Genomic DNA, 69313 nt, shown 5'->3' on the forward strand with positions numbered 1-69313 from the left:
CCATGCTGTTTAAGACTCTCAAAATAATATAAGTGAGGTATGAGAGATCAATAATTTCTATAAAATACAACCACCGCCGTGCTCTAAAAGGTATAAGTGAAGCACTAGAGCAAAAACTATATAGCTCAAAAGATATAAGGGAAGCACATCGAGTATTCTAACAAATTCCGAATCAAGTGTGTCTCTCTCAAAAGGTGTGTACAGCAAGGATGATTGTGGCAAACTAAGAAACAAAGACTCAAATCATACAAAACGCTCCATGCAAAACACATACCATGTGGTGAATAAAAATATAGCTCCAAGTAAATTTACCGATGGTTGAGGACGAAAGAGGGGATGCCTTCCGGGGCATCCCCAAGCTTTGGCTTTTTTGTGTCGTTGGATTTACCTTGGGGTGCCTTGGGCATCCCCAAGCTTAGGCTCTTGCCACTCCTTGTTCCATAATCCATCAAATCTTTTACCCAAAACTTGAAAAGTTCACAACACAAAACTTAACAGAAAATCTCGTGAGCTCCGTTAGCGAAAGACAACAAAACACCACTTCAAGGTACTGTAATGAACTCATTCTTTATTTATATTGGTGTTAAAACTACTTTATCCCAACTTCTCTATGGTTTATAAACTATTTTACTAGCCATAGATTCATCAAAATAAGCAAACAACACACGAAAAACAGAATCTGTAAAAAACAGAACAGTCTCTAGTAATCTGTGACTAACGCAAACTTCTGGAACTCCAAAAATTCTACCAAAATAGGAAGACCTAGACAATTTGTTTAGTGATCTGATGCAATTGGAATCAGTATTTTATCACGTTCTGGTGATTTTTAACAATTATTTTCGTGACAGAAAGTTTCTGGAATTTTGAGCAAGATCAAATAACTATCATCCAAGAAGATCCTATAGGTTTAACTTGGCACAAACACTAATTAAAAACAAAAACAAATCTAACCAGAGTCTAGATCAAAGATTTATTCCTAAACAGAAGCAAAAAGCAAAAAACTAAAAATAAAATTGGGTTGCCTCCCAACAAGCGCTATCGTTTAACGCCCCAAGCTAGGCATAAAAACACGGATAGATCTAGGTATTGCCATCTTTAGTAGGCAATCCATTAGTGGCTCTCATAATAGATTCATAAGGTAATTTAATATTATTTCTAGGCAAGTGTTCCATGCCTTTCCTTAACGAAAATTGGAATCTAATATTCCCTTCCTTCATATCAATGATTGCACCAATCGTTCTAAGGAAAGGTCTACCAAGAATAATAGGACATGAAGGATTGCAATCTATATCAAGAACAATAAAATCTACGGGCAAATAGTTCCTATTTGAAACAATAAGAACATCATTAATTCTTCCCATAGGTTTCTTAATGGTGGAATCCGCTAGGTGTAAGTTTAAAGAGCAATCATCAAATTTGCGGAAACCTAACAAATCACATAAAGTTTTGGAATCGTGGAAACACTAGCACCCAAATCACACAAAGCATAGCATTCATGATCTTTAATTTTAATTTTAATAGTAGTTTCCCACTCATCGTAAAGTTTTCTAGGGATAGAAACTTCCAACTCAAGCTTTTCTTCATAAGATTGCATCAAAGCATCAATCATATGTTTAGTAAAAGCTTTATTTTGACTATAAGCATGCGGAGAATTTAGCACGGATAGCAACAAGGAAATACAATCTATCAAAGAGAAATTATCATAATTAAATTCCTTGAAATCCAAAATAGTGGGTTCATTGGTATCTAAAGTTTTAACCTCTTCAATCCCACTTTTACTAATTTTTGCATCAAGATCTAAAAACTCCGAATTTTCGGAACGCCTTCTAGGTAAAGGTGGCTCATCTTCAGTCCCATCATTATCAAGATTCATATTGCAAAACTAAGATTTAATAGGGGACACATCAATAACTTTTAGATCTTCATCTTTATTCTCATAAAAATTAGAAGAACACGCTTTTACAAAGCAATCTTTCTTAGCATGCATCCTAGCGGTTCTTTCTCTGCACTCGTCAATGGAAATTCTCATGGCTTTGAGAGACTCATTGATATCATGCTTAGGTGGAATAGATCTAAGTTTCAAAGAATCAACATCAAGAGAAATTTTATCCACGTTCCTAGCCAATTCATCAACCTTAAGCAATTTTTCTTCAAGCAAAGCGTTGAAATTCTTTTGCGAATTCATAAACTCCTTAACACTAGTCTCAAATTCAGAGGGCATCTTATTAAAATTTCCATAAGAATAGTTGTAGGAATTACCATAATTATTAGAGGAATTACTAGGATACGGCCTAGAATTAAAATGCCCTCTATAAGCGTTGTTACCAAAATTATTCCTACCAAAAAAATCACATCCATAGATTCATCATTATTTTCAATCAAAGTAGACAAAGGCATATTATTGGGATCAGAAGAAACACTCTTATTAGCAAACATTTTCATGAGTTCATCCATCTTTCCACTCAAAACATTAATTTCTTCTATCGCATGCACCTTTTTACTAGTAGATCTTTCGGTATGCCATTCAGAATAATTAACCATAATATTATCTAGGAGTTTAGTAGCTTCTCCTAACGTGATTTCCATGAAAGTGCCTTCCGCGGCCGAATCTAAAAGATTTCTAGAAGCAAAATTCAATCCGGCATAGAAATTTTGTATAATCATCCATAAATTTAAACCATAAGCAGGGCAATTACGTATCATTAATTTCATTCTCTCCCAAGCTTGTGCAACATGTTCATGATCAAGTTGCTTAAAATTCATAATATCGTTTCTAAGAGAGATGATTTTAGCGGGAGGAAAATACTTAGAGATAAAAGCATCTTTGCACTTATTCCAAGAATCGATACTATTTTTAGGCAAAGACGAAAACCAAGCTTTAGCCCGATCTCTAAGCGAAAAAGGAAATAGCTTCAATTTAACAATATCATTGTCCACATCTTTCTTCTTTTGCATATCACACAAATCAACAAAGCTATTTAGATGGGTAGTGGCATCTTCACTAGGAAGGCCGGCGAATTGATCTTTCATGACAAGATTCAACAAAGCAGCATTAATTTCACAAGATTCAGCTTCGGTAAGAAGAGCAATCGGAGTGCTATGAAAGTCATTGTTATTGGTATTGGCAAAGTCACACAATTTAGTATTATCTTGAGCCATCGTGACAAGCAAGAAATCCAACACACGAGCGAACAAGAAGCAAGCGAAAAAGAGGGCGAACGGAAAAGAGAGGGTGAATAAAACGGCAAGGGTGAAGTGGGGGAGAGGAAAACGAGAGGCAAATGGCAAATAATGTAATGCGAGGGATAAGAGTTTGTGATGGGTACTTGGTATGTCTTGACTTGTGCGTAGATCTCCCCGGCAATGGCGCCAGAAATCCTTCTTGCTACCTCTTGAGCACTGTGTTGGTTTTCGCTTGAAGAGGAAAGGGTGATGGAGTAAAGTAGCGTAAGTATTTCCCTCAGTTTTTGAGGACCAAGGTATCAATCCAGTAGGAGACTACGCTCGAGTCCCACGCACCTACACAAACAAATAAGAACCTCACAACCAACACGAAAAAGGGGTTGTCAATCCCTTCACGGTCACTTACGAGAGTGAGATCTGATAGAGATGATAAGATAATATTTTTGGTATTTTTATGATACAGAGAAATAAAGATGCAAAGTAAAATAAACGGCAATAGAAATAGCTAAGTGTTGGAAGATTAATATGATGGAAATAGACCCGGGGGGCCATAGGTTTCACTAGTGGCTTCTCTCAAGATAGCATAAGTATTACGGTGGGTGAACAAATTACTGTCGAGCAATTGATAGAATTGAGCATAGTTATGAGAATATCTAGGTATGATCATGTATATAAGCATCACGTCCGCGACAAGTAGACCGAAACGATTCTGCATCTACTACTATTACTCCACACATCGACCGCTATCCAGCATGCATCTAGAGTATTAAGTTCATAAGAACAGAGTAATGCTTTAAGCAAGATGACATGATGTAGAGGGATAAACTCATGCAATATGATATAAACCCCCATCTTTTTATCCTCGATGGCAACAATACAATACGTGCCTTGCTGCCCCTGCTGTCACTGGGAAAGGACACCGCAAGATTGAACCAAAGATAAGCACTTCTCCCATTGCAAGAAAGATCAATCTAGTAGGCCAAACCAAACTCATAATTCGAAGAGACTTGCAAAGATAACCAATCATACATAAAAGAATTCAGAGAAGATTCAAATATTGTTCATAGATAATCTTGATCATAAACCCACAATTCATCGGATCTCGACAAACACACCACAAAAGAAGATTACATCGAATAGATCTCCAAGAGAATCAAGGAGAACTTTGTATTGAGATCCAAAGAGAGAGAAGAAGCCATCTAGCTAATAACTATGGACCCGAAGGTCTGAGGTAAACTACTCACACATCATCGGAGAGGCTATGGTGTTGATGTAGAAGCCCTCCGTGATCAATGCCCCCTCCGGCAGGACGCTGGAAAAGGCCCCAAGATGGGATCTCACGGGTATAGAAGGTTGCGGCGGTGGAATTAGGTTTTCGTGGTCGCCTCTGATGGTTTGGAGGTACGTAGGTATATATAGGAGGAAGAAGTAGGTCGGTGGAGCCACGAGGGGCCCACGAGGGTGGAGGGCACGCCTGGGGGGTTAGGTGCGCCCCTACCTCGTGGCCTCCTCGTCTGTTGCTTGACGTCCACTCCAAGTCCTCTGGATCACGTTTGTTCCAAAAATCACGTTCCCGAAGGTTTCATTCCGTTTGGACTCCGTTTGATATTCTTTTTCTGCGAAACACTGAAATAGGCAAAAAAACAGCAATTTGGGCTGGGCCTCTGGTCAATAGGTTAGTCACCAAAATAATATAAAAGTGTATAAATAAGCCCATTAAACATCCAAAACAGAATATATAATAGCATGGAACAATCAAAAATTATAGATACGTTGGAGACGTATCAGTGCCGGGCTGGGAAGCAGAGGTCCCCTCCCCGCCAACATTTGGCGCCGAGGCGAAGCCACCAGCGCCCGAGTTCGCGTCCTCCTCCTCCGTGTGCATGGGCTCGGTGCTTGGCACCCTTGCCGGGGACGCCCCTCGAGGCGGCATGGTCGATGGGGGCGGCGTGTTGGGGGTAGCCCTCTGTGGCTCCTCCTGCTGCTGTCCTCCTCCTGCAATCACGGCATGATCAGCACCAAGGGATCATACCCCCAACGCACGTCGACGAGGGGTGAGTGATGAACTTACACTGGGGGCTGTGCCGGGGGCTGCTGTCCGGGCTGCTCAAGACCACCAGCGGTGTACCGGAAGTACCTGCCGGGGGCTGGCCGCTCGCCGAAGCCTTGGTCCTCTTCACCCTCTGGGCCAGTGTCTCCGCATCCCTGCAAAGAAGAAGAACGAATCAAGATAAGTGGCACGGTCTGAGGGGATGGAGATGACAGAAAGGGACAAGATACTTACTCGTCCTCCACCTCCTCCTCTGCTGCTTTCCTCTTCCTCCTTGGGCTGAGGGACCCAAAATCGAAGACGACCTCCGCGTCGACATCTTCCGGAGGAGGGGAAGCTGATGGAGTCCGAGAGCGCTTGGACGAAGAAGAGGCAGTTGCTTTCTTCTTCGCCACCGCGGCCTTCACCAACTTCTTCACCGCCGCGGCCCTTGTCTGGCGCGCGGCCCCCTCCTGGGCTAGCCGCGGTTGCACGGCCCTGCCGGGCCGGACCGGCTCGCCGGAGGTGGCCCGCCGTAGGACTCGCCCTGTCCCCGGGCCTAGGGGATCGACAGCCTCGGCCTCCTCCTCCGATGACTCGTCGACCACATCCTCGATGAGAGGAGCCCCGGTGCCGGCGCTGCTGGCCTCCCCAGCGGACTCCGCCCACTGGGCAAGCTCCTTTTCCTCCGCAGCCGCCGCGGCCTTGTCCTCCACGCCGCCGGCGCTGCCGGCCTCCTTGGCGAGCTCTGCCTCCACCGCCCTGGCGGCGATGTAGTCCAGCTCCGCCTGGGTGGTGTCCTAGATGAGCCGCGGTTCGTCACGGACGTACTTCTCCACCAGGGTGTCCAAAAACTCTTGCACCTGATCCGCCGGCGGCTCGGCCCAACTTGGGACGAGGCCGCGCGCGTTGAACTCCGGCATCATGGCAATGATGTCGGTTCGGCGCGAGTTATTGCTCAAGGGGACCACCCCCGCCGGCAACTTAAACAAGGGCCCCTTGGCGACCTTGCCGGCCTTCGCGGCCTTGCCGGACCGCTCGACCTCACTGTCCCGGTTCACGTCGAGCTGAAAGAGCCCCTGGCAGAAGTGGGTGTGCTCCATCACCGTGAGGTTGTGGTCCAAGACGGGGCGGAGCGTCATGATGTCGGCGACGTTCGTGAAGAGCCAGGCCGGCCTCCCCTTGTTGTGCAGCGGAGCGATTCGGCGACGGATGAAATCCGCCCCGATCATCTCAAGGGTGAGCCCGGCCTCGGTGAGACGAAGAATCCTGGTGGTGGCGACCGTGAGCTTCTTGTCGTTGATATGGACATCACTCCAGTCGTTTCTGCGAACCGGCGGCGCCTGGCGAACCTCGCAGAATGCTGGTGGATCCTTCTCCTCAATCCAGCACCACCGGCCCCGCCACTCTTCCCAACTCTCCTTCTGGGCGCCGTCCGAATATGCCCTTTTCTCCTGGGTCCTTGGGATCCAGGCAACGCAACCGAAAATGGTGCCCCCCTTTTGGATCCGAGGGAAGAAGTAGTGGCGGAAGAGCGCCGTGTTGGGATGCACCCCAGCGAAGCCCTCACAGAGGTGCGCAAAAAAAGCCATGCACGCCACGGCATTTGCGGTAAAATCCAGAAGGTGGAAGCCGTAGGTGTGCATGATGTCACTAAAGAAATCAGAGAAGGGGGGCAGAGGCCGCAAGAAAAGTAGTCGACGAAGAATGGGTACCAATTCGGGCCGGCTTCGGCGAAGACGGCGGGGATGACGCGCGTGGCCGGATGCCCCGTCGTCTCGCTTCCCGTCTTGCACCCCCACAGGTGCTTGAAGTAGTCCCGGAGTTCAACCGCGTCGACCGTCGACGGGAAGTAGGCGTGCTGCGTCCGCCGCACCGCCAACTCGCTCTCCGGCGGCTCCTTCTCCCCGGCGTCCTTGGCCACTCCCTTGCCTCTGCTGGTCTTGGGTGCCATGGCGGCTGCAGGAGGCGAGGAATGGAGGATGGCGAAGGCGCGGCGGCGGCGAGCGAAGGCAAGCGCTTGAGAAGGAGGAAGAAGGGACGGCGGTTCCGAGATTGGGGAAAGCACGGAGGGTAAATGAGCAGCACGCCCGCGGTTATTCCTTTTATGGGGAAGGCGCGGGCCGCCTCTTTCCCATTAACTGCGATGTGATGCATGCGTGCGGCAACAATCCCACGCATGACCCCCATGTCGCGCACGACTCTCCACGTCGCGCGTTCAACGCGGGTCATGGAGAAGCGCAGCGGACGAGAAGTTACCACAGTAAAAATCCCGCCCCAACTGCCTGCGCACCGTTCTGGGCCTGGCCCAACAACGTGTCGCGCTTATGTGTGGCCTAGGCCCAGGGGCTCCTGTCGGTGTACAAAAGTAGGGGCACTCCTTTTTACCCCTTTACTTGTGCACGGACAGTCGGAGCCGCGCCCGCGGCCACACTAAGCAGGGCAGAGGAGGGAAACCGAAGCACAAGACAAACAAAGGCGACGCCAAGACCAGAAGCATAAAAGAGCAAAGGGGCGAGGTGGACTCCCCCGGCAAGACCCTTGCCGGGGCGGCCTTCGCGGCACCGGCAAGAACCTTGCCGGGGCAACTTGCCCAACACCAGCAGAGCGAGCAACCCTTGAGCCCAAGGGTTCCAAATGCCGCCAACAACTATATTGGACCCAGGGCTTGGGAGGCACCTCTGTGGTGGCATGCAGATCTTTGTCAAGATCATGAGATCAGATGAGAACCAGAAAACGATGACCCTCGGCGGGATTCTAGCCGAGGAAATCCACAAGACCCCCGGCAAGCGCCTTGCCGGGGACGACCGCAGCACCACGGCAAGACCCTTGCCGAGGGCATCAGCAGGGCCACAGCCGGGCCCGCGCCTGCCAAGACTCCACCGCCGTCCCCAAGCAGCTGCTAGCTCAACCAGCTGGGCAGGCACCTGCGTGGCGACGGGCGGCCTCTACACCGACCCAGCAAGCACCTGCGTGGTAGCATGCAAATCTTCGTGAAGACCCTGCCACAGCGCCACCTCAGCAACCTGCCTGCCTACATGGCGCTGCACGCATCGCTGGCCTGGGCGCGTGTCGAAGCGAGGTAGAGCGGCGACGGACGGGATGGGCCTCGTTCCCGTCCCCGATAAAGCTAATGGACACCTAAGTAGCGCATTTAATGCGCTTTGTCCCGTAATGCTGGGTGATAAGCTCGCACACTGTAGACCTTTCCACCTCCTGTGTGCCACTGTGGCGACCCCTTTTGCCTATAAAAGGAGGCCCGAGGCGACCAGGAGAAGGATTCGGCTTTTTGGAACTACGCAGCCACCATAGCTAGTTCGAGAGCTCAAGAACACTCTGAAATACACACCAAAGCAGGACTAGGGTATTACGCATCCTTGCGGCCCGAACCTGGGTAAACGATCTTTGTGCTAGCTCCTAAACCTGCTCTTCTCACAACCCCGCGCCCGCCAACCGTAGAAGGGATTCCAGTGATCCCATAGGTGTCGTTTCCCCGACAGGGCTAAGTTGTCAACGGGTGGTGGTGGCGGTGGGTTGTTGTTGTTGTTGCCTTGATTCTGGACTAATATCTGCATCAAGGCATTCTGCTGCTGGATCAACTGGGTGATCTCAGGTGGAAAGACAAATCCGGTATCACGTCTCGGAGGCGTCTGATGGGTTTAGAGGGGAGAGATTAGAATAGAATGAGGTCTAGTGAGAAAGCGCTACCCATATGCACATGTGACAAACACAATCATATCACACCAAGTCAATTCAAGCAAGGGCATACGATCGGTCTAGAACTATCGGTACTAAAGTGCTCGGGCTACTACTATGTACATGGGGAAATACTACTAATCATATGGTGGCCATCTAGAAATTTTGATCAGTGGAATACTCCATGATATCCGCTCCAGCTTCGTCTTCGTAATCATCATCACTACCATCAGGGTCGGAGTCGGTGTCGTCGATGATGATGTAGTCTTCAGAATGAATCTCCTTGGGTTCGTCGTCTTCTCCTCCTGGCGCGGGGTCTCCCATGAATACTCCTAGCTTCCTTGTCAGGTCGTCATTCTTCTCCACGAGTATTGCGATTTCTTCCTCATATCCGTCGCGTGTAGACTTGAGTTCCTCTTCTAGCTCCGTGTTCCTGTTCAGCGCCTTCTTCAAATCTATCATGCTTGCGCACATCTGGTTCTCCTGTCGGCGAATGTGTTGGTTTAACTCCTGGATGAAAGCTGCAATGGACCTGTCCCTCCTGGTGCTGATCATCTCCCATTGCTCATATCGGCGCCCACATATCTGGTAGATGGTGTCCTTCATCTCATGTTTGTAGACTTCTCCGATGCGTCCCATAGCAATGTGGGCTGCCATGCTCTTGCCTAGACTCCAGGTTGGTGCATCAAAGGAAAACTCTATGGGCTCAGTGACTGGCGTGAATGTCCTTCCCGGAACTTGAACTCGAATCAACCATCGCTCCTCTTCTGGTAAAGTGGTGGTGTAGGTCCCGGTGAAGCTTGGTATTCCGATGTTCAGGTACCAAGTGACTTCCTTCAAGTGTCGTCCAAAAGGTGTGTCTTCATTCGGTTGTGTAAACTTGTTCCTTGAGTCCGCCATCCTAAAGAGTAGAAAATGGAGAGGAGTCAGAAATGATTTGAGAGGGGTGACCTATGGCTCATCTTAGTGGTTGTGTCCTACAATCAGCGTGTGCTCTGATACCATCTTGTAGCGATCCGACCTCAGACGGTCAAATCTCTGTGTTTAGTGTCATCCCTGGATCGGTAATGCTGACACACACAGTACTCGAAGGATTTATAACAAAGTAGAAATCACACACTTATTACATCGAATGTCTCAAAAGAGAACTTATTACAAATAGTATGGCTTAAGGCCATCTAACTAAGGTAACAGCGGAAGGCTTGGAAGATAAAGTGAGTCCATCAACTCCAACGGCATAGCTGAGTGCACAACAACGACCTAGCGCACCTTACTCTTCGTCTGAAAAGTCTGCAACATGATATGTTGCAGCCCGAAATGGGTCAGCACATGGAATATGCTCGCAATATAACACAGTAGAGCAATGAACGGATAAATACTATCACTACATGCATATATGGCTGGTGGAGGCTCTATGGTTATAATGTTTTGCGAAAAGCCAATTTTTTCCTACAACAAAGGAATATATTTTATTTAACTATCATGGTGGTTGAAACATTAAGAAGGTTCCTCCAACTCAATCCCAATTAAGCAGTGTTAATAACCCAGCAAATTAATTTAAAGTGATGAGATCAATCAATAATTCAAGAACCAGATACTCAAGATGTCCATAACCGGGGACACGGCTAACCATGATTAGTTTGTACACTCTGCAGAGGTTTGCGCACTTTTCCCCACAAGACTCGATCTCCTCCGTTGGATTTCTCGCACTACATGGTGTTTGAGAAACGGATGACCGAGACACAGTCTTTCAGAAACATTAACTCTTTACTCTGGGTGGACAGTTACACCTACTTTCCCCTACATCTGCTAGCCCACCACTGAAAGAGGTCATGCAACATACTCAACTATGCTAGAGCTCATAATAGCTTGTGGCTGCACATGGAAGTTTCTAGCATGAATAATCTTATGATCCATTTGAGCCTGGGTGGCGAACCATAGGATGATCACACGGGTACCCCGAGATATCCTAGGACAACACTGGATTCTCCAGGTGCCCAAACCAACAATCCACCCAGATGTGTATTAAAGTAGCCACCTTAAGTTAACCATTAATTAAACAATCTCACATCTGTCATGGATACACTCAAACCCAAACCACGTCTACTAGCATAGCATAGCGGTATAAGCATAACGTAGAAGTAACTCCCAGGGTTTGATAATAAAACAAGGCAATAGGTTCTACCTCATCATCTACTTCCCAAACCCACATGTTAACAGATCCTACTCATGCAATGTTTGAGGATTTTAGCTAATGCATAAAAACTATGTATTAGAGGGGTATGATCAAAGTGTTACTTGCCTTGCTCACGATCCGCAAAACCTAGAGACTCGTAGTAGCACGCTTCGCACTCCGGGAATTCTATCGCAAACAAACAGTAGCACACATAAGCAATCAACAAAGGTGCACGGGTAAAACTCAAATAAGAAGATCAAATCTGAAAAACTCAACTGAAGAGATTCGATCTGCAAAAAGAATCAACCAAATCGGAGCTACGAAACTGAAACTACGGTCAAAAGAACTTCGAATTCAAATCTGCTTGAAACCAAATTTTAAATTGTCAAAAACTTGTTCAAGTTGTTTTAAACAGAAAGAGGGGCTCGAGACGAAGATTTTGGTGTTGGTTTCACTGGATTTAGACAAACGGTTAAAAAGTTACGAGAGTTTGAAGATCAGGGGCTAATCTGCGATAAAAATAATCGCGAATAGGTCCCTAGGCGAAAATAAGATAAAAAGAAAAGACTAACGAATGAACGTTCACTGTCTAAACTTAATCAGCGAAAAGCGTTCGTAAAAACGAACGAACGGACGAACGTCCGCTAAATAAATAAACCGAACGAAAAACCGATCTAATAGATTAAATCGGAAACTAAAAAAACGGGTCTAGATCTAGATCTAGCGTTTACCTAAAAACCAAAAAAACCACGGCAACTCCGGCGAGACTCCGGCGACGGCGGCGGCGGCTAGGGTTTGGGCGGCGGCGTGGGCTGGCGGCGGCGTGGGCTGCGGGGCAGGGGGCGGCTTATAAAGCCTGGGCGGCGGCGGAGTCCGGGTCGGCCACGGCCCGTTAGGGCGGTTCGCGATTTTTTTAACAGATTTCGCCGGAAAAATCCTAGAAAATAACTTAAAAATTTAAAAATACCAAAACTAATTTTTCACCGTCTAAATAGAATATTTGGAACAAAGTGAACATTTTCTTGGCCTAAAAATGCAATTTTGAAACATGCATATTTTTCTAATTCAAATAAAATAACGATAAAATCCAAATAAAATAATTTATTTGATTTTAATATTTTTCCTCCAATATTTCATTTATTTTGGAGAAGTCATATTATCTCCTCTCATATATTTTTAATACGAAATATTTCGGAGAGAAAAATAATTAAATCAAAATGATCCTCTTTTCAATATTTGAGAAAAATTCAAATATGAAAATAACAAAATCCCCAACTCTCTCCGTTGGTCCTTGAGTTGCTTAGGATTTCAAATTAAAAATTGGGATGTTACACACTAACATTCTGGTAGCCGACGCCCTGCGCGTGCATCCTCCGGCGATCTCCTTCTTTACGACTCTGGAGGCTGGAGAGGCTGCCTCCTGGGCCGCGCTCGTGGCTGACCTCGAGGGGAGGAATCTCAGCCATGAGAATGACTCTATAACCTGGAAGCTAACTGTTGGAAATATGCCCTAGAGGCAATAATAAATGGTTATTATTATATTTCTTTGTTCATGGTAATTGTCTATTATTCATGCTATAATTGTATTGTCCGGAAATCGTAATAAATGTGTGAATACATAGACCACAACCTGTCCCTAGTAAGCCTCTAGTTGACTAGCTCGTTGATCAACAGATAGTCATGGTTTCCTGACTATGGACATTGGATGTCATTGATAACGGGATCACATCATTAGGAGAATGATGTGATGGACAAGACCCAATCCTAAACATAGCATAAAAGATCGTGTAGTTTCGTTTGCTAGAGCTTTTCCAATGTCAAGTATCTTTTCCTTAGACCATGAGATCGTGCAACTCCCGGATACCGTAGGAGTGCTTTGGGTGTGCCAAACGTCACAACGTAACTGGGTGACTATAAAGGTGCACTACGGGTATCTCCGAAAGTGTCTGTTGGGTTGGCACGGATCGAGACTGGGATTTGTCACTCCGTGTGACGGAGAGGTATCTCTGGGCCCACTCGGTAATGCATCATCATAATGAGCTCAATGTGACTAAGGCGTTAGTCACGGGATCATGCATTGCGGTACGAGTAAAGAGACTTGCCGGTAACGAGATTGAACAAGGTATTGGGATACCGACGATCGAATCTCGGGCAAGTAACATACCGTTTGACAAAGGGAATTGCATACGGGATTGACTGAATCCTCGACATCGTGGTTCATCCGATGAGATCATCGTGGAACATGTGGGAGCCAACATGGGTATCCAGATCCCGCTGTTGGTTATTGACCGGAGAGGCGTCTCGGTCATGTCTGCATGTCTCCCGAACCCGTAGGGTCTACACACTTAAGGTCCGGTGACGCTAGGGTTGTAGAGATATATGTATGCGGAAACCCGAAAGTTGTTCGGAGTCCCGGATGAGATCCCGGACGTCACGAGAGGTTCCGGAATGGTCCGGAGGTGAAGAATTATATATAGGAAGTCAAGTTTCGGCCACCGGGAAAGTTTCGGGGGTTACCGGTATTGTACCGGGACCACCGGAAGGGTCCCGGGGGTCCACCGGGTGGGGCCACCTATCCCGGAGGGCCCCGTGGGCTGAAAGTGGAAGGGAACCAGCCCTTAGTGGGCTGGGGCGCCCCCCTTGGGCCTCCCCCCATGCGCCTAGGGTTGGGAACCCTAGGGGGGAGCTTCCCCCTTGCCTTGGGGGGCAAGGCACCCCTTCCCCCCCACTTGGCCGCCGCCCCCCTTGGAGATCTGATCTCCCAAGGGCTGGCGCCCCCCCCAGGGGTCCTATAAATAGTGGGGGGGAGGGAGGGCAGCAACCTACAGCCTTGGGCGCCTCCCTCCTCCCCTGCAACACCTCTCTCTCTCTCGCAGAAGCTTGGCGAAGCCCTGCCGGAGACCCGCTACATCCACCACCACGCCGTCGTGCTGCTGGATCTCCATCAACCTCTCCTTCCCCCTTGCTGGATCAAGAAGGAGGAGACGTCGCTGCACCGTACGTGTGTTGAACGCGGAGGTGCCGTCCGTTCGGCACTCGGTCATCGGTGATTTGGATCACGGCGAGTACGACTCCGTCATCCACGTTCATTGGAACGCTTCCGCTCGCGATCTACAAGGGTATGTAGATGCACTCCTTTCCCCTCGTTGCTAGTAGACTCCATAGATGCATCTTGGTGAACGTAGGAAAATTTTAAATTATGCTACGATTCCCAACAGTGGCATCATGAGCCAGGTCTATGCGTAGTTACTATGCACGAGTAGAACACAAAGCAGTTGTGGGCGTTGAGTTTGCCAATTCTTCTTGCCGCTACTAGTCTTTTCTTGTTTCGGCGGCATTGTAGGATGAAGCGGCCCGGACCGACCTTACACGTACGCTTACGTGAGACAGGTTCCACCGACTGACATGCACTAGATGCATAAGGTGGCTAGCGGGTGTCTGTCTCTCCTACTTTAGTCGGAACGGATTCGATGAAAAGGGTCCTTATGAAGGGTAAATAGAAATTGGCAAATCACGTTGTGGTCATACGTAGGTAAGAAACGTTCTTGCTAGAAACCTACAAACCACGTAAAACTTGCAACAACAATTAGAGGACGTCTAACTTGTTTTTGCAGCAAGTGCTATGTGATGTGATATGGCCAGAAGATGTGATGAATGATATATGTGATGTATGAGATTGATCATATTCTTGTAATAGGAATCACGACTTGCATGTCGATGAGTATGACAACCGGCAGGAGCCATAGGAGTTGTCTTTATTATTTTGCATGACCTGCGTGTCATTGAATAACGCCATGTAAATTACTTTACTTTGTTGCTAAACGAGTTAGCCATAGAAGTAGAAGTAATCGTTGGCGTGACGACTTCATGAAGACACAATGATGGAGATCATGGTGTCATGCCGGTGACAAAGATGATCATGGTGCCCCGAAGATGGAGATCAAAGGAGCATGATGATATTGGCCATATCATGTCACTATTTGATTGCATGTGATGTTTATCATGTTTTTGCATCTTATTTGCTTAGAACGACGGTAGTAAGTAAGATGATCCCTTATAATAATTTCAAGAAAGTGTTCACCCTAACTGTGCACCGTTGCGAAGGTTCGTTGTTTCGAAGCACCACGTGATGATCGGGTGTGATAGATTCTAACGTTCGAATACAACGGGTGTTGACGAGCCTAGCATGTACAGACATGGCCTCGGAACACACGCAATACACTTAGGTTGACTTGACGAGCCTAGCATGTACAGACATGGCCTCGGAACACGGAGGACCGAAAGGTCGAGCATGAGTCGTATAGAAGATACGATCAACATGGAGATGTTCACCGATCTTGACTAGTCCGTCTCACGTGATGATCGGACACGGCCTAGTTAAACTCGGATCATGTTTCACTTAGATGACTAGAGGGATGTCTATCTGAGTGGGAGTTCATAATCAGATGAACTTCATTATCATGAACATAGTCAAAAAGGTATTTGCAAATTATGTCATAGCTTGCGCTTTAGTTCTACTGGTTAAGATATGTTCCTAGAGAAAATTTAGTTGAAAGTTGGTAGTAGCAATTATGCGGACTGGGTCCGTAAACTGAGGATTGTCCTCATTGCTGCACAGAAGGCTTATGTCCTTAATGCACCGCTCGGTGTGCTGAACCTCAGCGTCGTCTGTAGATGTTACGAAACATCTGACATACACGTTTTGATGACTACGTGATAGTTCAGTGCGGTTTAGAATTGTGGCACCAAAGACGTTTTTGAAACGTCGCAGAACATGTGAGATGTTCCGAAGACTGAAATTGGGATTTCAGACTAGTGCCCACGTCAAGAGGTATGAGACCTCTGACAAGTTTCTTAAGCCTGCAAACTAAGGGAGAAAAGCTCAATCGTTGAGCGTGTGCTCAGATTGTCTGAGTGCCACAATCGCTTGAATCGAGTGGGAGTTAATCTCCCAGATGAGATAGTGATAGTTCTCCATAGTCACTGCCACCAAGCTAGTAGAGCTTCGTGATGAACTATAACATATCAAGGATAATTATGATGATCCTTGAGCTATTCGCGATGTTTGACACCGCGAGAGTAGAAATCAAGAAGGAGCATCAATTGTTGATGGTTAGTAAAACCACTAGTTTAAGAAGGGCAAGGGCAAAAGGGATACTTCATGAAACAGCAAGTCGTTTGCTGCTCTAGTGAAGAATCCCAAGGTTGAACCCAAACCCGAGACTAAGTGCTTCTGTAATGAGAGGAACGGTCACTGAAGCAGTACTACCCTAGATACTTGGTAGATGAGAAGGCAGGCAAGGTCGACAGAAGTATATTGGATATACGTTATATGAATGTGTACTTTACTAGTACTCCTAGCAGCACCAGGGTATTAGATACTGGTTCGGTTGCTAAGTGTTAGTAACTCGAAATAAAAGCTGCGGAATAAATGGAGACTAGCTAAAGGTGAGATGACGATATGTGTTGGAAGTGTTTCCAAGGTTGATGTGATCAAGCATCGCATGCTCCCTCTACCATCGAGATTTGGTGTTTGCGTTGAACATGATTGGATTATGTTTACCGCAAAACGGTTATTCATTTAAGGAGAATAATGGTTACTCTGTTTATTTGAATAATACCTTCAATGGTCTTGCACCTAAAATGAATCTCGATCGTAGTGATACACATGTTCATGCCAAAAAGATATAAGATAGTAATGATAGTACCACATACTTGTGGCACTGCCACTTGAGTCATATTGGTGTAGAACGCATGAAGAAGCTCCATGTAGGTGGATCTTTGGACTCACTCATTTTTGAAAAGATTGAGACATGCGAACCATGTCTATTGGTATATATGCATGAAGAAACTCCATACAGATGGATCGTTTGGACTCACTTGATTATGAATCACTTGAGACATGCAAATCATACCACATGGGCAAAATGACTGAAAGTCCTCGTTTTCAGTGAGATGGAACAAGAGAGCAACTTATTGGAAGTAATACATTTTGATGTACGCAGTCCAATGAGTGCTGAGGCATGCAGTGGATATCGTTATGTTCTTACTTCACAGATGATTTGAGTAGATGCTGAGTGTATTTACTTGATGAAACACTAGTCTGAATTATTGAAAGGTTCAAGTAATTTCAGAGTGAAGTTGAAGATCGTCGTGACAAGAGGATAAAATGTCTGTGATATGATCATAGAGATGAGTATCTGAGATACGAGTTTGGCACACAATTGAGACATTGTGGAAAGTGTTTCACAATTAATACCGCCTGGAACACCATAGTGTGATGGTGTGTCCGAACATCATAACTGCACCCTATTGGATATGGTGCATACCATGATGTTTCTTATCAAATTACCACTATCATTTATGGGTTAGGCATTAGAGACAACCGCATTCACTTTAAAAGGGGCACCACGCAATTCCGTTGAGACGACACCGTTTATAGAAACCTAAGTTGTCGTTTCTTAAAAGTTTGGGGCTGCGATGCTTATGTGAAAAAGTTTCAGGCTGATAAGCTCGAACCCAAAGCGGATAAATGCATCTTCATAGAATACCCAAAAACAGTTGGGTATACCTCCTATTTCAGATCTGGAAGCAAAAGTAATTGCTTCTAGAAACGAGTCCTTTCTCGAGGAAAAGTTTCTCTCGAAAGAATTGAGTGGGAGGATGGTGGAGACTTGATAAGGTTATTGAACCGTCGCTTCAACTAGTGTGTAGCAGGGCACAGGAAGTTGTTCCTGTGGCACCTACACCAATTGAAGTGGAAGCTTATGATAGTGATCATGAAACTTCGGATCAAGTCACTACCAAACCTCGTAGGACGACGAGGATGCGCACTACTTCAGAGTAATGCGTGATCCTGTCTTGGAAGTCATGTTGCTAGACAACAATGAACCTACGAGCTATGGAGAAGCGATGGTGGGCCCATATTCCGACGAATGGCTCGAGGCCATGAAATCCGAGATAGAATCCATGTATCAGAACAAAGCATGGACTTTGGTGAACTTGCCCGATGATCGGCAAGCCATTGAGATAAATGGATCTTTAAGAAGAAGACGGACATGGACGGTAATGTTACCGTCTATGAAGCTCGACTTGTGGCAAAGAGTATTTTCACAAGTTCAAGGAGTTGACTACGATGAGTTTTTCTCATCCGTAGCGATGCTTAGGTCCGTCGGAATCATGTTAGCATTAGCTACATTTATGAAATCTGGCAGATGGATGTCAAAACAAGTTTCCTTACCAGTTTTCGTAAGGAAAGGTTGTATGTGATACAATCAGAAAGGTTTTGTCGATCCTAAGGATGCTAAAAGGTATGCTAGCTCCAGCGATCCTTCCATGGATTAGAGCAAGCATCTCGGAGTCAGAATATACGCTTTGATGGAGTGATCAAAGTTTTTGGGTTTATACAAAGTTTGTTAGAAACTTGTATTTACAATAAAGTGAGTGGGAGCGCTACAACATTTCTGATAAGTATATGTGAATGACATATTGTTGATCCGAAATGATGTAAAATTTCTGGAAAGCATAAAGGGTTGTTTGAAAGGAGTTTTTCAAAGGAAGACCTGGATAAAGCTACTTACATATTGGGCATCAAGATCCATAGAGATAGATCAAGACGCCTGATGATACTTTCAAAAGACAGCACACCTTGACATGATTTTGAAAGAGTTCAAAATAGATCAGCAAAGAAGGAGTTCTTGGCTGTGTTACAAGGTGTGAGTATTGAGTGAGACTCAAGACCTGACCACAGCAGAAGATAGAGAAAGGACGAAGGTCGTCCCCTATGCTTTAGACGTAGGCTCTATAGTATGCTATGCTGTGTACCGCACATGTAGTGTGCCTTGCCATGAGTTGGTCAAGAGGGTACAATGGTGATCCGGGAAAGGATCTCATGACAGCGGTCGAACTTATCCTTAGTACCTAGTGGATTAAGGAATTTTCTCGATTATGGAGGTGGAAAGGAGTTCGTCGTAAAGGGTTACGTCGATGCGAACTTTGACACTAATCCGGATGACTCTGAGTAGTAAACCGGATTCGTATAGTAGAGCAATTATTTGAAATGGCTCCAAATAGCGCGTGGTAGCATCCACAAGATGACATAGATATTCGTAAAGCACACGGTTCTGAAAGGTTCAGACCCGTTGACTAATAACCTCTCTCACAAGCATAACATGACCAAACCAGAACACATTGAGTGATAATCACATAGTGATGTGAACTAGATTGTTGACTCTAGTAAACTCTTTAGATGTTGGTCACATGGTGATGTGACCAGTGAGTGTTAATCACATGGTGATGTGAACTAGATTATTGACTCTAGTGCAAGTGGGAGACTGTTGGAAATATGCCCTAGAGGCAATAATAAATGGTTATTATTATATTTCTTTGTTCATGGTAATTGTCTATTATTCATGCTATAATTGTATTGTCCGGAAATCGTAATACATGTGTGAATACATAGACCACAACCTGTCCCTAGTAAGCCTCTAGTTGACTAGCTCGTTGATCAACAGATAGTCATGGTTTCCTGACTATGGACATTGGATGTCATTGATAACGGGATCACATCATTAGGAGAATGATGTGATGGACAAGACCCAATCCTAAGCATAGCATAAAAGATCGTGTAGTTTCGTTTGCTAGAGCTTTTCCAATGTCAAGTATCTTTTCCTTAGACCATGAGATCGTGCAACTCCCGGATACCGTAGGAGTGCTTTGGGTGTGCCAAACGTCACAACGTAACTGGGTGACTATAAAGGTGCACTACGGGTATCTCCGAAAGTGTCTGTTGGGTTGGCACGGATCGAGACTGGGATTTGTCACTCCGTGTGACGGAGAGGTATCTCTGGGCCCACTCGGTAATGCATCATCATAATGAGCTCAATGTGACTAAGGCGTTAGTCACGGGATCATGCATTGCGGTACGAGTAAAGAGACTTGCCGGTAACGAGATTGAACAAGGTATTGGGATACCGACGATCGAATCTCGGGCAAGTAACATACCGTTTGACAAAGGGAATTGCATACGGATTGATTGAATCCTCGACACCGTGGTTCATCCGATGAGATCATCGTGGAACATGTGGGAGCCAACATGGGTATCCAGATCCCGCTGTTGGTTATTGACCGGAGAGGCGTCTCGGTCATGTCTGCATGTCTCCCGAACCCGTAGGGTCTACACACTTAAGGTCCGGTGACGCTAGGGTTGTAGAGATATATGTATGCGGAAACCCGAAAGTTGTTCGGAGTCCCGGATGAGATCCCGGACGTCACGAGAGGTTCCGGAATGGTCCGGAGGTGAAGAATTATATATAGGAAGTCAAGTTTCGGCCACCGGGAAAGTTTCGGGGGTTACCGGTATTGTACCGGGACCACCGGAAGGGTCCCGGGGGTCCACCGGGTGGGGCCACCTATCCCGGAGGGCCCCGTGGGCTGAAAGTGGAAGGGAACCAGCCCTTAGTGGGCTGGGGCGCCCCCCTTGGGCCTCCCCACCTGCGCCTAGGGTTGGGAACCCTAGGGGGGAGCTTCCCCCTTGCCTTGGGGGGCAAGGCACCCCTTCCCCCCCACTTGGCCGCCGCCCCCCTTGGAGATCTGATCTCCCAAGGGCTGGCGCCCCCCCAGGGGTCCTATAAATAGTGGGGGGGAGGGAGGGCAGCAACCTACAGCCTTGGGCGCCTCCCTCCTCCCCTGCAACACCTCTCTCTCTCTCGCAGAAGCTTGGCGAAGCCCTGCCAGAGACCCGCTACATCCACCACCACGCCGTCGTGCTGCTGTATCTCCATCAACCTCTCCTTCCCCCTTGCTGGATCAAGAAGGAGGAGACGTCGCTGCACCGTACGTGTGTTGAACGCGGAGGTGCCGTCCGTTCGGCACTCGGTCATCGGTGATTTGGATCACGGCGAGTACGACTCCGTCATCCACGTTCATTGGAACGCTTCCGCTCGCGATCTACAAGGGTATGTAGATGCACTCCTTTCCCCTCGTTGCTAGTAGACTCCATAGATGCATCTTGGTGAGCGTAGGAAAATTTTAAATTATGCTACGATTCCCAACACTAACTCCCTCGGAAATTCTCGGTGAAATCTTTATACGATAAGTTGACAGAGGGGAATGCACTAGACATGGCTAGGGGTCTATGGAAGGCTGGCATTCCCCTCAAGATCAAGATATTTATGTGGCAAATGTTCCGAAACCGTCTTCCTACTTCTGATAATGTGGCCAAACGTAACGGCCGGCGGACGGGACATGGGCCATTTGCAGACTTGGGGAAAACGCTAACCACGTGTTCTTCGGGTGTTGCTTAGCTAGATTTGTGTGGAGTGCGGTTAGAGATGCTTTCAAGCAGAATTGGAACCCGCAATCTAGCGACGATCTGTTGACCTTGCTGTCGGCACAGAGGGGTGCCAACGCGAGGGTTGTTTGGCGTTGCGTAGGGGCGCTGCTTTGGTCGCTTTGGTCGGTGCGGAACAAAATAACCATAGAACATAAGTTCCCTGCACACCCAGCTGATATCCTATTCAAATGAAACATTTTCTTACAGGTTTGGGCGCCGTTGGGGAAGCCGCGTGATGAGGACCGCACATGACCGAGATTATGGAGCAGATCAAGCTGTGCATGGTGAAATCGCGATAAGAAGGATAGCAAGCTTGAGTCTTTTGCGTTGAGCTATATGTTTCGCTCCGCTTTTGTGTTCCTTTATCGTCTAAGTACTTTACCTTTGTCGGGACGTCGAGCCCGCGGAACCTTTGTTTCATCGGTTTGTAATGTTGAAAACCTTGTGTGGATGCTGCCTTGGGGCTTTATTAATTTAAAGTCGGACGCTGCGTGCATCTTCGTTCCAAAAAAAAGGAGGGTGGGCAAAGCGTCCAGTTGAGTTATAAATCCTTCGACCCACAAAAAAAAAGGTATAAACCCTTCGAAACTACTATGCCTGTTCTGTCCGACCTTATACGATGCCTAATCGTGTTCAAAAAAAAAAGATGCCTAATCTAGCTAGTGATGTGCTGCCGTTTGGATTAAGAGTTGGACGGCTCGATCTGCTATGCCGTATAAAAATCGGACTTGTACAGTCGTACGGGTACCAGCACTCTAAACCCTTATCGCCGATACTGATTGGACTTGCGACTGCGAGCCTGTCGAACGAGAAATAGGGAGCTTTCCAATTTCCATGGTCCGCAGCCGCCGCCCTCTTGCGTCCTCCGTCATGCCGCTGGACAACGACGATCTCCTCCGTGAGATCCTCCTCCTCCTGCCTCCGGAGCCGTCCTCCCTGCTCCGGGCCTCCGTTGTGTGCAAGCGCTGGCGCCGCTTAGTCTCCGATCGCGGCTTCCTCCGGCGCTTCCGCGCGCACCACGGGAAGCCCCCGGTCCTCGGCTTCTTCTGCGTCAATGCTGGTACCGGTTATTACTTCAGTCCCACGCTGGATCCGCCCGACCGCATCCCTGCCGCGCGATTCTCCCTGCCGCAGCGCCACAGGGAGAGCTTAGACTTCGTGGAGTGCCGCCACGGCCTCGTCCTTTTCCTCGACAAGAAACTGTCCGAGGCCGTCGTGTGGAACCCCATCTCCGGTCGCCAGCGCCGAGTGGCCATTCCACCAGAGTTTGGCAACCCTGAAAAGTGGGGCATCATATACGCTGTGGTGCTCTGCGCAGCCGGCGATGACGACCATGGCCATGGGCATGGTGACTGCGACCTGGACTATTTTAAATTGGTCGTGGTGCGCATGGGCGTAAAAGACTACAGGCATGTATCGGCTTGCCTCTACGAATCCAAGTCTGGTGTGTGGGGAAATGTTGTCTCAACAACGACCACAGGAGCGTTCATTTTTCCGGCAAAACCCAGCGTCCTTGTCGGGAATGCACTTTGCTGGTTGCTTAATAGAAAAACTGAAGGTGACATCCTTGAGTTTGATTTTGAAGTACAGAAGCTTGTTGTAACTGAGAGGCCACTGGACTGCGAGATTGCCAACCGTGGCCTTCCCTTCCTCCGAATCATGCGGACTGCGGTTATGGGAGCGGAAGGTCAATTATGATGGTGTTGCTACATGGTTCCTTCAGAAAACAATTGATCTGGTCAAGCACCTTTCGCCCGTCGAGCTCAGATGGAGTTCAATAAATGGGTACGATGAGGATCACAATGTGCTATTTCTGTGGATATTTAATGGTTCTTTAATGATCCAACTCGACTCAATACAGTTCGGTAACTGTTCTCGAACCAATCTCGACGCCACCACACCTCCAGTAAGAAAAGAAATCTACACCACCTATGTTCCCTACACAAGTTTTTCTGCTGCAGGTAATAGCCGGTTCTTACAAATCCAATTATCTTGTGGTGTGTGGTTGCTGTAATGCCATTGGTGTTCTTAAGGGTTGCCTACATTCATGCATATTTCGAAAAAAATAAATTATACTGTATATTTGCTTCCAGTCAATTTAATTACCATGTGAAAGCCAGAGTAAAGTTCTGCTGTCTCCCATCTTTTGATGTATGCATTAGAGATGATATAGCTAAGTTCATATGTACATATCTATAGTTGCTCATCTTCTCATAAACTACACAGCACAATGAAATTGACCAAAGTACCAAACACAGTTAAACCTAGATTTGAACCATCTTAAATGTTACTCCCTCCGTTCCTAAATATAAGTCTTTGTAGGGATTTCACTAGGTGGACTACATATGAAGCAAAATGGATGAATCTACACTTAAAATGCATCTATATACATCCGTATGTGGTTCATAGTGAAATCTCTACAAAGACTTATATTTAGGAACGGAGGGAGTATATAAGTAACTTTATTTGCACATTTAGGGGCTTAGCTCACATAAAGATACATAGTTCTTTCTATTTGCAAGATAGTATTTATGTCCACTCATCTTTTCCGCTAAACACAAATCTGCGAAAACTACCTGTGTGCAACTTCTATTCAAGAGTTCTGCTGCAAATGAGTTGATTTGTTTGTGCCAGACTACCTGATAAGAAATAATCGCCGCCATGGAGAGAAGGACAGAACGGTACAAGCATCGACTCGATGGGCTACTGACACTGCTTGTGATCTGGCAACACCGAAGAGAGCTACCCCAGCTCGGGCGAGGCAAGCTTGGTCACCGCTGGATATCAATGTGATAAAGGTAAATGTTGGTGCGGGCTTTGATGAGCACACAAGATCAGGGAGTACTGGATTGGTGATGCGCAACCATGTAGGAGCATTAACACGAGCCCAAGCTTTATGGTACGAACGAGCTGCAGATTCAAGAATGATGGAGGCTATCGCGATCAGAGATGGCATCCGCCTGGCACATGATCTGCGTCTCACGCATATTTCCATGGAAAGTGGTGCTTTTGGAGGTTGTTAATATTTTCAACTCCTCACCGTATGACAGGGCGGATATTGGTGCTGTATGCCGAGAGATTAGGGAGCTCAGTGGTGTTTTTACTAGTTTTGCTCTTTCCCATGTTCCACGTGAAGCAAATGAAGCTGCACATAGATGTGCCAAGCAAGCTAGTAGCACTAGGAGAAGATGCCTCTGGATAAATTGTGTCCCCTCCTTTATCCAAGATCGTACACACCACCCTTGTAAGTTGGTTGATTAATAAACGAAGCTCCTTGATTGCAAAAATAAAATAAATAGGTTATTTTTCCCACCAAAATGTGTTAAAGTTCAAGAAATATTGTATTAGTACATTTGGCTTAACATGGCGCAAGTTCATTATACTCCTTTGTTAACAGCTCTCCATTTCTTTGGTCTTGGTTCTCTGTCTCTCACCAGAGTCCACCATCCACTTTCCTTGTGCAACAAACAGTGAGTAAGGGATTAGAACACTTTTTGATCTGCTTTTTTCCTTTCGTCCATGATAATAGATTAGAACATTGCTTTGAGTATTGGACGAATGTATAATCTTCCTTATCTATTGTTTTGTGGAAAGTTTGACCATTATTGTGTTCGCACATCCTCAAATTAGTCATATTTTTAAGAGAAAAGTATGTTTTTGTCCCTCAAGTTCCTCAAAAGTACAGACCTGGTCCCTCAAGATTTTTTGGTAGGCATTTGGTCCCTCAAATCTCAAAACCAAATAAGTTTGGTTCAAAACTAGATTTTGAGCACGTTGACCAGGTTTGACCATCACCAGTAAATTCGAAAAAATAGCAACGAAATTCAAAAAAATCTGAAATTTTGTGACAAACAAGATGCTTGGGTGTGCTAGGTGCGTGTAAGTTTTTGTGATCAAATAACATCTGAGGAGTTAAAAGACATTTTTTGCCTTTTTTCTTTGTGAGCCAATTTTTTTTTTGCCATGAGCTCCTCAAATGTCGAAACATGACACAATTTTTCACTCTCCTAGCGCACCCAAGAATCTTGGTCGCCACAAAATTTCAGATTTGTATGAATTTGTTTGCTATTTTCTTGAATTTACAATTCAACGATCAAACTTGGTCAACATGGTCTAACCCAGTCAACATGCTCAAAATCTGGTTTTGGACCAAACTTATCCGGTTTTAAGACTTGAAGGACCAAATGTCTACCATAAAATCTTAAGAGACCAAGTCTATATTTTTGGGGAACTTGAGGGACCAAACATATATACTTTTCTCTATTTAACTATATATTTGAACAATTATGTCCTCATATCATATTTCCATAATAGGCTTAGTGCAGTTCGATCATTTGGGGCTCGGGGTCATTTATTCTGGTGGAGGACGTCATGTGAGCAAGTAATTCACACAATAGAAGTAGGTGGCCACATTTAATAAGATAGGATCATTGTGATCTTGTTTTTCTTTCTCAAAATCTTCTTAGTTGGGAAGTTTGTCTCTGAGGTAGGTATCAGTTTGATTCCCTTGTTGATGTTTGATCATGTGGGAAGTTTCAACCTATTACCTGTTACCTTCATATTCCCGGACGTCTAATCTTCTCCCCAATCAGCCAATTATCATTCCCACCATCTTGCAGGCGGTATTTACCAAGTTGTCGTCACATGTCAGAAACTAAGGACTATGTAAACAACAAAAGTTCAGGCTATGTGACATTGAGAGAAATGTTAGGCTATGTATCAGTACAAATCTACAAACTCCTCTTCCACTTATGTGCCTCGTGTTGCCTCTCTGTGTTTGTTAGTTCTGTATGATTTGCTATAATGATTCATCTACGAGGATTAGCATCAGCTCTATAACTGTCCCTTCTATTGATACTAGCACAATGCCCGTGCTTTGCTATGAAATTATAAAAAAGGAGGAGTTAGGTTAGTGGCTTAGGAAATCATCAAAATACGTTGGCCTCGTGCAGCTTTTGCTCCTAGTTCAATATTAAAAATAACAAAAATACAACAAAAGATCATGCGTCATGCATTGGAGAATCTTTACTGGCCATAGTCCTTTACAGACACAACATTTCGAATATTGAAACATATGAGAATAGACATTGGTAAGTTGATTGCACAATGTCGTGGATCGGGTAGGAGGACAAGGTCTATCTTTGTTTTGGAATTACAATTTGTTGACTCTCTTTTTCTGTGATATATAAAACTGAAATAACTTGGTTGTAAAGGAAAAAAAAATAAGAGCATTATATCGAATTGGAGTCGCGTTTATGCATTTGTTATTTGTGCATTCTATAAGTCTTGGTCTCACTGGAATAGTAGTGTATTTGTTTATTAGTGTTTGGTCCCATATGTGGTCATCATCATCGTCGGAGTCGGATGACTCCTGAAAGGACATGCGGTGCCCCCATGTTTGGTTTTGGTAATTGATGACACTCTCTATGGACTAATGGTTGCATTGAGTTATATTTGAAGGATTTGTCCATAGGCTCTTCTTGAAGTCCATGTGTTAGTTTCAAGGAGTTTATGAGTTGACCAAGGTGCTATTAAGGAATTATCCAAAGATTGGTTATGTGAGTGTTGAGCTTATTGCAAGCATGTCTTGAAGAATAAGATTGTGTGATCATTCATGTTTATCTTCAAGACATCATCCAAATGAAGAGAGTTTGAAAGATTCAAGGTTGATCAAGACTTAGTCAAGAGTGAATCAAGTTGATCAACTCACAAAGCGTAGGAGATGTACCGAGAGGGATCAAGTGATCCCATGGTATGGTAAGCATTGTCCATTGTGCTTTGTGTACTAACCCATGGTCTATGTGAGAGTTCTATGTGGGGTTAGGTACGTGTTCATGGGCTTGCGTCAAGAGGAAGATATCACTCAACCCATGGAGGATGACATCAAATCAAGGTTGTGTTGTGCAAGTTCAAGTGGAGCATCGCGAAGAAATCATGCTTGTAGCTTGCCGTCCATTATGGTATCAATGTACTTGTAAAGATGTGCCAAAGAGTGGCTCACCCATAGTGGAGTATGGGGGTGCAATCAACTAGTCTTCATTGAGCGAATGCAATCAAGAAAGATGGTCCAACTTGAGGGAGTCAAGATCGTCATCATCTAGCTCAAGTGGACTTCGTGCAAGGCAAAGGTTTGCCCTTGATAGGTTTTATATTTTACTGGTCTCATGGTGATAGTTTGGAGACCGGGTCATAGGATCGATAGTCGTACTATCAAGGGGGGCTCTCAAGTGAGTGCTTGATCGTATCGTTCGTCGAGAGCTCAAACCATTGCATCCTTGCATCATGTTTCTTGGTTCTTGTTTGGTTCTCTTTGCGAGTCTTAGAGCTTATGGTCATCTTGATGATAAGCTTGAGTTCATCGAAAACGGAGTTCGTATGCGTCTTCTATGATGCTTTCGGTGTTGGAGGTTTTACCGGTCTTATCCGAGGAAGGGTTCTCACCATTTTCTTTTGGGCCTTTTCTCATTTACTTCTTATTGGTATTTCTATCAAGATTGTGTTAGCCCTTGTCGCTAGCTTTCCAACAAACTTGGTTTCGTCGAATTCGGAGTCCGTTTGCAGAAGTTGTGTCAGTTTTGGTGTCCTTAAAAGGGGCTGCTGCGGATGTAATTTTTTAGTACCGCTCTTGGGAGCGGTACTACCGCTTGGAGCGGTACTACCGCGACTACTTCCGTGGCTACTTCCGCTCGGGACCAAAAACTCGTCACAACTCCAGCGGTGGTAGGCACGGATGTAATTTTTTAGTACCGCTCGCAAGCAGTAGTACCGCTACCCTTAGCAGTAGTACCGCTACCCCTAGCGGTAGTACCGTGAGGTCAAGCGGTACTACCACTCCGATGGTTCTTCTGGCTTTTTTGGCTCCTCGTTGTTGTGTTTCAAAGGGCTACTACCGCCCTAGCGGTAGTACCGCTCGTTGGAGCGGTAGTACCGCTCGATGCGGGCTGTGAGCATAACGGTTGGATTTTTCCCCACCTATAAAAGGTGGTCTTCTTCCCCAATGAACCTAATCCTTTGAGCTCGTGTTCTTCCCCCATTGTTGACCTTCTTCGAGCTTGCTAACTCTCAATCCCTCCATGGATTCTTGCTAGTTTTTTAGGGAAAAGAGAGAGGAGATCTAGATCCACATTTCCACCAATCACTTTCTCCTCTATGTGAGGGGAACCCCTTGGATCTAGATATTGGAGTTCTTGGTGTTCTCCTTCTTGTTCTTCCTTTCATTTTTCTCCCTAGCATTAGTTGCTTCGGTGGGATTTGAGAGAGAAGGACTTGAGCACTCCGTGTGCCCTTGCCATTGCATTTGGTGCATCCGTTTGAGTTCTCCACGGTGATACGTGGAAGTTACAAGTTGAGAAGCTTATTACTCTTGGGTGCTTGGTACCCTTGAGCTTGTTCCTCTTGGGTGCTTGGGCGCCCTAGACGGTTGGTGGTGTTCGGGGCTCAATCATTGTGGTGTAAAACTCCGAGCAAGCGTCGGGGTCTCCAATTATGTTGTGGAGATCGCCCCGAGCAATTTGACGGGTACCGGTGACCGCCTCCAAGGGTTGCCAAAGTGTACGGGTTCGGTGACCGCCCTCAAGGGTTGCCATTTGTACGGGTTCGGTGACCGTCCTCAAGGGTCCCTTTGTGGAATCACGGCATCTTGCATTTGTGCGAGGGCGTGAGGAGATTATGGTGGCCCTAGTGGCTTCTTGGGGAGCATTGTGCCTCCACACCGCTCCAAACGGAGATTAGCATCCACAAGGGTGTGAACTTCGGGATACATCGTCGTCTCCGCGTGCCTCGGTTATCTCTTAGCCGAGCCCTTTACTTATGCACTTTACTTTATGATAGTCATATTGTTTCTTGTCATATATCTTGCTATCACCTAAGTAGTTTTTCTTGCTTAGCATAAGTTGTTGGTGCACATATATGAGCCTAGTTGCTGTAGGTTTTGTGCTTGACAAATTAACCGCTAGGTTTATTCCGCATTTGTTCAAGCCTCAACCGTAATTATTTTAAAGCGCCTATTCACCCCCCCTCTAGGCGACATCCACAATCTTTCAACTCCGACATAGAGGAGATGCTTTTGGACGATGATGCTGATAACCTCCTCTTGTTGCATCCCGTCCAAGAATTTGAAGCCGACAAGCAGAAGAAGCGTCGCGGATCAATGGTTGGCCGATTTTGCATTACGCGCAGTCGAGCTCTCGACCACAAAATGCTTATGAGACTACTTTGTCAGGATACCAACCTATCCGGCTCACCTCTTCCGTAGGCGTTACTAAATGCGGAGATCTCTTTTTTCCGCATTGTCAAAGCTCGCTAGCAAAATTGTCGCTTCTTCGCTCGCCGGAGGAATGCAGCCGGTTTGCTTGGATTTAGTGCATACCAAAAAATATCAGTGGCAATGAGAGTGATAGCATATGACATTCCATCAGATTACACCGATGAGTATGTTCGCACGAGATAAGTACCATGCTCAAATTCGTGCATGTGTTTGCCAAGACATTGATCCGGGTATATGGTCCCGAGGACCTCCAAGCTCCTAATGAGGAGGAGACAAAAAAGTTGATGGCGATGAATGAAACAAGAGGACAGTCAAGCATACTTGGGAGTGTGGATTGTATGCATTGGAGGTGGAAGAACTGCCCGAAGGCTTGGGTCGGCCAGTACACTAACCATCAACATGAACCCACATTTGTGCTTGAAGCCATGGCTTCGTATTTCTTTTGGATTTGGCATTGTTTCTTTGGATTGCCGGGGTCTCTCCGTAATATGAATGTATTGCATAGATCACATGTTTTTGCGTAGCTAGCTAGTGGAAAAGCTCCGGCTTGCAACTACATCGTCAATGAACATGATTATACCATATGGGTATTATCTTGCTGACGGTATTTATCCCTCGTGAGCAATATTTGTGAAGACAATTAGTAAGCCAGAAGGCAGAAATCAAACTATTTTTGCCCAAGCACAAGAAGCACACCAAAAAAATATTGAGAAGGCATTTGGTGTGTTGCAAGCTCAGTTTGGTAATGTTCGAGGTCCTGCTTGCTTCTGTGTTAAGAAATCCCTCTCAAATATCATGATTGCATGTGTAATTCTACACAACAGGATCATCGAGGATAAGAGGGATTTAAACTTAAAGTTTTTCTATGAGAATATTGATAGCAATGTCAAGTCGTAACTGTATTGGAGACAATGCCACACACACTCAGGTCCGCAATGATTTCATTGAGCACCAGCGACAACTATATTGAAGATAGACTCCCATTTTATTTATTTGGTCTTATTTGTGTGTGATTTGAATAATTCTTTTAATTGAGCACCATGTTGTTATTGCTATAATTTTTCAGTTTTGAACATTTGTTGTAATTGAGAGGATTATTATATCATATTATGTTAAACCATCAATAAGTTTGATTTATATTGTTGTTTTATTTACATTATGTTGTTCAAAACAATGATTTTTTTTTTGCGGCACCGTGTGCGATGGGGCAGAATGCCGATTTTTTGCGGTACGGGTTTGCGACATCTGTGCCACCCGATCGCCCGCGGTGCCGCAAATTCGTTTTAGAGCAAGCAGTAATTATTTTTGTGAGACGAGAATATAGGGCATCCGCTAGAGTTGCTCTGAAGACTGTCCTAAAAATACGTACTGTATAAAGACTTGCTTCAAAAATAGCAAAGTTTACGGTAATAGCAAAAGGGTCCCAAAAGAAAAAGAAAAAAAAGGTACAGGTTTGTAAAGGGGGCAGATCTCAAGTCGGTTAAACCATTGTCCCCAAACGAGAAATTGGGGAGGTTTCCATGGACCGCCGCCGCCGCCGTCTTGCGCCCCCCGTCATGCCGCTCCCGGCGCCTGCGCCGCCGCTGGACAACGACGACCTCCTCCGTGAGATCCTACTCCTCCTTCCTCCGCAGCCGTCCTCCCTACTCCGCGCCTCCGTGGTCTGCAAGCGCTGGCGCCGCCTCGTCTCCGATCCGGGCTTCCGCCGCCGCTTCCGCGCGCACTACCGGAAGCCCCCACTCCTCGGCTGCTTCTACTTGGACCTAGATATCGGTTACGTCTTCACTCCCACGCTGGATCCGCCCGACCGCATCCCCGCCGCGCGTTTCTCCCTGCCGCAGCAGCGCTGCCGCGACGAGAGGTTGGCCTTTGTGGAATGCCGCCACGGCCTAGCCCTTTTCCTCAACAAGAATCGGCCCGAGGCCGTGGTGTGGAACCCCATCTCCGGTCACCAGCGCCGAGTAGCTTTTCCAACAGAGTTTGGCAACACTAGAGAGATGGACATCCTATACGCGGCGGTGCTCTGCGCTGCCGGTGACGACGACCCTTGCCATGTGCACGGTGACTGCGACTTGAGCTCTTTTAAATTGGCTTTGGTGCGAGGTGGTGAAGACAACGCAAGTGTATCTGTATGCCTCTACAAATCCAAGTCTGGCCTATGGGGAAATGTTATCTCAGCAACTAAAGATTGGTACACATTGAGTAGTCGGAGAATGCACGGTGTCCTGGTTGGGAATGCACTTTATTGGTGGTTTATCCAAGTAATTGAAGGTGTTATCCTTGAGTTTGATTTTGAAATGCAGAAGCTTGTTGTAGTTGAGAAGCCAGTAGACCAAGGTCGTCGTTCTGGCTTTCAGATCGTGCGGAAAGAGGAAAGTAGTCTTGGACTCATCATGTTGACAGAACTGACCATGCGGCTGTGGGAGCGAAAGGTCAATTCTGATGATGTTGCTACATGGGCCCTTCAGAAAACCATTGATCTGACAAAGCACCTTTGGCCAAGACAGTCCGTCCAGGTCTTCTGGACCAGGATACAGGGGTACGATGAGGATCACAATGTGATATTTCTGGGGACATCTAGTGGTTCCTTCATGATTCAACTCGACTCAATGCAGTTCGATAACCGTTTTCAATTCAAGTCCATCTTCACCCATTTCCCCTACACAAGCTTTTATGCTGCAGGTAATAGCCGACCCTTGCATTGCTATAGTAACAAAAACTAATTATCTTTTGTTGTGTGGTTAAAGGTTGCCTAGCAATTCATGCATAAGTTATATACTTGCTTCCTCAGTTTCTGAACTCATGGTGATGTTTGTATATATTTCATTGGACCATGTGAAAGCAAAATTATTTTTATTACTGTCTCTTGTCTATAGTTCGTTATGCTTTTATTTACTTACTATAAGGTATTCAAATTTAAGCAGTCGAGATATTTTTCTCCACCAGAATGTATTCGTTCAAGAATATTACCATTAGTGCATCTGACTTAGCATGGAATAACTTCACTCCAGAGTAGCTCTGGAAAACTCATTTCCTTTGATTGGCTCAACAGTCTGAAAATGGCTTTATTAGTAGGTAGATGATCATTACTGTTTGGAATGATTCGTTTTGTTTAGAGGAAGTGTGCTCTCATAGGTACTATATATGGCTTTATTTACATATTCCTAACCTTGAGGCAAAAGCTAGTGGTCTGCTCAGGTTACATGAATATGTAATGGTAAATTGATGCAAGTCGTAACTGTTGCACCTTCGCCCTCTCTTTCTGTGTTAAATTTTTATAGATCTTTTGGTTACTTTATTTGTTTTCTTTTTCTTGTAGACTGGGCAGCTGGTGGTAGAGATGATGGAACTGAAATGTCAAGCAGTACATCACCTAATTGTCCTATCAGATAAGCTACCATAATGTGTTAATTAAACCCGCGATGTGCATTTTGCTTCTGATACATGTTTATTTATTTATTACCTTGTCGACATTTTGATATAATCCTGCAAACTGTGTATCCTCTGAATATTTAAGCTGTTCGCGACCTATCTAGTAGATTGGGATCAAATTTGTTTCAGTTGTAAACAAGCTGCGTATTATGTAGTATTTTATTGGATGTGACCACTTTTGTTTCTTCTTGCCCGTTTTGTATTCTTTTTCAAGGACCAAAATCTCAGAGAGAATCCTATAGTTCTCTCATGCACATATGTTCCTCAGATGTCACCACCTACGGTAGATCATATTTTGAGGGCAACCGCTATCTAGCTCCTATCTCCTGGCCCTACTTCTTAGAGCATCTCCAATAGGTGCCTATAATAAGATACTAAACTGTGGCTGGAGAAAAATTTGCAACACCTAAAAGTGCTTTTTTACAACACCAAAAACCTCCAACTCTAATAGATGCCCTAAGACAGGTGTTGCAAAATACATCATGGTTGTCTTCTTGTGGGTGCCCTATTTTAGGGCACCTGTTGGAGCAACAGTGATATAAACCTTGGTCAAATTAGAAGAATATATAATTTTCAGTCTCTATTTCATTGTGGATATTTAGACCAATAATCTTGTATTTGCATATCCCCGACTTAGTCATATTAGCTATGTACTTGAACATTTTATGTCCTCATATGCCATGATAGGCAACTGCGGCTCGATAATTCGGGGGCTCTGTTTGATTCTGGCGGAGGATGTTGCCATTTAACACGATAGGATCACCGTGATCTTATTTTTCTTCTTCTGATTCTTGTCAGTTAGGAAGTTTGACAGAGACTGGATGTTCAGTTTGTTACGTATATTAGATTTCCCTTGTTGATGTTTTCATCACGTAAGAAGTTTCAACCTACTACCTGTTTGCATCACCCCCCTGGTCCCTAGTATAATCCTCTTTCCCAGTCAGCCAAGTCATCCTGGCCGTCTATCTGGAGGTATTTACCAAAGCTGTTGTCACCTGATGGAAACTGAAGACTATGTAAACAGTATATGTATCAGACTATCAGTACAAATCTGCAGACGCCTCTTCCAATTTTGTGCCTCGTGTTACCTGTCTCTGTTTGTTAGTTTCCATCTGATATTTTTGCTAAACTGATTTACCTGGGAAGGTTCGAGCATTGACTCCATAACTTCTTTTTGTAAAAAGGAAGCGGTGCCCCCAGCATCTGCATTGTTTGGTGCGCACAACCAATAAACTCTGAACTGTGTTGCCAGATTTTACGTTTGGAACTAGCTGAGAATTTACAGCTTAATCTTGGTCCGGGTGAGTAATGAGAGTCGGAATTACTGACATTATTGTTTCCTTCGTAGTTAGCGAAGCTGCTTAGAAGCCTCTTGTGTGAACCGATCCCACATATATCAGAACCAATTACATGCTGAGAGAAGACATTTATTTGACAGCAGAATAAATAGGAGAGAACAAGTAACCCTGATGACTGGTAGCAACAATTCGTATCTACTTGCTAGTAAAGATTGTGCAGAATTAGTCATGTTTGTGTTAACTATGTATTGGTTGTAGCTGTGCTTGATTTGTTGTTGGTTGGCCATACAAGCACTTACATTTGGAGATCATCTTCAGTGTCAGATTGTTGTCATATTCTGTCACGCGCTGGCGCTGGCGCCAATACCATTTAGAAGTCCTCCTGTGTGCTAGTCTGAACAAATCATGATTTTACTGGCTTAATAGCTATTGGCTGCTGCATGAATAGCTCTGACCACTGTACCAGAATACTGAATCAGTTATTATGAGAGAATGCTGAATGAGTGCTGCTGCTGTTTCTCTTGGATTATGCTTGTAGCAGGGAGGCACTGCCTTTGTTTGGTCATCTGGACATTGCCACAATATCAGGCACATGTATGTGGTTTCTTCATCTTTACAGCCCATGTATATGCCATTGAAACCAAAATTGAGACTCCGCCGATACTGTCTAAATTCAGGTATGTGATTTCACTCACAGACTAATGACTAAACCCGACAATTTGTGTAGCAATGTATTAATATTTTCAGCATATACATCGACATAAACATATACATAGGATTAGGAACAATCGAATCCAAAGAAGCAGAGACCTGTAAAACCTACTGCCCAAGCTAAATTCAACTTCCATCCAAAAATAACACCCAACTATCCGGGCTTATTCGTGCATCCTTCTCTTTGCTGGCTACGAAGGCCTGAAGAAGTGTCAAGATCATTGGGAATAGGCCTTGCCGGGCAGAGCCGCCGGCCTGAGCTCACCACCATGGAGGAAACCGGCGAACCACTTGGCGGAGTGCTTCTGGTACCTCGTCCTCTCCTTGGAGCTGAAGTCCACACCGTAGAGGCCATAGCCCATGCGGTAGCCGAAGAGGTACTCGAATACGTCCAGGAATGACCACACGAAATAGCCCTGCACATTCGAGCCGTTCCTGATCACCCAGCAACAGAGAGGAGAATGGTGAGCAAACTGCATCAGTTTCTTTCAGGTGTCCTCTACTGAGATGAATGGATGGTGTTGGTACCTGCTGGATTGGAGGGTCGCCTCGATGTAATCCTGCAGGTACTGCGACCTGAACTCATCGTCGGGGGCGTTCCTACCGGAGGGATCAGCAATGCTGGCAGCTCCTGATGGATATGATCATTGACGAAATGGTATTTCAGGTTGATGAGTGATCAAAAGTTGATGACCTTACAGAATCATGCATTTTAAGGTAGCTGAAAGTTCGGTCAGTAGAATTTACCATTCTCGTGGATCATGACCACAGGGTTCTTGTATTTGACCTGCAGATGCTCCAGCATTTTCCTCATAGACCACGCTGTTGATGACATGAAACCCATTTTCAACCCAAACAGGAGCTGTTGCATTTAATTTTAGCCACACACACACAAATGATTTAGTTTATTGGGAACAAAGTTCATTTTCGAACTAAATTGATTAGTGACGGAATGACTTGTATCATCAAATACCTGGTTCTTTGAGTTCAAAAATGGCACTGCAAGAATACATTTGCAGAAGAGTTAAGTTTCATTTCTCTCATTGCATTGTGGCACATAGTATAACACATGACAGGACTTCAGGTTATTAATATTCTTACCGGTGTCATATTTCACGGCTGCATCACCCATGTAATCTCTCAGCTTCTGATCCAGCTTGCTAAGATCAGCCTTCACATAAGCGGCACCGTAATGGTTAAATCCGACAAAATCAAAAGACCCACGCACTCTCTTTAGCTCTTCAGCGGTGAAAGATGGTAGCCTGGACCCAACATTCTTCCTCATCACTGGTGGGTAGTCTCCATGCACCAATGGATGCATATACCTGTGTCATGATTACAACATCTTTAGCTCTAGTTACGCACACATTCTAGCTGTCCTTGTTGAACTTGAAATGTAGAAGAACGTACCATCCAATGTGGAAGTCATTCATCCTTGCAGCTGCTGTCATATCCTCAGGTGTTTGTGTTGCAGGCTCGAACCACCAGCAGAGCAATGTGAGTCCAAGTTTTCCTCCTTGCTTGCCCTGATTATCAATAAATAGAAAGGAATATTAGACCTGTGAGAATGACCAATCCCAAATTAACAGGTTGGTTCTGTAAAGATGGCATCGTTTCTAACCTGATACTTCTCTTTATACAGGGACGCTGCTGAGGCATGTGCAAGCAGAAGATGGTGAGCTACTATGTAGGGCTCAGTGGTAGAGTTGCCATTGTCGCAACTGATGCCGAATGGGGAGGAGCATCGCCGTGGTGGAAGGAATCCTACATCGTATCCGCCAATGGGCTCAATGTTTGGCTCATTCACGGTGCTCCAGTATTTCACCCTGTCGCCAAAGTTCTTGAAGCACACATCTGCATACGCCGTGTAGTCATCTCTGCAACCATGTGACAAAAAAGGGTAAAAAGAACCATTATTTTTTCTTCCTTTATGAAATTGCACTTGCACTAATGACATTGAATAATAGGGAAAAGAAGAAATTACATGAATTTACGACTAAGCATCCCATGGTATTCATCTTGAAGAGCCTGAGGGAAGTCGAAATGATATATCGTTACGTGAGGCTGAATTCCTACATGAAACAGAGGAAGACGCACGATTTATCTCTGCACAGCTGGACATTTGGAAATCTTGTGATTTCTTTCATAAATGAAGGATTCAGTATGCCAAGGATCAAATACCATGACTAAGGAGTTCATTGATAAGGTTGTTGTAGTACTCCAGTCCTTTTGGATTGACAGCTCCTCGGCCATCTTCATGGATTGCAAACAGAAGTCAGTTCAGTGCCATTCTTAACTTCTCTGAAACACATTATTCAATTTATGTAGTGCTTTTACTAATACTGTCGGTATGGCCTTACCAGGAATAAGCCGAGGCCAGGCAATGGAAAATCTATATGCGTCCACGCCCATCTGGCTCAAAAGCTTTACATCTTCCTGGTTGTTTATCAGAGTGAGTTTAGCACCCAATTCTTGTTCTGAAAATTCATCTGTTTAACATCACTTGGTCTCACAAACTAACCTTGTACTTATGATACTGATCTGCAGTCACATCAGCAGTGGCTCCATCGGCAGAGTAACCTGTGGATGTTAAAACTCCATGTTATCATTTGCAATGCGATAATGCGTGGCAGATTCAGGCTCACAGGGTGTGGGGGAACCGGTGAAATTAACCTAACCTGAGTGCGTGAATGTGTCCCAGATGCTGGGTTTTCTTCCGTCCTCTGCAACCGCACCTTCAATCTGGAACCAGCCAAATATTCAGACCGGTATGCACAACAAAGTATTTTATACAAGTCAAACATTTTTATTAACTTGTTATCCGAATTCTGATTTCAGACAGCAGAGTCTTTAAGATCAAAGGCAGTTAGTTTTGACCATTCTCTCTAATTATTATTATTATTATTTGGACCGCTTTTTCTTAGTTTTTACCCTTGTCTGGACTCTCAGGTCCTAACCGTAGCAACATAAGATGGACCACTATTTTTTTTCTCCCACCACTCTTGAGTCTTGAGAGCTTTGGGTTATTTATGGTTCCAATCCTGCCAACACGACCGCCTATTTGCAGCTTTCACTTATTAAGATGCTCTGTTTCGCTCCAGCCAAAAAACAGAAAGAAGTAGCCAAAAGAGAAATTAACCTGGTGACGTCGAAATGAAGTCGACGAAAGAAACTGGTGAGGAAACGGCATTTGGGTTGTTTTCTGAAAGACTATATGGGACGAAAACGTCGTTGGCAGGAACAGAGTGTAAGCATAGGCTGCCTGTGACTGGTTGCTTAACTTTTTATAATAAAGGGAGCATCCTCTCTGATTTCATTTAACTGAAACCACCATGTCTTTTTATACAAACTACCAAAAGAAACTGGTTGCTTAACTTGGATTGAGTTTAGGGATGACATTAGAAAGAAAGCTTTGTGTTGGTCAGAGTTGGACCCTAAATTTAAGCAACTGCATTTTCCGAACTACTACTTCACGATTTTGACTTTTTTGGACATTGAACCACTCTACTGTTGCATCAACACAAGTACAAGTATAGTTATCCAGCATCGCCACATGCCCGCATTGTTCATCCTCTTCAGATCAGATAAGAAAAACATGGCCAGAACACATGGGAAAAAAAAGAAGAAGAAGAAAAAGCTCTTTGGCCCCAGAAATTCCATGTCCATTACTTTCTTGCACGCCCTGTTCCACCCGTCCGATTGATGGCTCAGTTCACATTGATAGGCCGCGTCACGGGTGACAGAAAATGTCGTCAAGAAAAAGGCGAAGGAGCAGGTGAAGGAAAAGGGAGGAAAACAACACCAGGAAAGGGGAAAACGCACACGGTATGCAAATGCAACCTCTCTAGTGTTTCCTTTTTTGAAGGTAAAGAGGAGATCTTTCATTGTTTGCATGTATGAACGTGCGGTGGTGCTATATAGAGGATATGGAACGAGAAGTTAGTACAAAGTTGAGTGACTTATTTTGAAATGGAGGGAGTAGTTGGCAGCAATTTCATGCCCTGCACAAAAATAATATTACCTCCGTATCAAAATATAAGATGTTTTTGTAGGCTAAACTAGTACTCTCTCTGTAAACTAATATAATAACTAATTTAACGAATATCAATTTCTGGGCCCGGGCTCATCTGCACCCTATGAACAGTAAAATCAAAACAATACTAAAAAACTTCATAAAATTCCAACTTTTTTTGCATGGAAGAAGTTTCAGTGCCTGAGGTCCGTGCCAAATTTCTTCTCGTGTAGACATCTGAGTAGCTCTCAGCAAAAAAAAAAGCAGACCGAACAGTACACTATTTCAAACAACTCCCATATTTTATTCGCCGAGAGCATCTCGGATGCCAAAATGAACTGAAATTTGGCTCGAACCTCACGCACTGAAATACCTACCATGCCAAAAAAAATCGGAATTGTTAGATTTCTTCTAATATGTTACGTATTTGGTTTTGCTGTTCATGGGGTGCAGACTTAGTGATCTATAGAAGGTCTTATATTAGTTTTACAGAGGGAGTAGTATACGTTGACAGAATAGAACCAACACGCGGGATGTGGCTTTCCGTACGTTTGTTTCCTGATCGAGAAATGTTTGGGTCACATAGTACGTAACATGGTATCTCTGTCTGTTTTAATTACGTATACGTAGATGCTGGTGTGACTTTCGACTGTGATACTAGGAGAAATCCCCACAAACCACCGGCGATTTGTGTACTGATGATATTGTACTAAGTGGCATGGTAGTATGCACCTGGTAAGCAGAGGAGCCGGTGCCGAAGACGAACCCCGGCGGGAAGTCGCCCTTGGTGATGGCGGCGGCGGACGCCAGAGACGCGACGGCGACGAGAAGGAAAAGGACACACGAGAGCGTCCTCGTCGCCGGCGTCCGGCCCGCCGTCCTCATCGCCTATGTATAGACAGCTGTTGCTAGCTCTGTCGTTTCGCCGGCCACCGCGCGCTGTTTCCTCGGCAGTGGTGGTGGGGTGGGTGATGAACTGATGGTCTCTTTATATGCCGTTCCCGGTGCCCTGCGGTCGCTGAAGCTTGGGAATGGGATGGAATGGCTGCGAGTGCGTGTGTGTATGTGTGGTATAGGACTCGCGTCAGCGTCATGGTCGGCCGTCGGAAGAAAAGGAATCTGGCCTCCTGGCCTGTGACCTCGCCGGACCGGCTGCGTGTAACGCCAGGCAGAGCGGACGGAGCCGCACGCAAGCGGGCAGCGAGAGGCCGCTTTGTCCCTTCTCGAGGATTGGAAGAGGCCGGGCAGGGCCCACCACGTCGGCTGACCACCGTTCCCGTTCCCGTTCCCGGCCACGTCGACCACCATGGACCCACTGTTCCTGCGACTTCCCAAGCTTAGCGGCGCAGCTGTACCTGTACTCCCAGACACAGACTACTTTTGGTTTAATTAAATTGCATCTTTTTTGCCACTTGAATTTACAGGAAGTCGACATTCAGTTCATCATGGTTTCAAAACTGGAGACATTTCATCCAAACCCTTTCGTCAAAAATTTCATCCAAACCCACATACAGCAGATGTGTCCATCTCTCTAATACAGCAGCAGCATTTTCTCAAGCACCTTGAGTGCGTACGCCCTTCGCACCAACGACAACCTGCCTGAGCTCGAGGCCGGCCATCAACTTGATTGCATGTATGCACCTTTTCAAAGCGAGGCCTTATAAAAAAAGACATGCTTGTGATGCTAAGAGGCCTAATAAACCCGGACGGAGGGAGTAGATTATAAAGCGCCACCCCGCTGGAATGAGTTTTTTTTTTTTGTTCGACAAACCTGGCCCTTTCGTGATATAGTATAGTTCAACCACATCCAGTTTCTGTTCTAAACTACTCCCAATGTTGGAATCTGGCCTACACAACAGACCTTCCTTGTTTGGCTTGCAGTTGAGGGGCACTACGTTGTTTGGTCAATACAGCATAGTGATAATATCAGGAGGCTCTTTGTTTGGTCACCACAACATGTGTGTGCCTTGATCATCTTCACAGCCAATGCATTTGTATATGGTACTATATTGAATGAAAATTGAGATTTTGCAGCATTGCAGGTATGTGATTTCGATCTCGAACTACTGACCAGATCCAACACCTTGCATATCAACATATTAATATTTTCCGCATATACATCAACATAGACACACATATTATAGGAACAATCGAATCCAAAGAAGCAGAGACCTATATATAAACCCTACTGCCCAAGCAAAATCCAATTACCATCCAAAAACAACACCCAACCATCCTCCCAGGCTTATTCGTGCATTCTCCTCTTCGTGGGAAGATCGGACAAGTGTGTCAAGATCACTGGGAATAGGCCTTCCCAGGCAGAGCCACTGGCCGGAGCTTGCCTCCATGGAGGAAGCCGGCGAACCACTTGGCGGAGTGCCTCTGGTACCTCGTCCTCTCCTCGGAGTTGAAGTCGACGCCATAGAGGCCAAAGCCCATGCGATAGCCGAACAGATACTCGAACACGTCCAGAAACGACCACACGAAGTAGCCCTGCACGTTCGACCCGTTCCTGATAATCCATCAAAAGAGAGGAGAATGGTGAGATAACTGTTGTCAATTTGTTTCAGGTGTCATGTTGCTCTTGACTGAGATGAATGTGTTGGTACCTGCTGGATTCGAGGGTCGCCTCGATGTAGTCCTGCAGGTACTGCGACCTGAACTCGTCGTCGGGGGCGTTCCCAGCAGAAGGATCCGCAATGCTAGCAGCTCCTGGTAAATATGAACATTCAAGACATGATATTTCAGGTTGACGATTCCTTGGGATCATGATGTTTTATGGTCGCTGAAAGTTCTGCTTGAGTAGAATTTACCGTTCTCATGGATCATGACTACAGGGTTCTTGTATTTGAGCTGGAGATGCTCCAGCATTTTCTTCAGAGACCACGGTGTCGACGACATAAAATCCATTTTCAACCCAAACAGGAGCTGTTACGTTTAATTTTAGCCACACAGACATACAAATGATTTAGTTTATTGGGAACAAAGTTCATTTCCCAACTAAATTGATTAGAGATTAAATTAGTTGTATCATCAAATACCTGGTTGTTCAAGTTCAAGAATGGCACTGCAAGAATACATTTGCAGAAGAGTTAGGTTAATCCATTTCTCTCATTGCATTGTGGCACATAGTATAACACATGACAGGGCTTCAGGTTATTAATATTCTTACTGGTGTCATATTTCACGGCTGCATCACCCATGTAATCTCTCAGATTCTGATCCAGCTTGCTAAGATCAGCCTTCACATAAGCGGCACCGTAGTGGTTAAATCCGACAAAATCAAAAGACCCACGCACTCTCTTTAGCTCTTCAGCGGTGAAAGATGGTAGCCTGGACCCAACATTCTTCCTCATCAATGGGGGGTAATCTCCATGCACCAATGGATGCATATACCTGTGTCATGATCACAAGATCTTTAGCTGTAGTTACATACACATTTCAGCTGTCCTTGTTAAACTTGAAATGTAGAAACATACCATCCAATGTGGAAGTCATTCATCCTTGCAGCTGCTGCTATATCCTCAGGTGTTTGTGTCGCAGGCTCGTTCCACCAGCAGAGCAATGTGAGTCCAATTTTCCCTCCTTGCTTGGCCTGATTAACAAGAAATAAGAAGGAATATTGCACATGTGAGAATGGTTAATCTCAAATGAACATGTTGGTTCTGTAAAAGGTGGCATTGTTCCTAACCTGGTACTTTCCTTTATACAGGGACGCTGCTGAGGCATGTGCAAGCAGAAGATGGTGAGCTACTATGTAGGGCTCAGTGGTAGAGTTGCCATTGTCACAACTGATGCCGAAGGGGGAGGAGCATCGCCGTGGTGGAAAGAATCCTACATCGTATCCGCCAATGGGCTCAATGTTCGGCTCATTCACGGTGCTCCAGTATTTCACCCTGTCGCCAAAGTTCTTGAAGCACACATCTGCATATGCTGTGTAGTCATCTCTGCAACCATGTGACAAAAAAAAGGGTAAAAAAGAACCATTATTTTTTATTCCCTTGTGAAATTGCACTTGCACTAATGACATTGAATAGTAGGGCAAGAATTGCACTTGCACTAATGACATTGAATAGTAGGGCAAGAAGATAAGTACATGAATTTACGACTAAGCATCCCACGGTATTCATCTTGAAGAGCTTGAGGGAAGTCGAAATGATATATCGTCACATGAGGCTGGATTCCTACATGAAACACAGGAAGATGCACAGTTCATCTCTGCGCAACTGGACATCTGGAGACCCATGAATTTCATTCCTAAATGGAGGATTCAGTATGCCAAGGATCAAATACCATGACTAAGGAGTTCATTGATAAGGTTGTTGTAGTACTCCAGTCCCTTTGGATTGACAGCTCCTCGGCCATCTTCATGGATTGCAAACAGAAGTCAGTTCAGTGCCATTCTTAACTTTCCTTATTCAATATATGTAGTGCTTTTACTAATACTGCCGGTATGGCCTTACCAGGAATAAGCCTAGGCCAGGCAATGGAAAATCTGTATGCATCGACGCCCATCTCGCTCAAAAGCTTTACATCTTCCTGGTGGTTTATCACAGTAAGTTTAGCACCGCCTTATTGGTCTGGAAATTCATCCATTTAACATTACTTGGTCTCACAAACTAACCTTGTACTTATGATACTGATCTGCAGTCACATCAGCAGTGGCTCCATCGGCAGAGTAGCCTGTGGATGTTAAAACTCCATGTTATAATTGACAATGCGATAATGTGTGGCAGATTCAGGCTCACAGTGCGTGGGTGAAATTAACCTGAGTGTGTGAACGTGTCCCAGATGCTGGGTTTTCTTCCGTCCTCTGCAACTGCGCCTTCAATCTGGAAAATCAGCCGAATGTTCAGGCCGGTACGTACAACAAACTACTCCCTCTTGATACACGGCTCTTATATTATGGGACGGAGGGAGTATTTTATACAATCCCAGATTTTTGTTTTCTCTATCTCTACTACTATAATACAGCAGTTTTTGAACTTCCGATTTACCACCATGTGTACAGTGTTCCCGCCAAACTTCACCTCAAAATAGTGTGAGTCGTCGATTCTGCAGATCCAACGGACTAAGAAGGAGCGAATCCAAAGAAAGGTGGCCGTCGATATGGGTACATCTGACGGCTCAGACTGTTTTTGTTTCTGTCAGGCCCTTCTCGATTCTTCTGGACTGAACTCCTCCCGCACACCATCCGTTGCTCTGCACAGGCGGACGTCCTCCTCCGCTCCAAGCATGCACCAGCAGCCGCTGGCTCACCCCCAGTCCCCCACCTTCCGCCTCTCTCGACGAAGGCAATCTTCTCTATTATATTCCGCCGATGGCTTCGCACCGTCCTGTCATACGTACTATATTCACTCATTTTACGTGGGTAGTACTCGTACAAGCTAGAAGTATCCAGACAGGTGTGCATGCAAAGGCTATCAGCCTATAGTACAACACTAGCAATTTACTACTCACGCGTGTATTGTTAAATGCATGCACGGAAGCATTTCTTATTTTTATCAAAGTAAGTAATTATACTATAGGAAATAGTATTACACGTGGTTGCTGGTCGTCGTGAGAAATAGTCAAATAACCAGCAGAAAATTTAGATTTACATTTTACTTTATTTTTCCCAACAGGATGCTAAGTTATTTAAAAAGTTGTGAGGTCGAGGACACACAGATTAAATGCAATTTATAGAACTCTGAATTAATTGTGTGAAAAGGTGGAAGTTATTACATCAAACTTTTTTCTCTATATTAAGTTTGAATTAAAAAAACAAAAAGATTTCATTGACATGTCAATAACATTTATTTGCTTTCAAAAAGATATGCTCTGTCTAATGATTCTTCATATAGAAATTGGTTCTGATACTATGATTTGATGTGAAGAGCAAAAAAAAAATGTTTACACGAGTTCCCATTAGAAAAGGCACATGTACTTTTTGAAAGTTACACGATAATTCTATCATAATATAGGATATTTAGTTTAATTTGAATGATTTAGTATTGATTACAGATGATAATATAACGTGCAAAGCACGTACAAATTACTAGTACCTGTCGTCCGAATTCTGATGATTCAAACAGCAGAGTCCTAAGAGCAAAGGCAGTTAATTTCGACCGTTCTCTCTATCAATAATAGTCCTTGAGGTCCAAATTTTGAGCATTCTCTCTAAAACCGGCAGTCTCAAGAGCAAACGCCGAGTTATAATTTGGACCCATTTTTCTTAGTTTTGACCCTTTTCTGGACTCTCGGGTCCTAATCCCTAACAACATAAATGGACCACCATTTATTCCCCTGCATTCTTCAGAGTTTCAGGCTATTTACGGTTCCAATCCTACCATCACCATTACTGCATTACACCACCGCCAATTTGCCGTTTTCACTGATTAAGATACTCCGTTTAGCTCCAGCCGAAAACATAAGTGGACAAAAGAGAAATTGACCCGGTGACATCGAAATGAAGTCGACGAAAGAAACTGGTGAGAAAACGGCATCTGGGTTCTGTTCTGAAGACTATATGGTACGAAAACGTCGTCCTCAGGAAAACGAAGCATAGGCACAGGCTGTCTGTGATTGGTTGCTTAACTTGAATCGAGTTTTATGGTTATAATAACATTATTAGAAAGACTGTTTGTGTTGGTCGGAGATGGACCCTGCATTTAAGCAGCTGCATGTTTCGAACTACTCCACAGTTTTGCCTTTTTTGGGCGTTGAAGGTTGAACTACGTACTCTACTGTTGCCGTCAACAGTTCAACACAAGTACAAGTATACTCAGGAATGGAACATTAACTATCCAGCATCGCCACATTATTCATTCACTTCGGATTAGATCAGGAAAATATGGCCAGAACACGTGGAAAGGAAATAAATAAGAAATGTTCTTTGGCCGTGGAAATTCCATGTCCCTTACTTTCTCGCACGCCCTGTTCCACCCGTCTGATCGATGGCTCAGTTCACTTTGATAGGCCGCGTCACGTGTGACCGAAAATGTCGTCGAGAAAAAGGCGGAGGAGCAGGTGAAGGAAAAGGGAAGGCCGGGAGGAGGAAAACAGCATACACCAGCACACGGCATGCAAATGCAACCTCAACCTCTCTAGTACCATTTTGCTTTGAAGGTAAAAAGGAGATCTTTTATATTGTTTCTACTATCTATGAACGTGGAGATGGACGTGTGGTGGTGCTAGATAGAGGATATCGACCAACAAGTTGGCATATGCTCCCTCCCTAAAGTAAAGTAAATTGATATAAAAGCGTTTGAATCACTATTTTAATAATCTAAACGCTCATATATCACTTTTGCAGAGGGAGTACGTACTAGGCAGCAATTTCATGCCCAGCACAAAGATAATAATAGTATTGTTCTTTGATACTAGTAGAAAAGAGGATGCGGCTTTCTGTTCGTACGGTTGTTTCCTGATCGAGAACATTTTTGGTCACTTGGTATATGCCATGATCTCTGTATTTTTTTAATTACAAGAGATCCCTACCGGTGATATACTGATATACTACGGCGAGGCCGAGGCGGGTAGCCGGGACTGGCCGGCGTGAGCTGAATCGTATAAGTATAACATGCTGTGCATACCTGGTAAGCGGAGGAGCCGGTGCCGAAGACGAACCCCGGGGGGAAGTCGCCCTTGGTGATGGCCGCCGCGGCTGCCCCTTGAGACGCGACGGCGAGTAGGAGGAAAAGGACGCTGGAGAGCGCCCTCGTCGCCGGCATCCGGCCCGCCGTCCTCATCGCCTATATATAGACAGCGGTTGCTAGCTCTGTCGTTTCGCCGGCCACCGCGCGCTGTTTCCTCGGCGGTGGTGGTGGGTGATGAACTGACGGTCTCTTTATATGCCGTTCCCGGTGCCCTGCGGCCGCTGAAACTTGGGAATGGCACGGCTGCGAGTGCGTGTGTGTATGTGTGGTATAGGACTGGCGTCGGCGTCATGGTCGGCCGTCGGAAGAAAAGGAATCTGGCCTCCTGGCCTGTGACCTCGCCGGACCGGCTGCGTGTAACGCCAGGCAGAGCGGACGGAGCCGCACGCAAGCGGGCTGGCAGCGAGAGACCGCCTTGTGGGGCCCAGGCCGACCACGTCGGCTGACCACCGCCCCCGCCCACGTCGACCCACTGATCCTGCGACTTCCAAGCCTAGCTAGCGGCGCAGCTGTACTCGGCTGAAAAAGTCACAGATTCACAGCCTACTTTTTTAGCGAACTGCTTTGGTTTAGTTAATGAAAATTATAATTTTGCCCCTCGAATTCACAGGAAGCCGACATCAGGTCCTCATCTTTTCCTTTTGTCGACGACATGCAGTCCATCATCATGGGTTCAAAACCGGAGACATTTCATCCGAACCCACATACAGCAAGTGAATTGTAAAAAACATCGACATTGAAGTCTAGGATTACAGAAACTACACTTCTACAATTTTATGCCAAAAACCACTAATTCCGAGGTTATTTTTTTTTTGCAAAAAACACTAGTCGCTCGATTAGACCGTTGTGAGCACAATTATGACAGGTGGGTCCCGCTAAACAGGGTGATGTGGCATGACATAACATGTTGCAAATAGGTAGAATAGCATAGACTAAAGTGTAAAAAGCCCTAAAAGGATAAGGCCATTAAAAAAAAACATCCACCCCGTGCGTTTTCACTGCCCAGCCGCCATGGCAGACCACGCTGCCGTAAGCCAAGCCACTGCCACCACCGCCGGAAGCCACCCCTCCGGATCCGGCCGCCTTCTCCAGCCAGCCCGCCGTTGTGGCCTCCACCCCTCCCTCCCCTCCGGATTCGGCCGCATCGGGCCGCCGCCGTCGCTAGCTGGCCCGTCGTCGTGGCCTCCACCCCTCCTTCCCCTTCCGGATCCGGCTGGCGAGGTCATTCATCCACCGCAGGCGGCGCGAGTAGCTGCAGGTGGCCCGCCTCCGTGCCCCGCCGTCCTAACAGACACCACCGACCACGCACGGGAAGGGAGTGGAGGCCACGCCGCTGTCGCCAGCCGACCCGCTGCCGGAATTCCCCTGCGCCCCGCCGCCAGAGCAAGCAACAACTCCGCCGGTCACGCTCGGGGAGGGAGTGGCCTGATGGAAGACGAAGGTCAGAGGACCCGGTTGCTTTTTTTAGGGGTCCTTTTACAAAATAAAATCGTGTCGGGATGTAATTGACTGTTTCTTTTGTCATGTCACCCTGTTTAGAGGGACCCATCAGTCATAATCGTGCTTAAAACGGCCTAAGCGAGCAACTTGTGGTTTCTGCAAAAAATTAGCCTGGGAATTAGTGTTTTTTGGCATAAAACTGTAGACTTGTGATTTCTGCAAGACTGTGCTTCAATGTCGATGTTTCTGCACTGTTTTCTCTTCCCTCCCCATGTCTCGAATACAGCAGCAGCATTTTCTCGAGCACCTTGAGTGCGTTCGCCCTGGCCCTGCACACCAACCACAACCTGCCTGAGCTCGAGGCCGGCGATCACGTGGTAGCCGCACCACGGCCACCGCCGCGCGAGGACCGGCGTTACTTTATAAAGCGCCACCCTGCCGGAATGAGTTCTTTTTTTGTTCGAAATCTGACCCTTTCGTGATAGTTCAACCACATCCAGTTTCTGTTCTAAACTACTCCTAATGTTGGAATCTGGCCCGCATATCGGCTCCAGAGAGTCCCAATTCTCTTCAGCACTGAACTCGTTTCCCTTTCTGGCAAGATGATGGTGACAACAGACCTGCCAAGTTGGGCTTGCAGTTGAGGGGCACTACATTGTTTGGTCGATACTCCGTACAACACAATGACAACATCAGGAGGCTCTTTGTTTGGTCAGCACAGCATGTGTGTGCGGCCTTGTTCATCTTCACAGCCAATGAATATGTATATACTCATACTATACTATTGAATGAAAATTAAGATTTTGCAGCACTGCAGGCTCTGTTTAAATGCAGGTACGTGGTGATTTCGATCTCGAACTGCTGACTGGATCCAACACCTTGTATATCGACATATTAATATTTTCCGCATACACATCAACACAGACATATACATTTAGGAACAATCAAACCCAAAGAAGCAGAGACCTGTATATAAACCCTACTGCCCAAGCAAAATTCAGTTACCATCCAAAAACAACACCCAACCATCTTCCCAGGCTTATTCGCCGTCCATCCTCCTCTCCGTGTGCTACAGAAGCATGAAGAAGTGTGCCAAGATCACTGGGAATATGCCTGGCCGGGGAGAGCCACCGGCCTCAGCTCGCCGCCACGGAGGAAGCCGGTGAACCACTTGGCGGAGTGCCTCTGGTACCTCGTCCTCTCCTCGGAGTTGAAGTCGACGCCATAGAGGCCGAAGCCCATGCGGTAGCCAAACAGATACTCGAACACGTCCAGAAACGACCACACGAAGTAGCCCTGCACGTTCGACCCGTTCCTGATCACCCAGCAACAGAGAGGAGAATGGTCAGATAGCTGCTGTATGAATATGTTTCAGGTGTCGTGTTACTCTTGTACTAAGATGAATGTGTTGGTACCTGCTGGATTCGAGGGTCGCCTCGATGTAATCCTGCAGGTACTGCGACCTGAACTCGTCGTCGGGGGCGTTCCCAGCAGAGGGATCAGCAATGCTAGCAGCTCCTGTAACATTTTGGACATGATATTTCAGGTTCGTGATTCCTTGGGATCATGATGTTTTAGGGCAGCTGAAAGTTCTGTTTTAGTATAATTTACCGTTCTCATGGATCATGACTATAGGGTTCTTGTATTTGAGCTGGAGATGCTCCAGCATTTTCTTCAGAGCCCACGGTGTCGATGTCATGAAATCGCTTTTCAACCCAAACAGGAGCTGTTACAGTTTAATTTTAGCCACACAGACGTACATATGATTCAGTTATGTTGGGAAAAAAGTTCATTTCCCAACTAAATTGATTATTAGGGATGAAATGCATTGTATCGTCAAATACCTGGTTCTTCTTCAAAAATGGCACTGCAAGAATACATTTGCAGAAGAGTTAGGTTAATCCATTTCTCTCATTGCACTACTGTGGCAGATATAACACATGACAGGACTTTAGGTTATTAGAATTCTTACTGTCATATTTCACGGCTGCATCGCCCATGTAATCTCTCAGCTCATCATCCAGCTTGCTAAGATCAGCCTTCACATATACCGCAATGTAGTGGTTAAATCCGACAAAATCGAAAGATCCGAGCAGCCTCTTCAGTTCTTCGTCGGTGAATGATGGTAGCCTGGACCCAACATTTTTCCTCATCACTGGGGGGTAATCTCCGTGCACCAACGGATGCATATACCTGTGCCATGTTCAGATGATGTTTAGTTGTAGTTACACACAAATTATAGCCGTTACTATGAAACTTGAGTCCTATAGAAGAAGAGACCATCCAATGTGAAAGTCGTTCATCCTTTCAGCTGCTGCTATATCCTCAGGTGTTTGTGTCGCAGGCTCGTACCACCAACCGAGCAATGTGAGTCCAATATTTCCTCCTTGCTTGGCCTGATTATAAAGAAATAGAAGGGAATATTACACCTGTGAGAATGGCTATCCCAGATAAACAGTTATAGTTCAGTAAAAGGTGGCATGGTTCCTAACCTGATACTTCTCTTTATACAGGGAAGCTGCTGAGGCATGTGCAAGCAGAAGATGGTGAGCTACTATGTATGGCTCTGTGGTAGAGTTGCCGTTGTCGCAACTGAGGAAGCCGAAGGGGAATGAGCATCGCCGCGGTGGGAGGATACCCTGATCGTACCCGCCAATCGGCTCGATGTTTGGCTCATTGACAGTGCTCCAGTATTTCACCCTGTCGCCGAAGTTCTTGAAGCACACTTCTGCATACGCTGTGTAGTCATCTCTGCAACCATGTGACATAAGGCAGAATGCAACATTTATTCTTCATCTCTTCATGCAATGGCACTTGTGATAGTGATGTTAATTAGTGGGGCAAAGAAGAAAGTACATGAATTTGCGACTAAGCATCCCGTTGTATTCGTCTTGAAGAGCCTGAGGGAAGTCGAAATGATATATCGTGACGTGAGGCTGGATTCCTACACGAAGCGGAGAAAGATGCATGAGTTACTCATGTGCAGCTGGGCATCTGAAAATTCTTTAATTATTATTCTTTGGATAAGGATTCAGTCTGCCAAGGATTAAATACCATGAGCCAGGAGTTGATCGATAAGATTGTTGTAGTACTCCAGTCCCTTTGGATTGACAGCTCCACGGCCATCTTCATGGATTGCAAACAAAAGTCAGTGAAGCGCCTAGCCAACTTTTCTGGCACACCTTATTCAGCAAGTGTTTATTGGACAAATGGCTGTACTATGACTGTGGGTATGGCCTTACCGGGAATAAGGCGAGGCCAGGCAATGGAAAATCTGTAGGCATCGACTCCCATGTCGCTCAAAAGCTTTACATCTTCCTGTTGTCAAACACAAAATCAGCTGTAAGATTAGCACCAAAATCTTGGTCTGAAAAGTCATCCATTTAACATCACTTGGTCTCACAAACTGACCTTGTACTTATGATACTGATCTGCAGTCACATCAGCATTTGATCCATCGACAGAATGGCCTGCGAATGTTAGAAACTCCGTGTTATAATTCGCAATAGGAGAATGCACGGCAGATTCTGACGCACAGGTCGCGTGGAAATGAGCACTACCTGAGTGTGTGAACGTGTCCCAGATGCTGGGTTTTCTCCCGTCCTCCGCGACCGCGCCTTCGATCTGAAAAAATCAGCCGAATGTTCAGGTCAGCAAAGTATTCCATACAATACAACAAATAATAATCAGCTGTGATCTGAATTCTGAAGATATAAACAACGGAATTTGAAGAGTTAGCAAACGCAGTTAACTTTGACCATTCTCATTTACCTTTCTTAGTTTTTGACCATTGTCTCAACTGTCAGGTCCCAAGCCCGAACAACACACTCCTGCCTGAGAGTGATCATATATCTTAAAAGAGTTTCACGCTATATATTTTTATTTTTTTGCGACAGGAGTTCTTGTGGTTCCAATTCTGCGGAACATCACTACCTATATCTGCAGCTTTCGCCGACCAAAGACACGGTACTTTTTTTCCGCTCCAGCCAAAGCAGAAGAAGCGGCCAGAGGAGGAGAAATGAACACCCCCAGTGCTATGATCGTGACGTGACGTGAAAACGACGAGAGGAAGTGGCGAGAAGGCGACACCCCGGTGGCCCGGTAGGTTGTTTTCTGAAGACATGACGCTGCTTTTACTTGCTTATCGGTACGTACTCCACTATGGAACGGAACGAACTTAAACTGACATGGCTTCCGATGAATCCGTCACCGCACTATTCTGAACCCAACAAATTGAAGCCATTTGGTTCTAAGTAGTTGTTTCTCTTCCTTCTGAGAAAGCAAGCAGGAGTACAGTTAGGCTTTATAGAGAGAAGAATACCAAAGAAAATTAGAAACAAGAGGTTCAGAAATTGTAGTGACGGATCTCTGTCACAAGTTGTATCAATTCAAGTTTTATGTCGGTCTTCGCTCAGATCGTCCAAAAACACAATCTGCCAAAAAAAGGAAAGCCCCCGGTGACACGAGACGACTTCCACCATACGTGTGAGACGGGTTGCGTGGAATTGTGATCCTTGCAGATTTTCCCGTAGGACAGGGGCCATAGGTTCCTTCAGATATGTCCATAATAGCTAGATATTGTTTGGAAGCTACTGTCCCAGTGGCACTAGCTAGCTAGATTAGATGATGACTTGTGAGTTGCATCTAGTGCTCTGCTTCTGCAAGTAGAAGTATCCTTGGATGATGAACGCATCAAGAAAGGCAAAGCAAGCAAGACTTGGCACCATTTACATGCGCTGTGGCGCCTAGTATGCAGAAGAAGTGCAGTTCTTGGGCAGTGATGGGACATTTTTATGTGTTCTGTACATAGTACTACACATATATACTATCAATTGACTCTTCTTTGGCTAGACAGACATTGGAGAGTGAGGCTACCGACACAGAGGTGGCTAGTGTCGAAATAATTGCAAGGAAAAGCAGCAGCAGCCGGACGATTGAATCGATTTTATCCAAGTCTGCTTGTTTCTCTTAAACAAGCCGGAGCACTGCTAGCTGGGCTTTATAGAGAGAATAACCAAATCAAAACAGAAACAAGAGGTTCAGAATAGTGCGGTGACGGATTCATCGGAAGCCATGTCAGTTTAAGTTTGTGTCGTCGTCAGAAACAGGAGGATCTGGCTAGCGTCGGTGACCAAGCAACGGACGCGAGAGCTGTGACGCCCTGCTCGCAAGTGGTTGCTAACATGGGTTTATGCTGGGAGTAAAAGCATGTCCCGGTCAGTGATGGATGGACCCTGAATTTAAGCAGGTGTTTAAGGTTATTTAAGCAGCTGCGCCTTTCGTCCGTCGAGCAGCTACTACTGTTGCATTGATCACCACATTATTTATTGAACGCTTCAGATCATGAAGAAAAAAAACGTGGCGGGAAGGGGCGAGAACACGTGGAAGGAAGGAAGGAAGGAGAGAAGGCCCTTTGGCGCCAGAAATTTCGTGTCCATGCTGAATTCCTCGCGCGTCCTGTTCCATCCATCCGCCAAAGGATGGCACGGTGTAATCAGTTTCTTTCGATGGGATGCGTCGCGCGTGACGGATGAAAAAGACGAAGGAGCAGACGAAGGGAAAGGGAAGGGGGACAGTGGCTGTAGGCTGTAGCTTGGAGGCGAGAAAAATCAGAGGCCAGTGAAGCGCCAGAAAGAGAGAGAACTCTCGTTTTCTTATGTACAGGTTAGAGCGGATATTTCTTTGTATGGAACATGTGGTTCGAGTTGAGTGGTGCTGCTAGGATGCCGACGACCAAGCTGGCATACACTACTGCTTGGTGCTTGGGAACCATCGACATGCCCAGTATGACTGGCACAGCTCTATGTATGTACGTATGTACATGTACTTCTACTTCCTCCGATCGATCTTAAAATAAGTGTCTCAACTATGTACTAATTTTAACATAAATCTATATTACTAAAGTTGGGCCACTTATTTTGGTATGGAGGGAGTACTGTGTATGTGTGTTTTCTGATGGAGAAAGAGAAAACAGCCACAAGAGCGACCCAGTGGGTGGCATCCGACTGAAGAAGAAGTATACTAACGATTATGGAACCGGCCCGCATGCCTCGGTCAAAAACAAAGCATAAGCGCAGCGACCAGCGTTGCTCCTGGTGGGAAAAGAGCACGGCTGCAACTTGTGGTGTTTTTTTTTTCCTTTTTTTGGCCAGTGGTGGTGGTTAATTATTTTAACTTGGGAGTTTGCAGCAGCTGGGATCGGATGGCATCAGGAACAAAAAGCTACTCCCTCGCAAACTAATATAAGGGCGTTTAGATTACTAATATCTAAACGCTCTTATATTAGTTTACAGAGGGAGTACTCCTTTTCCTTACTGGTTTGAGATTCATAGGTAGGGACTATAGGGAGTAATAAACTGTTTGCATATCATAGAGTACAGTAGGTAATAAAAACTGTTTTTTGAGGGGGGCTTTATAGGTAGGGACTATAGAGTTGCTCTTTCTCTTGAAAGAAGCAACGCAGGGGAGACGACGGGAGGTATGGCTTTGTCCTTTGTGTGATTCTGTTTGCTGGTCGACAAGGACTTTGGTTATTGCGTTCTCTTCTAGACTAGACTTGGAGTATAAGAAGGTATACTATCTATGCTAGTGCTGGTCTGGCCGTCAGCTCAGCCGTGATCTTCTTATTCAACCGCTTTGTGACCGAGGAGAAATCCCCATGCACAAAGAGGATCAGAAGAAGCACCTGCGGTGCCGGGCATGCCCTGCATGCACAACTCTCTGTATGTCCTCCTGCGGTATATTCGTTTCTTGACCTAGATAGGGAAACAAAAGAGGTAATCCACAAGCGCGACCCGGCCAGTGGGTGCCATCCAACCGAAGAAGAAGAAGAAGAAAAGAATATTGGAACCAGCCAGCCAATGAACGCGACGAAGAAGAAGAAGAAGAAGAAGAAGAAGAAGAAGAAGAAGAAGAAGAAGAAGAAGAAGAAAAGAATATCAAAAACAAAGCCTAAGCGAAGCGACGCAGCCAATGAACGCGCTGCTCCTGGTCGTAATCTGGCGGGAGGAGAGGGCGGCTGCGCTGTCATGCGCCCTGGCCCATCTGGCAGATGGATGGGCGATGGCTCTGTTCATTGACTGGCTTGAAAGGACGCGAGAGTCTCGTCTCGTGGGAGGAAGACGAAGCAGAGCAGAGGAACGAAAAGGGAAGGCCAGGACAGCAACTTTCCTTGGAAGGTACTGTATCAAGAGGAAACAGTTCCGTGTATCAACGAACGTGTGGTCGAGTGCACAGCACATGCGGCGGTGCCGGTGCTAGCTACGGTATTTGTCGGCGAACCAACGAACCAACTATTGCTCTGAATCCCTGAAGCAGCTCGCGAGGATCGTTCAACATGTTTCTCTGACCGAGATTCGGTGGAAGACGTCGAGGCGCGGCCGGCCGGCATGAGCGGAGGGGCCGAGTGAGCGACAATCACTAGGTAGTAGTAGTACCTGGTAGGCGGAGGAGCCGGTGCCGAAGATGAACCCCGGGGGGAAGTCGCGCTTGGTGATGGTCGCCGCCGCCTCCTGAGACGCGACGGCGAGCAGCAGGACGAGGACCAGGGAGGAGAGCGCCTTCGCGGCCGCCATCATCGATCGCTCCGTCCACAGTCTCTCTGCTGCCGTGCTGGTGATGGTGGCTTCTCTCTTCTTGTTGGCTCTGGCTCTGGTGTGGCTGCAGGCCCCGGCCGGGCGCGCGGGGTTTTATATGCCGTTTCCTTTCCATCTCGGTCACGCGCCGCGCTGTGCTCTGCTCACTCGGGCCTCTGCTTACGTCCAAACCCGGCGGCCACGTCGTCCGTGACGCACAACCAGGCAGGCAGGCGATGCGAAGCTGGACTCACGCACTTGCCCCTCCGGGCGCGGCACGTGGCGGGCGCCGACCGACGACGCTCTCGTGCGCGCGATGCGACCGTAGCCTTGTCCTTTGGGGGCATGCATGGGCGCTGCGAGCGGTGTGCTCGTGCGGCCGGCATGGTCGGCCGGAATCTGACCTCCCCGGACTAGATAGCTTCGTGCATATACTCCAGAGTGAACGGACAGCACGCAAGGCCGCGAGCTAGCACCACACCAACGGTGCACGTCCCGATGATAGCAGGCAGCGCAGAGCGCACCAACGGTGCACGTCCACCACGTCGTCGACCGACCACCGTTTTCGCCCACGTCGACCGTCGCCGATCGGCCCCGCGCTGTTGCCTCCTCCGGCGGCGACGCCGTGCAGCGCAGCTGTGCTCGATTGTGTTAATTAAAATTTTAAAACCAGTTGATCAAAACAACTCAATTCTTGTGAATGTCAATGTTGGTTGGTCAGCCTACGAACTCGCTCCACGTACGGTGCAGCTCTAAGCAGCGATGGAGGGAGCCCCCACAGAGTTAGCTAGGACCGACGTGGCGATGCGTGGCCATATATAGCTCCCCTGCTTGCGTTTTCGTGCTGTCTTTCTCGGCGGCCGCGGCGTGTCTTCGAGACAGTCCCAGACACACCCAGATGGGCTTCGACGCAACGAGACAGGACGTAGTACAGGACCAACTCAAATCAAATTGGTGAACGGAACTGTAGTGTCCCGTCCATACGCCCTCTTCTCCACGGGGATCTTCTCGTGTTTGTCCTGCTTCTAGAACGAACGTGGGGCCCGCCTATCGCCATTTTTAACTTTTTCCCGAGGAGAGCCCGGCCGTGTGGCGACAGATGGCCGACAACAGGTGTGGCTTCAGTTTCAGTTCCGGCATTGCCAACTCAAACTGGTCTTCTTCACGTACACACTTATGCTGCAAGGCCGGGCTTTTTCGGGCCGGGTATCCATGGCCAGGTCTACTTATGCACATTAATTCTAAGAACAATCTACGGACTATGGCTTCCTGTGAGAATTTCTTGAAACATCCTTAAAAAACATCTAGATGTGAATTAGATAAACTGTTCTTGGAATATATTGCACGGTATATGTCAGTACTTCAAAAATTCCCGAGGACCTGGTGCATGTGACGTAGCACATGAATGTGCGTGCAGTAAAAGCTTAACTGCAGAGGAGCCGAACTCGTGATTAATCGCTCCCATGGATCCGTCGCAGGCACCGCTGTGTCCAACCGTGAAGCCCGAACCCATGTTTTTTTTGTTGTTGGCACCCGCGGGGTGTTACGCAATCTCGGGTCCGCTAAGACCAATGTTTCCGATCCACCTGCGTCATCTGGCTCAACCAGAGAGCAACACCGACTTATGAGAGGCCTTTGGGCCCTCTTCCCCTAAAAGACTAGCCTGTTAGGAGGGGACACCCCGGCCCTAAGTCGTGTCATGTCTCCCCCATAACCGATGTGGGACTAAACCCAACACGGGGCAAAACCAAGCATAAATCGATACACGCAGAATAAAATCTCACAGGAACTCAAACAATCAGTGAGGATGCTATAGATAGGACGCCACAACAAACCATCCCCACGAAACCTCCGGCGGACTTTCCCCAAAATAACAAGCACTAGAGAAGAAAACAAGTGCTCGCGACTAACATCTTGTAGGGTTGTCCCCCAAGGCAGCGCTAACCAGCTGGTTGGTTTTCTTGATCTTCTTCGTGTTAACCAAGTGATTCAAACCTTGGGTGATCAAAGTCACAACCATGAGACCTTTGAGCAGCTCGATGAAGTCATGTAAAGAGTCCTCGCCCTTAGTCGCCAAGGCACATCCCTTTGCCACACCCGGCTTTACGATGGTGTTTGGAAGTAGCTGCGCTAAACTCACTGGCCACCCTGTCCTTGATACCTTAGTCACTGGCGGAGCTTATATGCAAGGACGAATGGGCCATGGCCCGCCCAGCTCTGAAGCTTCTCCTCCTATTATAGTCAGCCCATGGATCACAAAAATGTCAGCCAGTAACAATCCTTACAGCCTGGCCCGCCCAACCTTTTTGTGCAAGCTCCGCCACTGACCTTAGTCTCCATCTTTTGCCACCAGCAACGCCTTACCGTGTGAGCAAGACCGTTGCAAAGGGGTTGGGGTCGATCATCTCAATTTTCACTAGAATCATCAAAAAACATTGCATACTTTGAAGTTTGGACGTTTGTTACCAGAGCAACAAACGAAGCTTTTCGACCAAGCCAGATAATTTTTTTGGAGTTGGCTTGTAGCACAACCATATTTTTTCCCCACGCGGCGGCGCGTGGCGACGGGTGGCAGCGGCGGCGGCGATGGGATCGCGGCGGCGGCGGCAAGGGTTAGGGTTAGGATCACAGGTATGATACCATGTTGGAAACGAATGTTTTGGCAATGCTTCACGATGTATTGATCGGTGCATAGCGCACGTATATATGGAGTACAAGGTGGGCCACAACCTCAACTATACAAAGACTAGGAGGTGGGCCGGGCTATACAATATACATGCACAAACCATATATTCAACAGATTTCTTTGAGGTTTTTTGGGAGATATTTCTGTCAAGGTTTTGTAGGAGGAGGGTTAACTTTTCACATCCTGATATAAGTATCTAGGGAGAACCTGAGGCTTCTCAGAGCTCAGGGCATTTCGGCCGTTGGATCGAGTCGCTTGATGCGTTTCCGGGCGTTGGATCGAGCGGTCGGAGGAGCTGGGCCGTCGGATCGACCCGGAGCTACTGCTACAAAATAATTACCTCCGGAGGTAAATATCAGCTGCCACCGCGTGTAATTCCCGTGCCCTGCCGAGGGCATTTTTGTCATTTCAGATATAGTATATATGGTAACATCTCCCGGAGACCTAGCCACCGCCTCCTCCTCCCGCTCGTGCACCATCCCTCATCTTCCTCCCGCACAAGCCGCCCCACTCCCCATCGCACAGTCGTCGCCCCCGCGCTTCCGCCCATGTTCCTCTTCCGCCGCCGAGCTCGCCGCCACCACTGCAGTCTCCATCGAGCTCGCCTCTTGCCATCCACGGGAGGTGAGTGACCAGGATCTCATGCCGAGGTGAGACGCCATCGCATTAGGGAGAGGCACCCAAAGCTGGTTCGGGGCTCGTCGCCGTCCTCGGCAGGTGAGCCCCGTCCGTGAGGGAGACGCTTGGTGGGGTCGCCGTCAAGGCGCCATGGTGGCCGCTCGTTCCCTTGCTGCCTCTCTCATGCTGCCGCCGCCCCCATCGCCTCTCACAGTTCTCATCGCCGAGCTCGAGCTACAGAGGTGCGCTGCTACAGCGATGGACGAGAGGATCTTAGGTCAGCCCACCCACTCACCTTTTCTTGCTTGTATGCATGTGAGAGCCAGGAAGATGAGGAAGAGGCAGCGAAGGAGATGGTTCAGTTTGTTTACCTGTCTTACGTTGATTTGGGATCTCGTTTGGTTGCAGGTCCTCTCTTTCTTCCAGTCTCTTCGCCAGATCTGCTGATTCACTCGTGGATTTCTAGGTATGTCTACTTTCTCCCATTCTTGGTGATTGGATGCTGCTCATCTCTAATTTTCCCTTTGTTATACCTGCAGATTGGTCCTCTATTGCTCGATCCCCTGGTGGGTGCCTCCTTCGATCTATGCCTGCTCGTCTCCGTTCACTGATCTGCAGGTCAACCCTTCTTCTCCTCATTTATGCTCCTTTTATTTTCCAGAGCTAGGTACACGGTTGTATGGCGATATGCTTCTCGTGCAGGCTGGCGAATAAGAGCCTTCTATTTCTTGTCTTGTTTCTGGTACAGCCAAAAGTATCATTCACTTTGTGCACTATTTTTTTGTGGTTTCCTTTCTTCCTTGTTTTATTTTCATTAGTGGAGTGAAGATCTATGCCTTTTGTCCCTTCCTGGTAGGGCCAACGATTGTTGTTCCTTTGTGCATGGAATGTTGGTGTTTTTGTTCTTTTGTGCATGGATAAGAGTATTTGGGGCCTGGCTTTAATTAGGAAGGAATTTTTTTCTGTTGTTGGCCTAAGGTTTCATATTTGCTTTGTGATCTTGGAGATGGCCACCTGTTCGGTTTCTTATTTTCTGCACTGCTCGACAAATCAGTGACTTTGCTTCAATGTCTAGCCTAGGTAGCTATTCATCTTGCATCAATCTACGTGTAGCTAAAGAATGTTGGTTCTATCCATCTTGAGTAGGTTTTCTTGAGCTTAGTAATTAATTTTATGGGAAGTGTTTTTTGCCTATTCATAATTATATAGGCTAATGCATGTCCCAGTCTACAGTACTGTTACAATTACTGCATTTGTGGTGTTCTTGGATTCTGGTGAGGTGGTTTCAGAATATCCTTCTTTTAGTCTGACAAAAGGTGATTTTTTTGTTTGTTTGTAGATCAGCAAGATGTCAGAAGATATATACCTCGGCAAAGGATACAAAAAAGGGAATGTCGTACAGGGAATGGGAACACAATAAGATTGACTGATAGATTACTTTGCTTCCAGTTTGGGAGGTTCTGATGTGGTGGTCTTGATGCAACTATGTACTCATATGGAGGAAGGTCAGCTCTACTGTAAGCTTGAGAATAACACTATGTCAATGAAGTAAAAGATTCTATATTTTCAGGTGAGATAGCAGCTGATTCTATTTTCCAATTAGTGTGTTTGATACATAGTGTTACTTTACAAAGGACCAGTTTATTTAATGTCAAATACTTGAATTACAACTAATTTCAATATTTGGGTGTTTCTTTACATATGTTTGAAGCAATTCTGATTTGAGCTATACTTATGTTCATGTCATTCTGGTTTTTTGTTGCTGGCAATTAATGCCATTCTTGTTTTCTTTAGCGATTTTGATTACATGAACCAAGCACTAGGACTGACATGTAACTGGAGTATTCAGTGTAAAGTTTGTGGTCTTGCACCTCTTTATTTCTTAAGAGCGCACCTATATTTTTTATATCTAAAGAGTTACTGTAACTACCATGGAACTTAAGTATTCAGTATGTGTACTTCCAAGGTCTTCATCTTAGCTGGATATTGTTGATGTGTTTAGAGTTTCCCTGGATCTCTAGATTAGGTGACAATGTCTTTGGTAGAGGGAAAGAATCTTAGGTTGGAGAATAGTTGTTGGAGTTGAGAGACCTGGAGCTGATTAGGAGCGATTTTGCTGAATTAAGGTTGAGTTTATACTGGCTTAACTTTATTTCTATTGCTAAACCTTAGTGTCTTAATCGTAAGTAACTAATTTTTGATGAGGCTATGAAAGTACAACTATTGGCGGGGATTTTATTGGTGCAAATTGATGTTTGAATTTGAAACTAGGATGTAGAAATACTTCCCCTATTCAACTCATTGGCACTATTCTTAGAATAATTATTTACTATTTGATGATGAGCCTTTCCATCATCATTGCAGATCAAACCCTTTGTTCAAAATTGATGAGGAACACTAGATGAGAAGAAAGAAAACACATGCCAGATCTGTTTGGCTACTTCTAGATGCTTCCACTCTAGTGTAGTATTTCTTTCCTTTTCTTTTCTATCCTACCTACTGTTTTCTAGAGTCTTCTAGTTGTGAGTAGCTATGAGTAGAATGGTGAAACTTACATAATGTTTTCTAGAGTATTCCAGCTATAAGTAGAAGTATGTGAAGGCTTCCCAAAGCCCTATAAATAGAGGTCCTCGCCTCTACTTTGGAGGCAGACTATGTACGCCTACCTATAATGGAACTTCTTGTTCTTATCTAAGATCTTGGAGTAGATCTTGTGCCCTAGGAGTTCTGGATTGAACTCTTGCTGCCCTATCAACCTACATTCGCCTCTAGAGCGATATCTAGCGCAGCACGTTGAAGCTGTTCCTTCAACACTTGTGCTGTACACATTGTAGCAGCAAGGTGGAGTTGCTCCTCCACAAACTTTGTGCTGCTTCAGGTGGTATCAGAGCCTCGTTGACCCATACTAGTTCTTGTTGTCCTCTTTGAGAGTAAGTTGCAGCAAGCAATGGAGCAATTGGAGAAGAGGATGGATGCTGCGGAACAACAAATCAAAGAGCTGCGTGAAGATCTTAATCGAAGATTTGGTCAGCTGGTTGAGATGATAAGAAAGGGTGTCCCCCCTGCTACCAATGAAGGAGATTCATCTAAAGAAGAGGAAGATGTTCATCAAGGAAGAAGGAGAGGTAATCTTGGAGCAAGACCGCCACGACAACATGTTGTTCAACGTGCTTCAAGAAGGCCAATTTATGTTGAAGCTTCTGAAGGTGAAGAATATGATGATGCCCTTGAAGAAGCAGATCTCTACGCATATCGGAGAGTACCCAACCCTACATATGCAAGAGATACATACAAGGTGAAAGCTGAGATCCCAACTTTTAATGGAAATGTTGATATTGAAGGGTGCCTAGATTGGTTATATGAAGTGGAGACTTTCTTTGAGGTCATGGAGGTTCCGGAAGATCGTAGAGTTCCTTTGGTCGCATACAAGCTGAAAGGAGGAGCCGGTGCATGGTCGCATCGCGTTCAAGAGGAGCGCACGCTCAGAGGAGAACCTCGTGTTAGAACTTAGCGACAAATGAAAGGCCTCTTGAAAGGGAGATTTTTGCCCGCTGAATATGACCAGATCCTATTTATCCAATTTCAAAATTGTGCTCAAGGAAATAGGACTGTTTCAGATTACACGGAGGAGTTTCTAAGGCTACAAGTGAGGTGCAACCTTGCTGAAACTGAAGAGCAACAAGTTGCAAGGTACATCAATGGTCTCAATGATGCTATTCAAGATCGATTGATGATGCAACAAATCTGGTCCGTTGATCAAGCACAAGCTCTAGCCTTAAAGGCAGAGAGGTTTGTGAGGATGAGAAAGACAACTAAGGCTCCATATCCTCCATATCCTCATACCGAAGGCTCATCTAGGAGCCAACCTAATAGAGTGGAAGAAAATACCACTCCACCAAAGACAAAACAGCCCATCCCGAAGCAAACTAGAGGCAAGGGTAAGGCAAATGAAGGCCCAAAGTTCTATAAATGTGGTAAAGAGGGACACATATCCAGCGGCTGCCCACTAAGGGAATTTGTTAACATGACTATCCATGATGGTGAAAGCGATGAGGAAGAATACGAATCTGAAGATGTAGACGGACAAGAGGTTTTTCAAGAAGAAGGTGAAGAGGTGGTATGTGTGATCCAGCGTGTCCTATGTTCCACACCACAACTCGATGACACACAACGGAAGAAAATATTTGAGAGCAAATGCACGGTGAATGGCAAGGTATGCAAACTAGTGATTGATAGTTGCAGCTGCGAGAATCTTATCTCCCAGAAGTTGGTGGACCATTTAAAGCTTGAAACCCATGATCATCCAAATCCCTACACTATTGGATGGATCAAGAAAGGAGTGAATATGAGGATCACCAAACAATGCAACCTACCACTTTCTTTGGGTAAGCATTATCGCTCAAATGTGTTGTGTGATGTGGTTGACATAGATGCCAGCCATGTTCTTCTTGGGAGGCCTTGGCAATTTGATGTGGATACTACACACAAGGGCAAGGAAAATTCTTACTCTTTCATTTGGAACAAGAGAAGGATCATTATCTTACCAAACAAACCCGAAGGTAATACCTCTAAGGAGGAGGGGAAAACTATGTTAACTATCTCCCATACCTCTCATGAGTTTATGGAAGACTTGAAGGAGGCAGATTTGTGTGTTGCACTTGTTGTAAAGGGAGAAGAGCACCTGACTGTTGAAATTCCAGCAAAGGTACGTGGTTTATTGGCAGAATTTCAGAACATACTTGGGGAGCCACATGGCTTGCCACCGATGAGAGGAATTCAACATAGAATTGACTTAATTCCGGGAGCAAGTCTTCCTAATCTTCCACACTATCGAATGAGCCCAAAGGAGCATGATATATTGAAGGAGAAAGTGGAGGAATTGTTGCAAAAGGGGCACATTCGAGAAAGTATTAGCCCATGTGCTGTACCAGCCCTACTCGCGCCAAAGAAAGATGGATCTTGGCGCATGTGTACGGACAGTAGAGCCGTTAACAAGATCACCGTAAGGTATAGGTTCCCTATTCCCCGTCTGGATGATATGTTGGATCAGCTTAGTGGAGCAAGAGTGTTCACAAAGCTAGATTTAAGAAGTGGATATCATCAAATCCGTATAAGACCCGGGGATGAATGGAAGACCGCCTTCAAGACAAAGGAAGGGTTATTTCAATGGCTAGTCATGCCATTTGGACTCTCAAATGCACCAAGTACCTTTATGCACTTAATGAATCAAGTCCTTAGACCCTTCTTATCCCACTTTGTTGTGGTCTATTTCGATGACATCTTGATCTATAGCAAGGATGAGGATGAACACTTTGATCACATTCGGAAGGTGCTAGAAGTACTAAGGGAAAATGAGCTCTACGTCAACTTGAAGAAATGTGTTTTCCAAGGATGTAGTCAAACGTCTTCACGATCCAACCGATCTAGTACCGAACGTACGACACCTCCGAGTTCAGTACACGTTCAGCTCGATGACGTCCCTCGAACTCTTGATCCAAAGAGGGTCGAGGGAGAGTTTCGTCAGCACGACGGCGTGGCGACGGTGATGGTGATGTGATCCGCGCAGGGCTTCGCCTAAGCACTACGACGCTATGACCGGAGGAGTAAACTGTGGAGGGGGGCACCGCATACGGCTAAGAGAACAACTGTTCTCCTTTGGGGTGCCCCTGCCCCCGTATATAAAGGAGGGGAGGAGGAGGCCGGCCACCAAGGGGGCACACCATGGGGGGGAGTCCTACTAGGACTCCACTAGGATTCGCCTCCCCCCTTTTTCCTTTCTCATGGGAGGGGAAAAGGAAGGAGAGGGAGAGGGAAAGGGGGGCGCGCCCCCTCCTCCTTGTCCAATTCGGACTCCCTTGGAGGGGGCGCGTGCCACCCCTTGCGGGCTCCCCTCTCTCTCCCCTAAGGCCCATGTAGGCCCAATACTTCCCCGGGGGGTTCTCGTAACCCCTCGGTACTCCGAAATATACCCGAACCATTCCAGTGTCCGAATATCATTGTCCAATATATCAATATTTACCTCTCGACCATTTCGAGACTCCTCGTCATTTCCGTGATCTCATCCAGGACTCCGAACAATCTTCGGTCACCAAAACACATAACTCATAATACAAATCGTCATCGAACGTTAAGCGTGCGGACCCTACGGGTTCGCGAACTATGTAGACATGACCAAGACACATCTCCGGTCAATAAAAAATAGCGGAACCTGGATGCTCATATTGGTTCCTACATATTCTACGAAGATCTTTATCGGTCAAACCGCAATAACAATATACGTTATTCCCTTGGTCATCGGTATGTTACTTGCCCGAGATTCGATCATCGGTATCCTCATACCTAGTTCAATCTCGTTACCGGCAAGTCTCTTTACTCGTTCCGTAATGCATCAAACCGCAACTAACTCATTAGTCACATTGCTTGCAAGGCTTATAGTGATGTGCATTACCGAGAGGGCCCAGAGATACCTCTCCAATACTCGGAGTGACAAATCCTAATCTTTATCTATGCCAACCCAACAAACACCTTCGGGTACACCTGTAGAGCATCTTTATAATCACCAGTTATGTTGTGACGTTTGATAGCACACAAGGTGTTCCTCAGGTATTTGGGAGTTGCATTATCTCGTAGTCAGAGGAATATGTATAAGTCATGAAGAAAGCAATAGCAATAAAAATTAAAGATCATTATGCTAAGCTAACGGTTGGGTCTTGTCCAGCACATCATTCTCTAATGATATGATCCCGTTCATCAAATGACAACACATGTCTATGGTCAGGAAACTTAACCATCTTTGATTAAGGAACTAGTCAAGTAGAGGCATACTAGGGACACTCTGTTTTATCTATGTATTCACACATTTACTAAGTTTCCGGTTAATACAATTCTAGCATGAATAATAAACATTTATCATGATATAAGGAAATATAAATAACAACTTTATTATTGCCACTAGGGCATATTTCCTTCGGTTTCAACTATAAACATAGGAAATGTCTGACGACGAAAGGGAATTCGTTATGTGCGAATACTGCGAAGACGAGCGCGGCCTGTGCGATAGGCCTCATCTAGTTGGTGGTAGGCACTTCAGCATCATGCTGGATGAGACCTCCGAAGTGGATACAGTAAGTCACAATGACAAGTCTTTTTTCGTAATTAAGAATGACTTCTGCTTCTTTTGCTTCAACTTATAATTTTAATTTTACAATTCTACTAGCGTATCCCCTGCCATGCAAGAATTTATGTTTTGGGTAAGATTGGTTTGAGTACTATGGAAAGTATGGAGGTAAAGAGAGTTCACTTGAGGACCGAGCATGGTTATACTTTTGCCGTAAAATTATACAATGCAGACACCTACTCCTATTTTGAATGCAAAAATTGGAGAGCACTATGCAAGGCTTATGCATTTGAGCCTAATATTCTTATCACCTTTGATATTCGTCCGGAAGATGAAATTGAAGGTAATATCGACATTTGGGTCGATGTGCAGACGCCTCCAGTTCTACCATTATGTGAGTTTCTCAACCATATTTATTAAGTAATTTATATTGTTTATTTAAAAATAGTTGACAACTAATTTCTATTGATAGCTTATTTCCATTCAAACAAACATGTCCGGCGCTTGGTAGACAGCACCTACTACTGTCCTAGGGCTGAACTAAACTGCGAGGAGATAAATCATTATATTTAGTGGCTTGAGGATCTTGATACTGTCAAGACAGGTTATTTTCTGGACTTCGAAATATTAGTACTCAATACGTGTGACCACTAGTGTGCGTACTGAACTACGGTCACATCTATTTAGGAAAGATGGTAAGATTTTTACTATTTGTCTTCAGTGGATATTTTGCATACATTATTTTTTAAGCTAAACTTCGTTGCTAAGTATGTTACTACGATGTTCTTCAACAAGGACTCCTGATGAATGTTGTGCCTCGTTGGATCGAGTCTAAAGGTCGCATGACAATGGTTAGCTTACAGCCAAGATATCCTGCATTGCACATGAGTGCATTCATGATTTCTCCAAGCGAGCTAGTCTTAATAGTCAAAGACTAAAGCAAAATTGTGAAGGATCACAACAGAGAAGTACTAGGGGAAAGCAATCAGAAGCGCAACCCACAATTAGGAGACAGGTTCATCTGCATTCTCCAATATGATGAAGCAGGAGTGGTACACATGTTTTATGCTATTTTACCTGAGAGAGAGCAGCAGGAGTGATTAGCTAGCTAGAATGAGTTTGAAGAAGATGATGTGCTACACTATGACTATGATGATTAAATAGCTAGTGTTGGTGGTAATGACTATGATGACTATTATTAGCTAGTGTTGGTGTTGATTAGATAGCTACACTATGACTATGATGATTAAATAGTGTTGGTGGTAATGACTATGATGATTATTAGCTAGTGCTGTTGATGATGATATGATGCAAGAGTTTTTACATTAACATGATGATGATGTTGATCATGATTATCATGATGATTTGTTATTATGATCATGATTAGTTATTATATCATTGGTGGAAGGAACGCGGACTAGATTCATGTGGATGGATCAAAAGTGACCAAAAGTTGAATTAGTAGGATCGTCGTCCTAATTCAACTTTTGATTCATCCCAATGAATCTAATCCATATTTTTTCCTCACAATGATATATTAATTCATCATGGACATACTGATATAACAACCTCTTAATTGGTATTATATCAAAATTTGTATAACGGTGTATAAATATACTATAAATAAAAAAATAAGAAAAACAGAATACTAGTAGCGCTGGACAGGAAGCATGCTACTACTAGTTAGATTAGCAGTAGTGCTGGAGACAATACATGCTACAGCTGTATGTCTTAGCAGTATCGTGTGTTACACGCGCTACTGCTAAGGAATAGCTGTAGCGCCTTAGTAGTAGTGCGAGGCCCGCGCTACTAGTAGGCATTAAACCCGCGCTACTACTAGGCTTTTCCCTATTAGTGTGCCCTGGTGCGTCATGTGCTCACGCTATGCCAGTCCACATCCTCCTCGCCATGGCACTAAACCCCACAATCCTCAAGAGAATCACAGCGGTGGTACGTGACTTCCTCTGGCATGGCCGCAAGGATGCCTATCTTGGGTGATGCTTCATCAACTGGCCAAAGCTCTCCTGCCCGCTCCAGTATGGCGGCCTGACGGTGCGCGATCTCCACCGCACGGGCACTGCCTTGCGCTGCAGCTGGCTCTGGCTTCAAGCCACAGACCCAGAATGCCCATGGAGCCATCTCTAGCTGTCGAACGACGAAGAGACAAGTCAGTTCTTCCGTGCATCAACCGCTTGGGCCATCGGGGATGGTAAAACATGCCACTTCTGGATTGATCACTGGATCGAAGGCTCTTTAGTTGTCGAGATCGCCCCGGCCCTGCTTCCCCTCGTCCCGCGCCGTCGGCGTCGCCAGCGCCTTGTCTGTGACGCTCTCCAGAACTCGACCTGGATCGGAGATATTCTTGGAGCCTTGGGCCCCGCCGCTGCTGTCGAGTATGTGGACCTCCGGCAGCGCATATAGCGGACCCAGCTTTCCGCCGAGTCGTACAGGATCACCTGGAAGTGGACCGAGAATGGGAGATACTCGGCCAGCTCCGCTTATCAGGCCCTGTTCCGCGGATCGACCACCGTCCCTCACTGGCGCCTTGTCTGGCGATCGTGGGCACCGACCGAAGCCAAATTCTTCCTCTGGCTTGCATCCATGGACCGTTGCTGGACTGCCGAGCGCCAAGCGCGGCCTACCGCACGACCCCCTCTGCAAACTTTGCTGCCAGGAACCGGAAACCCTAGACCACCTACTCACACACTGCGTCTTCTCCCGGATAACTTGGCACGAGATACTCTCTTGGTGTCGACTACCAATACCCATCCCGAGCCCGACCGACGGCTTCTTCACCTGGTGGTCCATGATCAACAGCTCCGCTCCGGCACACCTCCGAAAGGGAACCAACTCCCTCATCGCCCTCACTGCCTGGTCCATCTGGAAGCACCGCAACGCAGCCGTCTTCAACAATACCCAACCATCGAAAAATGATCTTGCCCGCACAATCAAAGATGAGGCTCGCTTGTGGGCTCGTGCAGGGGATAAAAGGCTTGAACCTCTTATTCCTGTAACCTGAGACTTGTATTGTGAGGCTGAGCACCCTCCTTTCTGCTCTTCTAGCACTCTAGGGGACGCCGTAGCGCGCACGCCCCCTAGAGCTGC

At 45.9% G+C, this 69313-nt stretch overlaps 4 protein-coding genes and 3 long non-coding RNA genes across 10 annotated transcripts; 4 read left to right on the plus strand and 3 right to left on the minus strand.

Annotated features, from left to right (window-relative positions):
* Positions 1-31142: 31142 nt before the first annotated feature.
* LOC123122138 (uncharacterized) lies at positions 31143-35527 on the plus strand. The gene is made up of 3 exons (XM_044542281.1): positions 31143-32365; positions 33003-35090; positions 35324-35527. The coding sequence occupies exons 1-2, from the start codon at positions 31204-31206 to the stop codon at positions 33074-33076; spliced, it is 1236 nt and encodes a 411-aa protein (XP_044398216.1). The 5' UTR covers positions 31143-31203; the 3' UTR covers positions 33077-35090; positions 35324-35527.
* Positions 35120-40176, minus strand: LOC123122135 (beta-glucosidase 31). Its single transcript, XM_044542277.1, has 13 exons — positions 39869-40176; positions 37803-37866; positions 37646-37704; positions 37485-37560; positions 37306-37377; positions 37109-37196; positions 36746-37001; positions 36535-36650; positions 36226-36449; positions 36098-36123; positions 35872-35986; positions 35653-35755; positions 35120-35559 (listed from the first exon to the last, which is right to left on the minus strand). Exons 1-13 carry the CDS (start codon positions 40019-40021, stop codon positions 35343-35345), a joined length of 1569 nt encoding a protein of 522 aa, XP_044398212.1. The 5' UTR covers positions 40022-40176; the 3' UTR covers positions 35120-35342.
* LOC123122140 (uncharacterized) lies at positions 36385-37576 on the plus strand. 2 transcript variants are annotated; one of them, XR_006460085.1, is made up of 4 exons: positions 36385-36621; positions 36767-37024; positions 37092-37402; positions 37488-37576. It is a non-coding gene; the product is annotated as an uncharacterized lncRNA (long non-coding RNA). The 2 variants fall into 2 exon arrangements; XR_006460084.1 differs by having other exon boundaries at positions 37092-37398.
* LOC123122141 (uncharacterized) lies at positions 37676-42275 on the plus strand. The gene is made up of 3 exons (XR_006460086.1): positions 37676-37892; positions 38849-38949; positions 41707-42275. It is a non-coding gene; the product is annotated as an uncharacterized lncRNA (long non-coding RNA).
* On the minus strand, positions 41204-47062 carry LOC123122133 (beta-glucosidase 31). 2 transcript variants are annotated; one of them, XM_044542275.1, is made up of 13 exons: positions 46711-47062; positions 43905-43968; positions 43761-43819; positions 43600-43675; positions 43430-43501; positions 43233-43320; positions 42828-43083; positions 42616-42731; positions 42309-42532; positions 42178-42203; positions 41950-42064; positions 41746-41848; positions 41204-41648 (listed from the first exon to the last, which is right to left on the minus strand). In XM_044542275.1, the coding sequence occupies exons 1-13, from the start codon at positions 46864-46866 to the stop codon at positions 41432-41434; spliced, it is 1572 nt and encodes a 523-aa protein (XP_044398210.1). In that variant the 5' UTR covers positions 46867-47062; the 3' UTR covers positions 41204-41431. The 2 variants fall into 2 exon arrangements, with proteins under 2 accessions (XP_044398210.1, XP_044398211.1); XM_044542276.1 differs by lacking the exon at positions 46711-47062 and adding an exon at positions 44167-44454.
* Positions 42435-44288, plus strand: LOC123122139 (uncharacterized). Of its 2 annotated transcripts, none has more exons than XR_006460082.1 (6): positions 42435-42766; positions 42849-43108; positions 43213-43522; positions 43603-43691; positions 43787-43996; positions 44148-44288. It is a non-coding gene; the product is annotated as an uncharacterized lncRNA (long non-coding RNA). The 2 variants fall into 2 exon arrangements; XR_006460083.1 differs by having other exon boundaries at positions 43216-43522.
* A 1974-nt stretch (positions 47063-49036) lies between the features above and the next one.
* LOC123122136 (beta-glucosidase 31) lies at positions 49037-55899 on the minus strand. Its single transcript, XM_044542278.1, has 13 exons — positions 55650-55899; positions 51774-51837; positions 51625-51683; positions 51456-51531; positions 51268-51339; positions 51070-51157; positions 50706-50964; positions 50494-50609; positions 50186-50406; positions 50058-50080; positions 49825-49939; positions 49629-49731; positions 49037-49528 (listed from the first exon to the last, which is right to left on the minus strand). Exons 1-13 carry the CDS (start codon positions 55788-55790, stop codon positions 49312-49314), a joined length of 1554 nt encoding a protein of 517 aa, XP_044398213.1. The 5' UTR covers positions 55791-55899; the 3' UTR covers positions 49037-49311.
* Positions 55900-69313: the final 13414 nt, after the last annotated feature.

Source organism: Triticum aestivum, chromosome 5D, assembly GCF_018294505.1.
Source record: "Triticum aestivum cultivar Chinese Spring chromosome 5D, IWGSC CS RefSeq v2.1, whole genome shotgun sequence".
Classification (NCBI taxonomy): Eukaryota; Viridiplantae; Streptophyta; class Magnoliopsida; order Poales; family Poaceae; genus Triticum; species Triticum aestivum.

Coding starts and splice junctions, on each gene's coding strand:
- LOC123122138 (XM_044542281.1), top strand. CDS start 31,204: ATGGACCGCCGCCGCCGCCGTCTTGCGCCCCCCGTCATGCCGCTCCCG. Junction 32,366..33,002: donor CACAAGCTTTTATGCTGCAG/GTAATAGCCGAC, acceptor TTTTTCTTGTAG/ACTGGGCAGCTGGTGGTAGA.
- LOC123122135 (XM_044542277.1), bottom strand. CDS start 40,021: ATGAGGACGGCGGGCCGGACGCCGGCGACGAGGACGCTCTCGTGTGTC. Junction 37,378..37,484: donor CTGGCCTCGGCTTATTCCTG/GTAAGGCCATAC, acceptor CAATCCATGAAG/ATGGCCGAGGAGCTGTCAAT. Junction 36,450..36,534: donor AATGACTTCCACATTGGATG/GTACGTTCTTCT, acceptor ATCATGACACAG/GTATATGCATCCATTGGTGC.
- LOC123122133 (XM_044542275.1), bottom strand. CDS start 46,866: ATGAGGACGGCGGGCCGGATGCCGGCGACGAGGGCGCTCTCCAGCGTC. Junction 43,502..43,599: donor CTGGCCTAGGCTTATTCCTG/GTAAGGCCATAC, acceptor CAATCCATGAAG/ATGGCCGAGGAGCTGTCAAT. Junction 42,204..42,308: donor AGCCGTGAAATATGACACCA/GTAAGAATATTA, acceptor GTATTCTTGCAG/TGCCATTCTTGAACTTGAAC.
- LOC123122136 (XM_044542278.1), bottom strand. CDS start 55,790: ATGATGGCGGCCGCGAAGGCGCTCTCCTCCCTGGTCCTCGTCCTGCTG. Junction 49,940..50,057: donor CATTTTTGAAGAAGAACCAG/GTATTTGACGAT, acceptor AAACTGTAACAG/CTCCTGTTTGGGTTGAAAAG. Junction 49,529..49,628: donor GCGACCCTCGAATCCAGCAG/GTACCAACACAT, acceptor CTGGGTGATCAG/GAACGGGTCGAACGTGCAGG.